This window comes from Ruditapes philippinarum, unplaced genomic scaffold, assembly GCF_026571515.1.
Source record: "Ruditapes philippinarum isolate M1 unplaced genomic scaffold, ASM2657151v2 ctg3976_1_1_1_1, whole genome shotgun sequence".
NCBI classification, from domain to species: Eukaryota; Metazoa; Mollusca; class Bivalvia; order Venerida; family Veneridae; genus Ruditapes; species Ruditapes philippinarum.
Window position 1 is genome coordinate 182 of NW_026854117.1, and position 72089 is coordinate 72270.

Sequence of the window (72089 nt, forward strand, 5' to 3'; positions counted from 1 at the left end):
ACATGAATATTGAATTTAGAAACAAAAAGGCAAAACACAGACATATACAAGGGGAAGTCAGAAAATATCCGGACTTTTGACTCGTTCTCGAAAACCATTCAAAATCTTTCTACTCTTTTTCAAAACATTCTCCACCTTCATGTACGTCTACGCACTTTTGCCATCTTCGTGGGAGCTTTTGGATTCTCGCTGTGAACCATGACGTAGACTTATGTTTTAGGTACTGTGTAACAGCAGATATCAAATCCGCCCTTGTCTTATATTTCTTTCCAGCAAGCAATGTTTTCAGTTCTGGAAACAAATAAAAGTCACAGAGGGCGTGGTCTGGGCTATAAGGAGGGTGAGACAACAACTGCCATTTGTAAGAGTTGATAACATTCACTGTAGCTGCGGCTGTATAGGAGGGGGCGTTATCGTGAAAAAGGAGGGCAATTTTCTGTGCTAACCTGGGAAGCATTTGCTTTAGCTTTTCTCTGAGAGTTTTCAGAATGACTTCAGAATAGTATTTGGCGGTGACAGTTTGATCTATTGGCATGAAATGAGTGAGTATCATTCCTCGTGAATCCCAAAAGGCAAGAAGCATGACTTTGCCAGCCGAAGGAGACAGCTTAAACTTTTCAGGAGGTGGGGAACCAGCTCGTTTCCCCTGCTTGGACTGAGCTTTTGCCTAAGGTTCGTAATAATGAACCCACATCACATCTCCAGTGATAATGCGGTTCAAAAACTTATCTCCTTCACGATTAAAACGACTTAAATGTTCTTTTGCATTGGTTGCTCTGGTTTGCCTTTTGATCTGCTGACAGCCGTCTAGGCACCCACCTGACACTTACCTTGCTCATGCCTAAGTGTTCGTGTAAAATCTTGTGCCAATGCCTTACCGATGCTAAACTTGTTGGCTACCTCCTCCAAAGTTACTCGACGATTTTTGTTGACAAAAGCCTTAACATTTGCTACCATTGTTGGGGCCATCGCCTCAACTGACCGCCCAGTCCTGTCACAAACACGTGTTCTGCCTTCACGAAACTGAGAAACCCAGTTGTAGAAGGTTGAACGTGATACACATTTATCAGAATTTTTTTTAAGCCCTTGAAAGATGTGGCACGGCTTTTCACCTTTTTCAACCAGAAACTTTATTACTCTAACAATGAGTCCATGATAGACGAAACACCTATCATATATAAGAAGACAAAATACTGTGTATACACAACTATCATTTCAAATAAACTGACCACGTTATTGGTGAATGAAAGTAGTTTTTAGCCAATATATAATGTGTGTAGATAGCTGCACGTGGAAAGAGAGGACCATGAAAAGTCAGGATATTTTCTGACCGTCCTTCGTAAGTATTCGAAACAAGGAATTTCCTCACACGTAGAACCATGCTCATTTCTATGCCGTAAACAAATTTAGAAAAAGGAAAACCTTCGGACATTTATACTTCAAATACTAAATGCGGTGAGGGTAAATTATTTTATACGTAGTTTAACATCTGGTTCATATTGTGTTCTACCCATTTAAACGCTGTTTAACATGCAGCAAACACGTGAAAGTTAATTATTAATGATTGAGCGATTTTGTTTTTGTATTACACCTCCTTGCTCCCAGTAGAAAATCTCATTAACAGGTTTGTGGAAAAAAAGAGTGAACGAAATAGTTCACATTCTTAGCATTATGAGAAAACCACACATCCCAAATGATGTAAAATCTTTTTGTTGTTACAAATGCATCTAGATTTTTGTTCCAGGTTAGCCTTTATCTTGTTTATTCTACTTTTTTCTCCTACTGTTTATTTTTTTAATGATCAATTATTTGCACGTTTTTAATATTTCTTATATTTCTCCATTATATGCCAATATGCTATTGTTTTGTTGCTTTTTTCATTGTTATTATTGTTGTTTATATATGTAACTTTCCTAACATCTTATATTTTAATCTTTCAATCTATTCAGTTCTAACAGTTTTATTTGCGTTAAAGATGCATTTGTCCTGCTACTTATGATATTGTGCCGCTTTTATTGTAATGTCATTGTTATGTTTATAGATGTTACCATAACGATAGCCATATAAACAGAAATGCGGATGTCTTAAAATGTCAAAATGCAGATATTTTAGTATCTTTTTTTTTAAATCTTCTTTGATTTATTTCACCAATTAAGACATCATTTAAATGCTTATCTATTGATGTTGTTCAAATTTGAACCAACTTTAAGATAAAATCAATAATAAAAATCATTGTTATCGTTAAGTTTCTTGTAAGATTTGTCATAATGCCATATAATTAATTTCCTGCTTTCAAAGGAAATGTCAAATGTCAATCGATAGATAACCTGAACATTTATTAATTGAAGTTGGCTGTAAATTTATCTAAACATTTTAAAGATAAAAAAGACATATTGACTTTGAGCTTTTTGAAATAACTAACGTCGATTTCTTAACTTGGAATTGCTATTCAAAAGTTGTCATGTTAATTACCGCCTACACATTTATTTTAGTGTAACAAATATGTCGATCTTAGTTTTGATTACAAGAAATGAGGAAAATTAATATTTTGTCTGGACTGGACAACTGTAATATGAAAATGATTGAGCGTTCATTACCTGATTTGCGGAAAATCACTTATAGAAATAATCTGGTTTCGATAACGTGTAACATGGAAAATAACAAAAGTCACGTTAATCATTCCAATGTGTGTAATATTAACTATTTAAAATACAAAAATATGTTGATTGGACTGCCTTAAATGCTATAAACACAAGTAACTCTTGAATATTGTCTCCTTTTGTAAAAAGGAAATCAACAGTTTTGAATAAAACCATCAATGCATATATTTTTCCATCACAAAAATGTACTTTGTTACATTATTTTTTATTCCATGTGTCATTTATGACAAAACTTTTCTTATTTTTACAGTTACGGAAGAAGAAATACACCAATGGTAAGACAGTCTTGTTTATAGGTTTTGCTTGAATGAATTCATCTAGTTTGTAAAATAGAGACAAAAACGGAATCTCTAAATCACGCCGAATTCGACTAAATTGAACATGTTGCAAGTTCGTTTAATATTAATAATTTAAATCTGTGGAATTCTAGGCGAATGTAACTATTATATGTATTTTTTTCATTTTAATCAACTTTTATCATACATATATATGTCCCAGTTGATTATTAGACATAATGATATCAAAAAGTTAAGTGACTTGCATGAAATAATCTGATAAAGATATTGCTATATACTATAAATTATTAAGTAAATATATTGAATTGTTACGAGTATTATTTTATCTTCAATTATTAGGTATAAAGGTTTTATGAAAGACTGTCCAGACGGTAAACTTACGCTAGAGGTAAGGACTTTCAATGTCAAAGTAATATAAATTATCCATCTATACATGCATGTATTCAACTATCAGGTGATTCATTTCTTTGACGTGTCAGACAATGTGAACAGACCAAAAATTTAACAATTTCACTCACAGGATCTTAAATATATGCCAGCTAAAATGTTGTTTTTGTCTTTGTTTTGTTTTTTATTTTGTTTCATTTTTTCCTTCATTTAATGGAAAATCTGAAAGTCTTTCAATGTCATATTCAAAATTGTTTTTTTACATATTTATACATGTTCATATTTATTTACAGCTTGTCTTTCAATTTCAGGGCTTTACTAAAATATATAAACAGTTCTTTCCATTTGGTGACCCTAGTAGATTTGCAACATTTGTGTTCAACGTCTTTGACAAAAACCATGCAAGTATATTGGATATAGAAATAACATAACTAAACATGAAGTAATTCTAAACTATACCTTTAAGAAGATCAGTCAGTTTTTGTCAAAACGGTTGATGAATTGCCAGATCATATTTGTGTAAATATGTTGTATATGTTTTTGTTTTGAAATGTGATTTAAACTGGTAATTAGAAAATATGAATTTACTTCGAATTGTTAGTTTAGTTTAAATTCATATAAATTTGAACATACATGTTTTTGTTTTCAGGATGGTTATATTGAATTCCATGAATTTCTCCAAGCTTTGTCTGTGACTTCAAGGGGAAACGTAGAGGAAAAACTTCAATGTAACTATATATCATAAACCTTATGAAAGTATTTTTGATAATTTCAGTATGTGTTGTTTTATTTTATTTTTTCATTAGGTTAATCGCCTTTAATTACATCTTCACATATTATTTTCTTTGTTCACTGATGCTACTTATTACTTGATTTCATGTAAAGAGTTTGCTGGTTTGTATTGAGCTTAATTTGTCTACTGTTATATTGCTATTATAGGGGCATTCCGGTTGTATGATTTAGACAGCGATGGGTTTATTACTAAAGATGAACTCCGAGACATTGTAGAATCAATTTACAAAATGGTGGTAAGTAGATTTAATATGGGAGCAGCATCATTACTTTGTATACAAGATTCAAGTTAATTAAGCTTTTATTCTATTTGAACACAATTATACACGCAATCTTCATTACAAAGTTCGGGTGAGATGCTTGAATTGTTCCGTTTTGCAGTAACAGAATCCTGTTGCAAGGACGTTGAGTATAGCCACATAGATATTTTTTACAATGCACTTCTATTTCAGAATAATATAACTTTTATGTGGCCATAGTATCATTTCATATCAAAGATTTGAAATGCATTCTAAGATACATTTTCAATATTTACATTTACATTGTATCCACTTGGTCTTTAATACTATTCAATATGTCCAATTGTTATACGATTCTATATGATTCCGCAGGGAAATGCAGTGAAACTTCCGGAAGAAGAAAACACACCAGATAAAAGAGTGAACCGAATATTTGACGTAATGGATAAGGTCAGAACAAATAAGTGCAAAACTTAATTCTGTCATAATATAATAAATAAATTTTACTAATAGTGTACATAATTTAGTATCATTATCTAATGAAATCTAAAGAAAATAAAAGTGATATGTACAAGCACAGGCACGAGTATCGGACTTGGGATGAAAATATGACCACAGTGATAAAAGACCTTTGTGTTCATCTTAAATGTGTCAAAAAGAAAAAAGTGACATATGAGTCCCCTTAAAAATATATTATAAGTGAAGAGAAGGCCAGAAACTCAAGATTCTAGTCTACGAGCAAGGGGTTTATTGACGAACTTTTATCACCATTTAACGTTATATTAAGCTTCCAAATGAAACCAATCCCAAGGCTCTAGCCCTTCCCGTTCATCAAAATATTTATCAGCAAACGAGCGCATCCATGCTTAAACTCCCAGGTAGATAGAAAAGTGGCACAACGATTCGGTACGTAAACATAGATTAATTTATGTTTGTCAGCCGATTACGAGTCCAAGTCAATTGAATTTACTAATTAATATTACTAACTACATTAAAATGGGCCCAATTCACAACCGTCAGTAGCATCTGATACACGCGAAATTCGAGTTTCAAACCTCTACACGTTTTTTTCGATTGCTTTCTACGCCATCAGCTGTTCTGTATTTTGTAACGAGTCTGATTGGCCAATAGGAACAAACCCAAGGATGCCTAATGGCGTGGAAAGCAATGTGGTTTTTCACACCTTTAAGATGAACACAGAGGTCTTTTATCAATGTGGTCATATTTTCTTCCCAGGTCAAATAGACAAGTAGTAAATAACGTCTCATTGTATATGTTATTAATAAGTATTTAAAAAGAGTCTTGTACAAAAAGGCTTTAAAATGTTTAACCGGAAAGCATGAGAAATATGCTGACCACATTTTTGTTTTACATTGCAGAATCATGACGATAAGTTAACATTTGATGAATTCCTTGAAGGGTCAAAAAAAGACCCAACAATTATACAAGCTTTAACAATTTATGATGGATCACATGTAACAACGTGAGATATCAAACATAATATTTCTTTTGAACAAAAACAAAACAAAACTGCTACAAACGTGTCAGTGTTGTTTTCTTTGCAATGAGGAGGGATTAAATTTGAATTTTGACCTTTGCTTGGCACACTAAACAACTGGGTCCATTTCGGCTTTCACGAATGTATGTAAACAGCTTTAAGGCAATGAGATGTTAAAGTTGAGCATTTTGTTCTTCGTGTATATATAAACTGTGAAAACATTGCTCAGTGTTTTATATTGGATACTATTTATCTAATTGCACGTTTTTTCTCGAAATTTCCTTGAAATTAGCATTTTTTTAATGTTTTAAGACAATATTTACTGGATCACTTTAATTTATTTCTTTCAAAGGTATTAAAATTCGTTTTCTATTAACAATATATTTTAGTTATTTGAATAACAACTGTAGCATTTGCATGACGGTTAAAAAAATAAGATATAATGACTATTTATTTTTATGCTGTCAGGAAAGCCAAGTTATTATTTTCTGTTGTTTTTTTCCGTATGACTTTTGTTAAACATTACATTATTGTTAAACAAATCTATATCACTTTTTGTATTTTTAAATTTTACACGCTACAAAATATAAATAATGTTTGCTTTTTTGATTTGCAATTATACACTTTAACATGAAAGTCAAGGAGGAAAATATTGTCAAAATGTCTTAACAGATTTCGGCAAAATAAGTTTATTCATTGTGTATATTTAAGCCCATTCCTCATTTACTCTTTTACTTGTTATTTGGTTTGTTAATAATTTGAATTATGTATGTGTTAGGTGGACAATGTGCTTAGAAATGTTGATGATTATACTTGTAAAGTAATATTTAAGTTATATCTTGCAAATCAGATGTACCACTTGTTTTGGTAATTATTTATATTTATAATTTTAGCATGTCGTTAATCAACAAATCAACATGTAGTTATTTGATTCGAATTAACACAATAAAGTTATGTACAGGAATTGAAATATAAAATATTCTTCAAAATATTCAATAACTCTGTTTCATATTTTTAGATATGGCCTAGTTCAATAAATCAGTAGATCTTCACAATTAATCAAAATTATGTTTTTAATTCAATAAAAGCTCTCATTTCCAATGCAGTCTATAGTTCGACAAAAATCGTTTGTTGAAACATTTTTTAAATGTATCTTAATCATTGGAAAACCAAAATTAGTTTTAAAAACTTCTATTTTTGTGATTTTCTGAAAACAAAAATCTTCCAAACTCAAGTATCAAAATTATGATAATAGGAATAATGCATATACTTTTCTATCATGAAAGCTAATTCATTTTTGATGTACATCGAAGTTTATTTAATAAAACATGTACTCCTTTTTTATTAGTTATGTGGCAATTAAAATACTGTAAGGTCTTACATTTTGTAAATAAGCGTTGTTTCAGTTAAATTAATCCACACTATGTGCTTGTGAAAATCAAAATATGACAGCAAATTACAAAAAGAAGTATCTGTAAGTCATTTAATATTAAAAGCAGTTTTGTTACTTACTTTTTTGTAATTTTATATTCTTATTATAGCCTGCTTAATTTGCATTATAATAGCGAACCTTTTAGGGCCTTAATTATGCCCAGCATTGCCTTAAATTGCATCAGCGTCTGATCTAGTTTATATAATCTAATGTTACAATACTTCACGAATAACGACAATTTCAAACTTAAAAAAAAAGAATGTCGGCGATCAAAACTTATTGATAAAATATCTAGCTGTATAAAATTGCTATTTAGTTTATTTTTTATATTCAGTGGCATAAAAGTGACATATTGGATTATTGTTTATACGTTATGAAACATCAAATTTATTATTTCTCAATTTATTAATCTTTCATAGATTTCATACTTACATATCACACTATTAGTAAAAGGTTCAACTCAGATTTCTTTCTTATGCACTGTAAGACATTTCTTTACACAAAACAGTACTGTAAGCAATTCGAACACACGATTTACTTTTATTGAAAATAAAATATAATATACCTTTGTTCTGTAGTTCTTGTTTATTTGTCATCGCTCATAAAGTTGACTTTCATGAAGTAGGTGTTTTTTAATCATATATCTCGATAAATACAACACTTTTTAAATAGTGTAGGAATTACAATTTACCATAACTTGAAAAAATTCGTATTTCCTTAAAGTATATAATGTTGCATGAATAGTAGTCGGCCACATGCTGAGAAATTTGTAATTATGGGTAAGTTACCCAGGAGAACTAGTTAAATGCAGATTGACAAATTAATGTATTTAAATCGGTTTGAACTTTAACTTCGGTATTGGCACCAAGAATATAGTGTACTTGAGAAAAAAAATGGTTCAATATAGTGCTTCCATAATGTGTAATTCTAAATTGCGATCGAAAATATTATATATGCTTGTATTTTGCTAACTGTATTGGTTACAAATTTTGAAAATAATATCGAATAAAGAAACAGTGTCGACTTTAAGTATATTAAGTAATGAAGTGTATGAAGTGTACACTTCAGCTTGCTAAACCTGTTAGCTTTGTATTTATAAGGGTGTCACATAATGCAAATACGAAATTATAATTAAATAGGAATATCTGATTACTACATGCCAGACAAAAAGACTTTTAATACAATGACATACTCACTTTTATGCCATTTCCTATTTACAAATGCAACTATGAAAAGAACCCTGATATTTAATCAAGTACATTTCTATCAATTACAGGTATAAGATATCAATCCTTTTCCATTCATTAATAATTCATTCATTTATGAGATTGTTACTGAACTGAAAGTGCATATTACTAATAAATATCTAGAAATTACCTTGCAAAATGTTTATTGACAACATCCATGTGTTGTTAACGTAGAAGGCACTTTTTACCTCTGTAATATTCTTGGAAAATATTTTTTCACAGTAACCGCATTATAAGTAGTTCACCAGAACAACATATTGCAATGCAATCAAATTACTTTCTATGTCAGATGTTTTTAGATATTAAGTAAGTGTTTGTACGCGTAATTTCTTTTTACATTTTATATACATAAGTTTAGGATTTTTAATAGAACAGTCTCATGTACAGTTTCAAACAAAGTTTAACAAACCAAGGCTGCAATTTTTTATAATATTTTCCTGTTTTTATTACTTCCGAGGGATCACGTTTTTCCAGATATTAATAAGGCACAAGACGAAAAAGAGATTGTTTCCATAATGCGTGCCAACTCATTTCGGAAGTAAGGTTTGAAGCATTATCAAAAATAATTCACTAGATATTCGTTTCATAGAAGATACGTACTATTTACTCCGATTGAACATCTTAAATGGACTTGACTTAACTCTGGACAAAATCATTTTTCTTATACTGGGAATTTTTCAAAATATTTGCTAACTGAACAGTGTAAAGAACATAATCAGGCGTTCGGAAATGCCCTCTGATCTTGGGCTGCACCGGTCGCATCGGTAATCTGAAGGCTAGAGATTAAATCAAACTACATCGGAAGGAATAAGTAAATCAAATATTGCTTTTGTTGTATAGGAAGGTGGGATTTTCATAAAAAGGAAAAATAATTTATAAATATATTGTTTACAAGTCCAATTGATATTTAAGTTTTGAAATAAATGAGTCGAGTTATGAGTCGAGATTACCTTTTACCTTTTTAGATATTTCATAGTTTGGTTGATTTAAAATCTCATAATTTTCTATGACAGTGAATTAGTTTGATGATCTATAATAAACACTTAGAACGCTTCTTTTCCCTGAAACAAAGTGGTTTATGAGCTGTAAAATGTATTATATGACTGCTTGCTAATGGAGAACAGAATAATTACCATGTAAAACAACAATTTCTAGAGAGAAAATCCTTGAGTTCTATGATATTCGCGTAAAAACCAGACCTTAACAGTACAATTTTACAGTTGTTTAGTGTAAGCAAAGCATGAACATAGACATAATAGGTCAGAAACAATGCTTTATTAGAAACAAAAGAAACAAGTATATCTACCTTATCAATTCCTTTTTAAAATATGAAAAAGAAATATTAATGATATTAAAGTCATGTATTTTAGCGTAGAATGAAATTATTGCAACAAAAGATAAAGAAACCAGATAAGAGAAATGCACAAAGGGCTGTCATTTATTGATCCGGGTTGTAATTGTCATATAATTTGGCTATTAATCCGCGGTATAAGTAAGTCCATAAAGGTTCTTCTTTGAAAATAGCTACGATTTAAACTGCTTAATATAAAAAGTACTTTATTACACCTTAAATATCTCTCTCGTTTAGTTTGTCAGTACAAATGTATAACTTAGTCATTTCATCTACTGTAACAGATGACTACTTTTCGTAAACTTATTTTAATATTAAACATTTAAAGAAACATCTATAGATGTACATACTACTTTTTTTGATCGAAACTCTTTTAACAAATGATTGAAAAGATTTACGGAATGTTTGATTGCTGGATTCGTGTTCGTAGTTCGGTGTTGCTGAGATTTGTTTGGGGTTTCTTTCATTGAATGCCTCCTTTCCTTGTTGATCTTTGTTATCATTCTTTAACTTGATAAGCTGTTGACTGCAAATCTATCATTGTTGTTAGTTTATGTAATTAGAGACACTCTTAAAATATTTGAATATTAGCTAAAGTACAACTTCTTGTCTTGATATACAAAGATTAACAAATAAGGCCACATACTATGAATCCAAACAAAACCTGCCGGCAAGGAGCCCAGGGGAAAGGGCCAAGCACTGATGGGACAATGTTATAGATAATAAACAATTCAATAAAGAAAAATATAAGGAAGGTAACGAATTTAAAGGCACGCACAAGGACAAGGTTGTATGAAAAGGAACCGGAGAACTAGAAATAAGGGGAAACTTACCCTTGACGACAGAAAATATGAAGCAATAAAACAAGAAAAAGATATGACACAGAGGGGCGCCACCTTGAAAAGGTCAGCAGCAAACGCACTACTTGGGAGTTTAAATCAGATAATAATGCACCCACTCTGAGAACATGCTCCTGTGTTAAACTAGACAGTTTTTTTATAAATTATTCCCAACTAAATGGAATTCTAAAATTTGTTAGTTATGGTTACCAAAGGTGAAATACGTATACCACAGAAATGATTATGTAGAAATATATAAAAAGTTAACGCAATGAGCATAACAAAAGTAATCAGTGTCTTCAAAGAAGACAGAATATCACCCAAATAGGCCCGAGTAAGCAAGGCAGAATACAAAAGTCAAGACGATTCAGTCCCGATAGGTTTAAAAAACTGTCTTGACCATCATCACGTTTCCAATTTGGTCCGACAGATGTAATAAAGTTGAACGAATTGGCCTTCTGCAAACCTGTTTAACACTAAGGTTGCGGTTTGTCTTAAAACAAAAGTGTCATTACTTCTTTTAATATAACGTTTGATAGTATTAGAATAGACAAAAAATACCATCACCCAAGACTTACGAAGTTTGACATCACATATTCATTCATATAAATCAGGCTTGCTAATCCTTAGTCGCAAAAGAATTTTCTAATCGCTATTGAATATCTAAATGAAATCGAAATAACTATAATTATAAAGTTTTGTGAAATATGTTTGTTATTCATGATAACAGTAACGCTGTTTGGTAAACTCGTTAGTGATGAACATATTCTATTCGTTAAAATCGTTTCCATTATTACAAGCCCTAGCTATCTAATAAACTGGAATATACATATGTCACGTAAGATGTGGCATGGGTTACATTTCCGTCTAAATGACGATGCTTCACTATATCAAAGTCAAAGTCATCTCACTTATTATAGATTTTTGTCTGAAAAATATTGTTATTGACTGTTAAAATGATGATGTAAAACTTCAAGAATTTCTTTTATTCAGTTGTATTTCATACGGATAAATCTAAAATATCAAATGTTTAAAAGAAGTTTTTAGTTAACCACGAATGTTATGAGAATTAATCTAAGAAACAATTATTGTTGTTATAAGATGATGATTCATATTCATAAACATGAAGAATGGAACTGAAATCTAGACTCAGTCAATACATCGCTGTAATCCCTTTAAGCAATACATTGTAAGGGAAACCACTAAATAATTACCAATAAAGTGTTACGAAAGACAGTTTGATGCCTGTTTTGCAGATTATGTTTGTAGTAAATTACAGCAAATGATACTTGGATTTCGGTCTACACACCTAAAAGACAAGCTTGTATTGATTTCGCGTAAATCATTCTTAAGACGTATAATGCTGAGATATGCTATATGTATATGAAGCATTTCCTGGAAAAAAATATAACTAAACTTTCTGTTGTTCCTTGTTTGCATATTTACAAAGTTCACTGTTTATTATTACTATGTTTTAATATATCCTATATTTTACATTTTAAGTGAATATTGTAATATTTCCGTACATTCAATTTTCTTTGATTCCTTTATATTTACATTTAAGTATTTCATGTATTGAAAGAAATAAACATCAACGCAGTTTATCGCCACTATTGCTAATTATATATTTCTATATTTTAACCAATCACATTATATTATGTATGTATGATAATGATTAATGCCCATTTATAGTTAAGATAAAAGTTTGTCAGTATTAAAATACTTTCATCTACTGACATATTTCCATGTGTAACATATATTTTTACTCCAACTGGTCATAAAATAGATAACTTGGCATGTAATGTAAATGCTTCCTGGAAATGTAAATGATCCTTATTCACATAATAACGACTGTATTCTGTACGCGCACTGATACATTAAGTAATAATAGCTCATGTCCTTAGCTGAACTGATAAGATCGTTTACTTCCGACTTCAAACCACTTTCCCTTTAATGATGTGGGTCCGACCCCCACAAGGGACTTTGGATTCTTTCATGTCAGGAAATTATTTAGCTAGTCTAGCTAACGGAACGTCGGAGAAGTATAGAAATGAAGACGCAACAAGATACCAAGACGTTAAAAGCACTGATGATACACCAAAGTCTATATTACAATAGCATAAAATCTTTTGACATTATTCATTCTTTGTTCTTGATACTATCAATTCTCATTTTTTTATGAATTATAAAACTATAGTACAAGAGTTACAAAATGACAAGAATATATGTTCTCTGGCGTCCAAAACAAAATCAGAAGCGCGAGAAATGTTGCACTTCAAGTCATCTATAATCTCTAAATTCTAATGAGTCCAAAATTTCTATAAATTGTGTTGTTCTTTGGTTTTGTGGAATTTCTACTTTTTACTATTATCATTTTAATTATAACCAACGCAAAGAAAATGAAATGCCAATTCATAAAATTTAAAGACAATCTCTTATATTGAGAGTATGGATTAAAATATAATTTAATTAAAGTTGTAAAGACACAAAAACACTTTAAGGACAAACAAAACTATTTAAAATGGGGTGTCTATCAGCTTAAAAAAAGATTTTATTTATTCAAGACGATTTGTCTGAAGGACATTTTTATCCAAACAACATTTAATTCATAAATTCTGTTTTCTTCTTTTCTTGAATAATTCTCATTCCTGTGGAAATGAAACAATTCAATTGATACACAAATGCAGTCAATGTTGTTACCATTCCCAATGGACAAAGGAAAAGGATTTAAATTAAAATTATGATCTATAAAAGATCTCGTCTAATCTCATCCAATCTCATCGAATAAAGACAAGAACGGTTTATACAAAACACGTATCATTTCTATCATTTTCCTTAGACGATTTGGTTGATTAATGCTAATGAGATAGACACGTCAATAATTAAACATTCTTTTATATTGCGCATTATTACCGGAAATGGAATGATAGAAATGAAGGCAGAAAGTTAGAGAAAGACTGAATCCCTTATGAACGCCCGCCCAAAACGCAGCATTTTAAGTGTTGCAGACCCGGTTAAACTAAGTAAACCATGTTCATGGTCGGTACTGGAAAGTGCAACATCAGCAGATTTGTGATAGTAAATGTCTGTAAGGTTTCCATTACAGTGATGAATTGAATGGCACAGATCGAAATATTGAAAAGTCAGCGTGGGAAAGGTTGAAATCAAGTTCAATGTTCTTTCTGAGATATAAATGTATTATCTAAATTAATAACTGGGGTAAAGAAAACAACGGTGTTTTCATTCATGTGATTTACAAGATAGTACATTGCAACTTAGCATTTCTTAAACAAACTTGAGATTGAACTTTTAAACAGTGTTCCTAAAGAAAACTGATACAATATCTAAATTCCACCTTTTTTCACTTGAATCTAAATTACACTTTTCAATAAGGAATTGCCAAGAAAAGTGGCAACTAAATATTTGGATAGAGATACTGTTACGAGATAGATATGATCTATACCACACATCTCATTAAACTTTAAGGAAAACATTAAACACATTTTTCTTACGATAAAGAGCTTTTCTTGGCTAAATGATCGTTATAGGACAAAAGATTCAGTTGCAGTTTTGAATAACACACCAACAATAGAATGTTAATATAATTATATATTAAAGGTTTTTCTTATTCCTATTGCTCTTAACAGTTAATCAAATAGGTCAAAAAATAAGGTTACATCAACTATAAATATTAAATAAGTATGCAAATGAGTCGCAAATGAACCAAAGTCTTGCCAAATTTTTAACAGAAAGAACATTTATACATTGATGTTAAGCACATGAATTTCCTCCTGTTAAAGAATGCACTTATATTTGGACTTCGGAATATCTAGATTATATCTTTTTCCGGAAACCACATGTTCTTTAAAATTTGAAGATACATTCTTTGTTAACCATTTCAGCAGCTTTAGAACTTTGCATTTGGTATCAACACCTTTAGTGCAAACATTTAAATAATCATTTAGTTAGGTGTAAATAGTGTCTTGTATGGAAGAAACAGTATTGTAAACACAAGGTAGTTTTTATATTCACACTTTGATTATTTTATCATACACGTTGCATTGTTTCAACCTCATTTTGTCAGTAAATAGCAATCATCTTCACATTTATCATCTTAAAATAGTTCAGACTTACTATAAATAATGGAAGACCATTAATATTGTTCTTACCTGCTTCATCAATCATGAATAGAGCATACCATTCACATGAAATTATCCCGTACTTGTTACGAATAGGTATTTGATTTTTGTTCATACTTTATTTTCAAACAATGGTAAGTAAACTTACCGTTTATGAGTTGCTTGTTTATATTGTCTATGATTTAGCTGTAAAATTGAGAAAAAGTATTTTCTAAAAAATAAATAAATATCCAGTGTAAACATTTTCTCTTAAAAATTAATGCAGTGACTAATCATTTAAAAGTGCATTTAACTATTTTTCTTGTTTGTTGAATCCGTTTACAATCGTCACATTTGATTAGCTTTATACATTAAGTTTGATATAATAGAGTCGTCGAAAAAAGTGTGTGTTACAATAGCCATATACCAAACTTTGTTGTTGTTTTATATATATTTAGAACTTTCTTTCATATCAATTTAAGATTTATTTTTGTAATTTCATAAATCCGGCAGCAAATTTTTGTTAACAATTTATACTCACAAGTTGATTTTGTAATCAAGTTTATTCAAAGATTACACATTCGTTTGAAATAAAAAAAAAATAAATTCTTTCTTTGTTTTTACATTCCATTTTGTCATTTAAGTACTAACGTGCCCTCAATTGTTTGTCATTTATAATTATTTTGTCAGTTTCTCTTTAAATGTTCCATCCCATATGTCCTCGACTTTTGCCAACCCAGATTCTTCTACATTGTGCCTTACTTGATGCCTTCTCGTTGGTCTTATGTGTCTCGACTTTTGCCAACCCAGATTCTTCTACATTGTGCCTTACTTGATGCCTTCTAGTTGGTCTTATGTGTCTCGACTTTTGCCAACCCAGATTCTTCTACATTGTGCCTTAGTTGATGCCTTCTCGTTGGTCTTATGTGTCTCGACTTTTGCCAACCCAGATTCTTCTACATTGTGCCTTACTTGATGCCTTCTCGTTGGTCTTATGTGTCTCGACTTTTGCCAACCCAGATTCTTCTACATTGTGCCTTACTTGATGCCTTCTCGTTGGTCTTATGTGTCTCGACTTTTGCCAACCCAGATTCTTCTACATTGTGCCTTACTTGATGCCTTCTCGTTGGTCTTATGTGTCTCGACTTTTGCCAACCCAGATTCTTCTACATTGTGCCTTACTTGATGCCTTCTCGTTGGTCTTATGTGTCTCGACTTTTGCCAACCCAGATTCTTCTACATTGTGCCTTACTTGATGCCTTCTCGTTGGTCTTATGTGTCTCGACTTTTGCCAACCCAGATTCTTCTACATTGTGCCTTACTTGATGCCTTCTCGTTGGTCTTATGTGTCTCGACTTTTGCCAACCCAGATTCTTCTACATTGTGCCTTACTTGATGCCTTCTCGTTGGTCTTATGTGTCTTGACAATAACGGGAGCTGTATTTCATGCTTGATTTTATCACGTGTTGAAGTTATTTTCATTTTCTAATAAATGAATCGTCCCGTCTATCTCTACAAAGTTTTATGATTATTTTTCTTTTAAAATTACGAAATTTTAAATACGTCAAATGCAAATATTCCAGTCAAAAATGGTATACCGTTTTATTTTCTGAGGTAAACATACGCCGCTTGGTATTTGCAAAGTAAATGTTGCAATATTTCATCTTCAATTATCATCTTGTATCTGCAGTTTAATATAACATTATTGCCACTGAAATAATGTAGCATGTAATTAATTTGATAGCGCAATATATCTACTGCAATCTATAAAAGAAGTATTTATATACCAAAAGTCTAGACTTAATTTGCAATATTCAGTTAATCTATCAGATCAAAAAAAGTAGTTGAGAAGTTCATTACAATAAACTGTTTTAGCAATTTAACAAATAGAAAAAGACGACTTCTTAACATAAGAAATATTAAATAAAAGTAATAAATCGTAAAATATAGAAACATAGAAAGACACCTCGCTCAATAACTCACAAAACGACATCATTGAAAATGTCGCAGGCTCGATGTGAATGACCCTGTTCATGGACGGTCGTGGTAATTGCAAGCTACCGTCAACTTCCCTTAGAACCGACTTTAGCAGATTTCAACATTTAAACATGAAAATGTTATACATTGTTACTGCTAAAGCTGGTGACAAGTGTACTTGTAATATTTGTAATACTTCACAAATTGTATTTTCATAAAGCACAAATATTGAATATCCTTTTTAATGCCATATTAATATATCAAGAACCTTTTTCTGTTATTACCTCTGACGTAATTTGGACTGAAGTAAATTTGTTAGTACGTCTTTATAGTACAATAATGAAAATCTAGACTTTATTTTCAATTTTCAGTAAAAGTATCAGACAAAATGAAACAGTTGAAGCTAATGAACTAAACAATTTCGAAGATTCCTAAATCTTTTACGATATTAAACAACTCAAATATTATATGATGTCACTGTATTATAAAACTGGAGTCAACTATTATTTCACACATTTCCTTCCTTTAAGATAATTTCAAATGTGTCTGCTAACCTTAATAAAACTATTGTACGTTTAACTAACAGTCTTTAAGGAAGTAGAGAGAGAAAACTTCCATATGTTTCGTAATTATTTTTATCTGTTTCTCCTTGTATTTATTTCAATTAAACACGTCTACAAAATCTATCTGTAAGGATTTGACAACTCCCAAAGGAGATCGAAGTACCGGTCGCATATTGTACGATTGGATAAAGAATGAGTCAATTATCAATTGCTGCTGATAACAAAATTACGTCATGCTTGTATAATTTTTTCCATTAAGTTACCTTAAATAAAAGAAAGCATGCAATTGCAGATATCGCCTTCCTGATCTTAACACAAACCAGTAGTGATGAATTAAAACACCGGTGATACAGGCTATTTTTGTGGGAGTCAATTGCAAGCTTACTGTCATTTTTAAATCCATAAAATTGACTTCCACAATATGTTTAAACCCTACAATAAAACATTTGTTTTATACGTACAGTGTATTCTATTTGATCATTTATTCGACCACTGATTATTACATTATGAACATAGCACTATCGTACCGTTTTACAGTGTACAAAATCTTTGCTAAACGATTAAACCCTACTTTAAAAAAGCAATAGGATTGTTCCAGAATATTATATTCTATTTGTGCATTTACTTTAATACAATAGTTTTTGTCACTGCCTATTTAAGTATTGCATTGGCTTACAATTAACATAGAAATGCAAGCATTATTCTAACATAAAAGCAGTTTTCCTGTAATTTCAAAATTGAATTATATCCATACACTGAAAAACAAATCATATAACAAACGAAGAGATGACGACATTCAAGATATTACAAATATTACAACTGATGATATTTGGAATTTAAAAAAAAACATGCCTGATAATTATCATTCAACAACATATTAGTCTGATCAATCGATCCATCAAAAATAATTGTTTGTCTTTTCTAATAGTGGGGCGGGAAATTGAGAAAATAGTGCAAATTGTGATACAAGCATGAAATTTTCAGGAAATCATCTTTAGACCATGTAGATTTCAAAAGTGAAGTGGGCCCAAAAATATCTCTGCTTATTCAAGATGGCCGCCATTTTCAAAATGGCCGCCATATAAATTTGACATACATTCTAGCTCATTCATTCCAATTTTTTGTACAGACCTTTAACTAACACCAAAATCATGCATATAGTTTCTCCTTTTCAAAAATTTAAATCTCACAAAATTTCTCTTTCATACTTCTTCCAAATCCAAGATGGCGTCCAATATGGCCGTCGATTTTGTGAAAAACTGTTATACCATTTTTATAGTATAATTTTGGTGCACAAATTATGTTTATTATGATAAAAAAGGTGTTTAAACATATCAGAGATAATCAAATTTTATGTTAATCTCAATAAAAGTAAACATTTTAAAAGTTTTTGTCTAAAAATATCTTTAAAAAAGATCAAGAAAAAATTCCAATTTTTTCATATTTTTCAAATTTGAATTTCTAAAGTAATTTACAAAGTTAAAAAAGTTACTTTATATCTTAAACTGTATTTGACATTCTATTAATATTATGTGTTTATTGTAAAGAATGTAAGAAAAGCATTAAATCTGTAGGTTTTATATTTTGTGAAAGTGGGTGGGGTAATTTTATATGATAATTGTAAAAGAAATAAAGTTTCCTTTTAAAAGGATTCTATTTCTTTGTCTTTTTACTTTTCTATAAATTCTTATGCAAATGTTCCAACTTAAAAAGTACTTTTTATTGGATGAAAGTATTTTTGTCTTCCTTCGATCGGGCCATTTGGTGGGTGAGCAAGAAATGCACATTCAAACATGTGTATACCTTCAGTTATTAAATTTGGTTGCATGATAATTCTTGTTTCAATATATTTGATATCATATATTAATTGTTAATTGTAAAGACATATAAGAAGACAATAAATCAACTAAACGTGCTTAAAATAGCAAACATGTACTTGAATGTAAGGTATAAAGGTAGTCCATAAACGCATATATTTGACTCCACCACAATTTTATATTTATAATATAAAGATGGCTTAAAAAACCAACAAAATGTATGTGATGTGAAACATATATATCGATGAATATAGCCTGGCCTGCATGCAACTTTTTGAAAAGTTAAGATACAAACTAAGTGTACTAGTATTTCCTAAAGTAATCATATCTTTTTTTCTTTCAATAAGAGGGTAATGATGACCCTGAATCACTCACCTATGATCATTGTTGCAAAAAAGGTAACAATATCATTTTGGGAGTGTCAATTATGTCAATTATGTCATAACACACATGATTTGTGTCATAATTGAATCCGGTTGCTTTTAAAGAAACATGCTCAATATCTGCTTTCAATTTTTTATTTCACACGAGAGGACTTTAATAACCATATCTATATACGAGTCCATATAAACTTAGTGACCTTTTGTGTTTGGTAAATTTGGACCATGTTGTCCATGATATATCATTATTATAACATAATTTAATGATGATACAGATTAATGTATAATATGCGTCGGATACTGTAGGTTAAGAGAAAACAGATTTATTACAGTAGTTATTGTAAATTAAGTGATACCATTGCAAAACCATTTTAGACTGCAGTAGCATCATACAAATTTATGCATGTTATATCAGTCTACATCCCAAATATCTTATTTCAAGTCAATGTAGTTTAACACTAGATGTTTTAATGTTTTTCCTATACAAGTGAACCCAGGTGGCGCTATGAGCATTATTCATTAAATGTGTTAACAAAGACCCAAGGTGGTGCTACATGCCAGCTTAGTACCTGTGCTCTATGCATTTTGATTTTTGAGAAGATTTTTTCTATTGCATGTACACTTTATGATCCAAAAGTGTTTTATGTAACTTTTAAAGAGGTGTTCTTTACTTGGCAAGGTAATATTTTGACTATCTAAGCTCTAGGCATTACAGTTTGTTTGTTTGTTGATTTTTTTTAACAACAACAACAAAACAACTTCAATGCGATTCCCTACACAAGTCTTTAAAAACTGTGTTCCTCGTGCGGGCCTTTAAATCATGTTCCTGTAGTCCAAAATGGCTTTCTCTGTCACTTAGTTTACATTGACTCATATATTAAAATTCTTTTCCGAAACTATGTGCACAGAGAAGAGAAAGCATCGTATATCATAACATTGTGATGCTATATAAAGATTATAAACTATTGACATAGGGTCAAAATCACTTAGTTTACATGGACTTTTATTGGAATATAGTTATATGAGTCTTTTTGTAGTTCTGAGAGCCTAGTTATTGGACATGATTCTTTTCAAATAGTTTATAAATCATGACTGGTGAAAAAAAGATACTCCTTATATGATTTTAGCATTCTTCAGTATAAAAGAATTATAGACCTTTTCCAGCAATGGGTCTTAGGCGCGTGATCTAGGGTCAACAATGCTCTTGTTTAATGGGAAAAATAAAGTAGGAATACATTTAGTTTATATTCCAAAGTATAAGCTATGTTTGTTATGTGGGTCAAGCGGTTTTATTGATACCTATTTTAGCACACCTAGTCATTAGATAGTATGATGTATCAGTCGTATTTGTTTCTTTTGAAAATATCATGTCTACATAAGTTATTAGAAATGGACGGTACTAATTCAATTATACTTGGTTACAATGATGTGCAAGTAAATATGACTTTGAATCATTCTGTTACAAGCTTTTAGCAAGACTAAATTGTGCAGGAAATAATTGTATTCATAAATAGACAACATTTCACTAAGGTCCAGGCATGATTTTATCTAAACATATGGTTCGTTGATGAATATTCTTTCTGTACAATTATCAAATTGTATTAAGAATATTGAAACAACTTATATCATGCAAACACATTTAATAACTGAATGTATACATATGATTGTATCTGCATTTATTGATATTTTAGTACACCCTCTAGACCTGAAGGAAAAAAAATACCTTAATACAATAAAATACTTTTACAGTGAATATTTGCATAAGAATTCTTAAAAAACGTTATTTTGTACTACAATTGTCTGATAAATTTACCCCACCCACTTTTAATAAGTATAAAACCTTCACATTTTTAGCTCGACTTTTCTATGAAAAGGGGAGCTATCCTACTCGCCCCGGCGTCGGCGTCGGCGTCGGCGTCGGCGTTAGCGTTGGCGTCACACCTTGGTTAAGTTTTTCGTACCACCCCACTTTATTTCAGAAGTATTACAAGTATGGCTTTGAAACTTACCATACTTGTTCACCATCATAACCTCCATCTACAGACAAGAGTACATAACTCTGTCAAGGTTTTTGACAGAATTATGGCCCTTTTTTGACTTAGAAAGTGTATTGAGCTTGGTTAAGTTTTTTGTTACCACCTCACTTTATTTCAAAACCATTGGAGGTATTGCTTTGAAACTGACCATACTTGTTTACCATCACGACCTTCATCAACAGACAAGAGGACATAACTCTGTCAAGGTTTTTGACAGAATTATGCCCCTTTTTGACTTAGAAAATACATTGAATATGGGTAAAATCCACTTATTGCCTTAACCCTTTGAGATATTGCTTTGAAACTTTTAATGCTATTTCACATCATTACCCCCATCTGTACGCAAGAGAAGGTAACTCTGTCAAGGATTTGTTTTAAAAATTAAGGCCTTTTATCGACTTAGAATCTTGGTTAAGTTTTTAGTACCAGTCCACTTTTTGACTGAACTGTTTGAGATATTAATTTGAAAGTTGGAATACTTGTTTACCATCATGGTCCCAAAACATGGGCAGGAGAAGGTAATTCTGTTAAGGATTTTATTTGAATTATGGCCCTTTTTGACTTAGAAACTCAGTTAAGATTTTTCATTCTTGTCCACTTGTTGACTTAACCATTTGAGATATTACTTTGGAAGTTGGAGTTCTTATGTGCCATCATGAGACCTATCTGTTAGCAAGAGAAGATAACTCTGTGAAAATGTTTCTTGATTTGTACTTAGAAATTCCTAGTTAAAGTCTTGTGTGCCCTTAACTGTCAAAGTTTTGTTTTATAGGCAAGCACTAAAAAGACAGCTCTTGTTGTTTGTTTTTGTTACAATTATACAATAAAACATAGTGTTGATTGAATATCAAATACACTTTAAGAAACTATGTAACTTTTGGAATTTTGTACATAGACCTAGAAAACCATGTTAGAGAAAAATGAAAAAATGGCACTTTTTCTTTGATTTTTTTTAAAGATTTTTTTTGTACAAAAAAACTAAAAACATGACTAACAATGTGGTTAACCTAAAATTTGATTTTTTTCTAATATATTTCACAATTTTATATGGAAATACACATACCGTGTGCAAAACATTATACTGCAAAAGAGATATATCAGTTTTCATTAAAATTGGCAGCCATATTGGACGCCATCTTGGATTCTGAAGAAAAATGCAAGAGAAATTGCTTAAAGATTTAAATTTTTGAAAAGGGGAAACTATATGCATGCTTTGGTGTAAGTTTCAGGTCTGTACAAAAAATTGGAATGAATGAGCTATTATGTACATCAAATTTATATGGCGGCCATCTTGAAAATGGCGGCCATCTTGAATGAGCAGAGATATTTTTGGGCCCACTTCACTTTTGAAATCTACATGGTCTAAAGATAATTTCCTGAAAGTTTCATGCTTGTATCACAATTTGCACTATTTTGACAGCAGAGACCTTATTTCCCGCCCCACTATAATATCAAAATTTTCTAACATATTGCATAATTGGTTTTTCTTATTTCTAAATCGAATTTTGATATTATAATAAGTACAGCAATGACAAACGCAAGACAATCTTAAGTTTATCAAGACTTCAAAGCTGAGCATTTCAGAACGAAGTAGAATGACACAGTTCCTATATCTGACAATAATAATAAGTATATTTAAACAACATCTATAACATAAGATGTTTATGTTTTAGAACTAGTATTAAATGATTTATGTGTCAATTAAAGCTATTGGAAAGCTGAAAATTGTTGCTTCGCCCTTCATCTCATTGTTTTTTTTTTATACTTGAAGGTCTTGTTTATCATTCATTGCAACGCGTATATTATTGAAGATTAAATACATCTATAAAAAACTCAATCAAACCGAATATACTATTTTCCACTTTTCCTGTTAGCTTTCATGTATGTCAAAGATTTTTTTTAAGATTTGTGTAAGACTTCACAATGTAATGTAGCATTTGAAAATACAATAAAAATGTACTTGACAATGTTACATATTAAACTAGCAAAATAATGCCAGTTATTTGATATCAACTTAACACATTTGCATGCATGTACTTTTTTAATTTATTATATTGCTATGTTATTTTGCAGGATAGACGATGAGAAAGAGCTAAAAGCAGACGACATAGAAGACCTTAAGAATTCAACATACTGTAAGCATCAATATTTTTCTTAAATGTTCTTTTAAGATTATATACCCTCGTGGTTTTTATGTTTGTTAAACCCACGTGACTCACAAGCTTTTTAATTTTTTTGATATTATATTTAAATTATTTTTTATAATCATTCTTATTATTATTATTATTATTATTATTATTATTTTGCCAAATTTAGGAAAAAATAACATTGTAAAGAAAAAACACATTTTATAAAAAATCAGAGAACTGTTGAAATATTTCAAAACATACGCACACACTGTAATGTTCCTTGCACTTCGTCTGCACTTTGTTACTTTTTCACGGTACGTAAGCATGGCACGTTATGATAAATTGTAGCTGGCACGAACATGATACTTCGAATATTATTTCTCACCCAGCTAACCTTGCAATAGGAAAGTTATCTATTTCTGTCTCGTTGCCATCTATAAATTCATCTTTTGTATGCAGTCATTTTTGGAAACTTCGCTGAAAGAATGCAATTAGCTAGTCTAGATTTATTTTAGAGCTGACTCATTTCTTCCACAGATATGTGAATTCTTATCTAAAACTTCTATTTAAAGTAAACTTAATCTCACAATTTTTGGAAATGTAGTACGCTCGTTGTTTAAACACTAATTAAATGCATTTGTCATGCTTCGCTATAAAAACACGTCCACATCTCAAATTTCATAAAAAAATGTTACAGCAACAATCATTGAATATTAACCCATTACTGCATGAGCATTTGTGAAAAATGGCTGTTTTCATTGAAAAGCCTCCCGTTACAAGTTCAAATTGCTATTTAACTATAAAAACCGCCTCAATACTATTCAAACTTGGCTGACTGGATCATTGCCATTGCAACATGTTCAGTCTTAAATTTCCTGTTACCATTGCAAAGAGGGAGATCTTAAAATTGCCAAAAATCACTATTTTGCGTTAACTTTTCCATCAAAATTGTTTGCAACTGCATTGCTACAATTTCTCAATGGATTCAGATAGAACCAAAGGCTTTTCAGCGTTGGTTACACGTTACCTTATGATCGACCTGGGGCAATTTTTAGCCTCTCACAGGTCCAAAATTTTCTTGGCGACTAACCTCCTCTTTCAAACCCCTCAAACGTGCCCCCTTCTGGCAACCCCCTGATGTACCTTTTTGATGGGGGTGGCGCCGAAAAAGTGATCACTTTTTTTTCAACATTTCCCAACCGAAAACATGTGTTTGGGGCCAAACAGAACATTTTTTTCACTATTTGAGGCCTAAAGTAAGGGGTCGAACGTGCGTTGTTTCGCGTATATATATGAGGTAAAGGGTTGAATAAAACTCTAATATTAATAAATATTTAAAAACGAAAAGGCTTAAAGTACTCAATGCCCTTAAGAAAGACAGGGCAGCAAGAAAATAACAAACAAGTGCCCGACGGAGCAAGACAGGAAACAAAAATTAAGACAATTCATTCCACATCCCCACTTTATTCGTCAGATGTAATCCAAAGAGGGAAGGGAATTGTCCAACACAGGACAGTAACGGACTTGAAGTCAAATCATAACATCATTTGGCGGCAAAGAAATGCATAACATTTTTTTTTTAATTTTATAGACTATTATTTAAGTGTACAAAAGTACAATTTGAAAAAGAAAAGTTTTAAAAATATACTCGTAAGCGTATAATTTTGTTTAAGAATACATTGTTTGAAGAATGATGTAAGCCATTGATCTGTAGCCAAGTCTATCTGAACATTAGGAGCAAAAAAATGGAACAATTCGCACAAATCTCTTGTTTCATGTATCAAGCATTTCAATTGTAAACATTTTGGCATCTTTAATGGCAACTGCAAATAGAAGCATACAGTATCTTGCATTGTTTAAGATTTCAATATAATATCTGATTACAAGGTATCTAAGTAAAATGTCTAAGTAAAATAGGAATATTAATAGATGAAATAGCTTCCTCTAAATAAATATATTCACTCGAGAGTTATAGCTCAAGAGCCAAAAGCAATTATGGGGTGTTTTATTTCTCCTTATCCGAACTGGCTAAAATGAGTAATATTATCGGCTGCTAATAAAGAAAAGATTTATTGACATGGTAAAATTACAATTTCCAGAGAAATGGTGATAAGTGAACAATCTTTCGAGGATTAACTTGTAATTGATCAACGACTTTTGTGTTAAATCATTTGTGTTAGTTTCTTTGTAAGTGCATTCTTTTATGAACTGTAAGTATATTATCCACCCTATCGTTCGTCATCTCAGCGCTTTGGGACATTTTTAATTAGCTGATTTTGTCAAGCCCCCCAAATACCTTGATAAGTAATATATTTGTTTTACTTTTGACGTTTTACTTATGATATTAACAGTTCTTAAATGTGCGGAAACCGATAATTATGAAACATTTCTTTCCACAACGTTACAGAATATGGAATTAAGGAACAATAAAGATAAAGACAAACATAATATTCGAAACAAGGAAATTCCTCACACGTAGAACCATGCTCATTTCTCTGCCCTTAACAAATTAAAAAGAACAACCTTTGAACATTTAAACTTCAAATACTAAAGAAGATGAAGGCTAAATGATCGTCATATGCAGAACATATGTTGTATTCACATCTGATTCGAATTTTGTTCGTCCCATCTAAAGGCTGTTTAACATGCAGTTAACACGGGCAAGTTAATTATCAACATTTGAACGATTTTGTTTTTGGTATTACACCTCGAAGCTCCCAGTATGAAATCTCATTAACATGTTTGTGGAAAAAAGTGGACGAAATAGTTCGCATTCTGTAATATTATGAGAAAAAACCACACATCACAAATGTTGTAAAATATATTAATTGTTACAAATGCATCTAGAACTTTGTAAGAGGTTAGCCTTTATTGTGGTTCTCCTTTTTAATTTTTCAATGACATTTTGATCTTTCAAAATGTTCAGTTCTTACAGTTCTATTTTCGTTTAAGAAGCATGCGTTCTACCCACTAATGATATTAGGTCGCTTTTTTGTTATGTTATTAACATGAAATTAGTTTTATGTCATATTAAGCAAAAAATAGAAAATACAATTTTTTATAAAAAATTATTAAAATGAAGAATTATAATCTACAAAATTAATAAAGTATTTTGGAATTAATAATATTTTCTCATGTACTACTATACCGAAAGAATTTGCTTTAAAACGTGATTTTTCATGTATATCTTGACACTATTACCAATGTATCTGAACATTTAAATCTGAAGGGCATTCTATCAAAGTTTTTTCACTCATACCAATTGATAAAGTAAAGAATAATTGGCAAAGATTATTTACAGAAAAATTCATGGATGTATAAGCTAGGTACAATTATTCCTGATGGCATGAATTCCAAATTTTGCCGATTATAATTTTTCATTTTAATATTCTTGTATAAAAAAATTATATTTTCTATTTTTTGCTTAATATGACTTTAAACTAATTTCATGTCAAGATGTAGTTTATGCTTGTTTTCTAATTTTACTTTGCTTTTTACTACATCTTCACCAGTGTTTTGTATCTTTTATTAAGATCCTACATATTACATTTATACGCCAAATTTTGTTTTACATTTTGACGTCGTTATCCTTGACGTCATATGACGCTGACGTCATTTCCTGTAAACAAAGTATACCTGATGAAGACTTTTGAGTCGAAACGTTGTATATATTTCAAATAAGATAATTACATTTTTAAATTGAAACTGGAGATGATTTCTATATTCAAACTTACATTGTTATGTTAAGAAATTTATATAATGATGTCACACTAATAATAGCTAAATGAATAGAAATGTGGGCGTTTCAAAATGTCAAAATGTATATATTTTCTTATATTTTTCTTAATCTTTTTTTGATTAATTTCACCAATAAAAACAATTATTTTAGTGCTTATCTATTGATGTTGTTGAAATTTGAACCAACTTAAAATCAATAATAAAAATCATTGTTATCGTAAAGTTACTTGTAAGATTCGTCTTAACACCATATAATTAATTTCCTGCTTTCAAAAGAAATGCCAAATGTCAATCGATAGATAACATGAACATTATTTAACTAGAGTTGTGAATCTTTACATTTCAAAGATAAAAAAATCTTGTGAATTATTGACGTCGATTTCCTAACTTGTTATACAAAAATTGTCTTGTTAATTACATCCTGAATATTTTGAACCAAGGTGTATTTACCAATCTTGGTTTTAATTACAAAAAATGTAGAAAATGAATATTTAATCTGGTTTTCATAACATGTTATATTAAAAATAGCTAAATAATCTGCTTTTCATTACCTGTTGTGCAAAATATTACTTATTGAAATAATCTGGTTTTGATGACATGTAACATGGAAAAGAACGTTACGTTAATTATTCCAATGTGTCTAATGTGAAATATTTAAAATACAAAAGTTATGTTGATTTAATTGCCCTAAGTTAAATGTTGCAAACAAATGAAAATATTATTTTTATAGTGTTAACACAATGTTGTCTTCTTTAATTTCGCGTAATCAACAATTATAAATAAAATCATCTAAGTATTTTGTATTTAATTTTCCATTACAAAGATGTACTTTGTAACATCATCATTTTCTATTCCGTGTATCATTTATTCAAAACTTTATTTTGTTTTTACAGTTAAGGGCACTGTCTTATTGCTATTATCAATTGATTTGAATCTTAAAACATAAAAATAAAAATGATAAGAGCACAAGGTCCATGTTGAGGAAGCTTTTCTTTTAAAGGTTTCTTCTTTGCAAAGTAGTGAAAACCGGAATCCCAAAAGAACGCCCAAGACGACAAAATTGAAAATGTTGCAGGCTCAGTTAACAATACAAAGCATTTCGTATCAATTTTTAGGTATAAAGGTTTTTATGAAAGATTGTCCGGACGGTAAACTAACGCTAGGGGTAAGACTTTCAATGTCAATTTTTTATCAATTACATGATGTCTTTATAATACCTTGTGATTCATTCCTCTGACGCATCAGACAATATAAATATACAAACATTTTAATAATTTTACTTTTTTTCATTTAATTGAAAATCTGAAAGTCTTTTAATGTCATATTTAAAAATGCGTCTTTACAAATTAAATACATTTTTATATTTATTTGTTTACAACTTATCTTTTATTTTCAGGGTTTTACTAAAATATATAGACAGTTCTTACCATTTGGTGACCCTAGTAGATTTGCAACATTGGTAGTCAACGTCTTTGACATAAATCATGCAAGTATATTGAATATAGAAATAACTAAACATTAAATCAATATATTCAGTCAGCTCTTGTCAAAATGGTTGATAATTTGTCAGATTATATTTTTGTACTAGTAAATTTGTTATATTTGTATATATTCTTTTTGAAATGTGATTTTAAAATGGTTAATATGGAAAATATTTGATATATATAATATATAATAAGTTGTGAAACCTTAAAGGTTAATATAAATTTAAACATACATGTTCTTGTTTCTTCCACGATGGTTAAATTGAATTCAATGAGTGTCTGTGACTTCAAGAGGAAGCGTAGAGGACAAACTTCAATGTAACTATATATTATAAACCTTATAAAGGTATTTTTGATAATTTCAGTATGTCTTGCTTTTTTTTACGTTATTAAGTTGATCTCGCCTTTAAGTATATCATCACGTAAAAGGATTGTTGGTTTGTATTCTTAAATTATTTGCTGTTATATTGCTATTATAGGGGGATTCCGGTTGTATGATTTAGACAGCGATGGTTTCATTACTAAAGATGAACTCAGAGACATTGTAGAATCAATCTACAAAATGGTGGTATGAAGATTTAATATGGGAACAGCACCATTATTTGTATACAAGATTCAAGTAAAATAAAGCTTTTATTCTTAAAACATTAAATTCAAACACAATTATACACACAATCTCCATTACAAACTTCGGATGAGATGCTTGAATATTGCTGTTTTGCAGTAACGGAATCATGTTGAAAAGACATTGAGAATAGTCAAATAGATATTTTATTACAGTGCACTTTTATTTCAGAAAAACATAACTTTTATGTGGCCATATTATCATTTCATATTTAAGATTTGAAATGCATTATGGGAATTATAAGATACATTTTCAATAATTACATTTACATTGTGTAAACTTGGTCTTTAATACTATTCAATATGTCCATTTTTTATATGATTCTATATGATTCCGCAGGGAAATGCAGTGAAACTTCAAGAAGAAGAAAACACACCAGACAAGAGAGTGAACCGAATATTTGACGTTATGGATAAGGTCAGAACAAATAAAAGCAACACTTAATTTTTCCATAGTATAATGGACATTTTTTACCAACAGTCTTTATAATTTTGTATCCTTATCTTATGAAATCGAAAGAGAATAAAAATACAAGTTGTGAAACAATTGTTCAGGTTATAAGTTATAAATAAGTATTTAAAGAAAGTATTGTAGTATATTTTCACATAAAAAGGTTTGAAATGTGTAACCGGCAATTATGAATAATATTCTGACCACATATTTTTTCTTCTATCTTCTATCTTTCAGAATCAAGACGATAAGTTAACATTTGATGAATTCCTTGAAGGCTCAAAAAAGACCCAAAAATTATACAAGCTTTAACACTTTACGATGGATCACATGTAACAACGTGAAAAGATACACTCAAACATCAAAAATAATATTACTTTTGAACAAAAACAAAACGAAACTGCTAGAAACGTGTCCGTGCTGTTTTCTTTGCAATGAGGAGAAAATAAATTTGAATTTTGGCCTTTGCTTGGCACACGAAACGAATGGGGTCATTTCGGCTTTCACAATTGTATGTAAAAAGCTTTCAGGCAAGGAGATGTTAAAGTTGAGCATTTTGTTAATCGTGTATATATATAAACTGTCAGTGTTTTATATTGGATACTATTTATCTTACTGCACGTTTTTCTCGAAATGTTAATTTCCTTGAAACTCGCATTTAATTTAAATGTTTGAAGACAATATCTACTGGTGAACTTTAAATTATTCCTGTAAAAGATAACAAAAGCCGTGTGAATTGTTGAATATATATTTCAGTTGTTTTGAATAACAACTGTAGTATTTCTATGACGATAAAAAAATAAGATATTATGACCATTTATTTTTATGCTGTCAGGAAAGCCAAGTTAAATTTTTGTTGCTGTTTTTTCTTCTACATGAAAAAGTTAAACATTAATTTTAAACAAATCTATATCACTTTTGTATTTTTAAATTTTACACGCTACAAAATACAAATAATGTTTACATTTTTGAGTATGCAATTAATGCAATTTAATATGAAAGTCAATAAGGAAAATATTGTCCAGCTTTCGGCAAAATAAGTTTGTTCATTGAGTGTATTTAAGTCTATTCTTCATTTACTTTTTACTTGTTATTTGGTTTGTTTGTTATTTGAATTACGTATTTGTCAAGTGTACAATGTGCATAGAAATGTTGCAGATAAAAATTGTAAAATAATTTTTAAGTAATCTCTTACAAATCATACGTACCACTTTATAAGGCGATTCTTTGATATTTATAATCTTAACATGTCGTTACTCAAGAAATCAACATAGTAATTTGATTTTAATTAACACAAGTTAAGTTAAATTAATCCGCACTATGTGCTTGTGAAAATAAAGGTATGATAGCAAATTACTATAAGACGTATTTGTAAGACATTTATTGTTAAAGGCGGTTTTGTTACTTACTTTTGTGTTTTTTTATATTCTTATTATATCCTGCTTAATATGCATTATAGCAAATCTGTTAGGGCCTTAATTATGTTCATCATTGTCTTAATTTGCATCAGCGTCTTCTCTAGTTTATATATTAATCTAGTGATCTGGTGTAACATTTCTTCACGTTAAAGAACGACAGTTTTAAACATCAAAAAGGGTTTATTTGTCTTGTTTAAATAATTGTTATAAAACAATGCATATTGCTATTTATTTGATTTTTTTTAATTCATTAAAATTAACTATTGAAATATTGTTTATAGGTTGTTAAATATCAAATTTATGATTATCAATTTCTTAATCTTTCAAAGAATTTTTACTTACACATAACACTATTAGTTATATTTAATAATTAGATAAGTTCAACTCAGATTTCTTTCTTATGCACTGTAAGACATTTCTTTACACGAAACAGTACTGTAAGCAATTCGAACACACGATTTTCTTTTATTGAAAATAAAATAAAATATGATATACCTTTGTTTTGTAGTTCTTGTTTGTAATTGTTCATGAAGTTGACTATAATGCAGTAGATGTTTATTAAGATCAATTATAATCATATATCTCGAAGAATAAAACACTATTCAAATATTGCAGGAAATACAAGTTAGCATAGTTCTTTTTTATACCGATTCCTATCCACAAATGCAACATTGAAAAGAACCATGACATTTAACAATAATTATATTTTCATCAAGTTTAAGATATCAGTCTTGTTTTTTCATATATTAATTCATTCATTCATAATATTGTGACGGAACTGAAAGTACATTTTACTAATACATACCAAGAAATAACCTTACAAAGTGTTCGTTGTCAACATACATGTGTTGTTAACGTTAGAGACAATTTACCTCTGAAACAATCTTGGAAATTTCTATCACTATAAGTAGTTTACCAGAACAACATATTGCAATGCAATCAAGATACATTTGTATTTCAGTTATTTTAGATAATATGCAAGTGTTTGTACGCGTCGTTTCTTTTGACAATTTCTGTACATATGTCAAGGGTTTTTTTAATAGAACAGTCTCTTGTACAGTCTCAAACAAACCAAGACTACAATTTTCATGTAATTTTCCTGTTTTAATGCTTCCGAGGGATCATGTTTTTCAAGATATCTCTAAGACGAAAAAGATATTGTTATCCTAATGCGTGCACACTCATTTCGGAAGTAAGGTTTGAAGCTTTATCTAAAGGCATTTACAAAATAATTGCTTCATGGAAGAGACTTACCATTTACTCCGCTGAACTTCTTATATGGACATAAATCTGGACAAAACCATTCTTCATATTAAGGGAAATTATCCAAATATTAGCTGACTGCAGAGTGTAAAGAACATGATCAGGTGCACGGGTATGTACTCTCATCAAGGTCTGCACTGGTCGCATTGGTAATCTGAATGCTTTAGATTTAACCAAACTAGATTAAAAGGAACAAGTAAATCATGACATATTTTGTTGTATAGATACGTAGAATTTTCATAAAAAGGGAAAATAACTGCTTAGTATATTGCATGTTCAACTGAAACATAAGTTTTTCTCTCTTTATTATTGTATGAAAAATTAATGTGTCGACTTTACTTTTTTGATATTTCATAGTGTGATTGATTTAAATCTCATAATCTTCAATGACAGTGCAGCTGTTTGGGCGATTCTAACAAACACTCTGAACGCTCCTTTTCCTTTGGTTTATGAGCTGTAAAATGTATTATATGGCTGTTTGCTAATGGAGAGCAGAATTTTTACAATGTAAAATAACAATTTCTAGAGCAAAAAATCTTGAGTTCTATGATATCTGCGTAAAACGCAGATTTTAGAGGAACAATTTTACAGTTGTTCAGTGTAAGCAGAAACAGTTGGTCAGAAACAATGATTTATTACAAAGAAAACGCAGATTTTAGAGGAACAATTTTACAGTTGTTCAGTGTAAGCAGACACAGTTGGTCAGAAACAATGATTTATTACAAAGGAAACAAGTATATCTACCTTACCAATTCCTTTTCAATATATGGAAAACCAAATAGAATGATATTAAAGAGATGGGTTAAGGGAAATGCACAAGGGGCTGTCATTTATTGTAATTATCACATAATTTGGCTATTAATCCGCGATATAAGGGTGTTCATTCAGGTACTTCGTTCAAAAATATAGCCACGGTTTGAACTGCTTAATATAAAAATGATCTTTATTTTAATAACACCTTAAATATCCCTCACGTTTAGTATGTTCATACCAATGTATTAATTGGTCATTTCATGTACTACAACAGATGATTTCTTTTAGTATACTTATTTTAATATTAAGCATCAGAAGAAACATCTATAAAAGTACATATTTTTATCGAAACTCTTTTAACAAATGATTGTAGAAAATATTTACGGAATGTTTGACTTGCTGTATTCCGTGTTAGTAGTTCGGTGTTGCTGTGATTTATTAGGGGCTTCTTACATTGAATGTCTCATTTCCTTGTTGATCTTTGTTATCATGTGTTTTACTTGATAAGCCGTTGACTGTAAAAGTGTTTTCAAGTTCACATTAAATGCGGTGGAAATTTTATGTTTATGACATTATGCAATAAGAGACACTCGTAATATATTTGAAAATCAGTAACAGAACGAATTCTTGTTTTGTTATACAAAGATCAACAAAGAAGAGCCATGTTCAATGAATGCATTAAAACAAGAAAAAGAGATGTCACCTTGAAAAGATATACAGCAAAGGCACAAATTGGGAGTTTAAATCAGGTTATGGTGCCACCACTTTCAGAACATATTCCTGTTTAACAAGACAGTTTATTTTTATAAATTCCTCGCCAAACGGAATTCTATCTAAAATTTTGTATTGTTACCAAAGGTGAAATACATAAACCATAGAATTTATTGTGTAGAAAGATAAAAAAGGTAAATACAATGAGCATAGCAAAATAACTCAGTGTCTTAAAAGAAGACATTATAATTTTATGACCTACATGGGGCCGGGTCAGCAAGGCAGAAGACAAAACTCAACATGATTCAGCCCCGGTAGGTTTAAAAACTGTCCATATCATCATAAAGTATCCCTCCCACTTGGTCCGACAGATGAAATCAAGTTGAACGAATTGGCTGTTTTGCAGATAATGGCTATAGTAAATTATAGCAAATGATACTTGGTTTTCGGTCTACGCACCTTAAAGACAAGCTTGTATTGATTTCGCGTAAGTCATTCTTAAGACGTAAAATGCTGAGTTAGGCTATATGTATTTGAATTATTTCATGAAAAAAATCATTTAATTTTCTGTTGTGTCTTGACTGCATATTTTCTGTTAATTATAACTTTTTATTTTATGCTTTATAGTGGATTACTGATTTATCCATGAATATGATATTTGATAATTTTCACAGCGAAAATCAAAATATAATTTCACACTTTTCAAAAATAAGACTAATTGATAAAGATTTTCCCCATGTGGTAACTCAATTTTATTACTGTTGACAATTCTGACATTGTCAGGGCTGTTTAGAGAAAAGCAAAGCTGAAGTTGATAAAAACTGAAATTTCAAAAGTAATAAAAAAAAGAATACTTAATTCAGTTCATTTAAATTACCAATCACCAAATATCGTCTCTAAATTTTTGTTTCATTGTGTGTAACATGTAATTTTATTTCATCTCGTGAATTTTAAAAACAGTATTCTCACTCGTGGCTCTGTCACTCGTGAGAATACCTTTTTAAAGCTCACTCGATGAAATAAAATTTCATCTTACACACAAACAAACTAATATCCTTTATGTTTTAATATATGTTATTTTATCACATTTTACATGAGTATTGTAATTTTCCTTACATTTATCTTTCTTTGATTCCTTTACATTTACATTCAAGTGTTTCATCTATTTCATCTATAGACAGAAAACAAAATCAACTCAGTGTGTCGCCACTATTGCTTATTATAAAATACAGGAAACAGATTCTTGAGTCCTAAGTAAGCTTTATCCTCTCAATATGACCTCGCAAATATTGACTATGTTTAAACCAATTACAAAATATTATGTATCTATGATAATGATAAATGCCGTTTATTACATGTTTTCCGGTGGTTCATAGAAATATATCAGTGAAATAAAATAACTGAAAACAGTAAAATTATCAATTTTATATGTTTCACTTAAACCCGTTACGTTGTTTCAGTGAAATACTAGCGTGCACAGTCATGGAAACCAACTTATTGACGTTACATCGGAAAGAAAACCTTTATATGACCTTATTTATTTGAGAATGACCGATAAGTTTTTTCCCGATTTTGGTTTGTAATATTAAATGACAAATAGAAACAATCTTCTTATATTTAGTTCTTCCCTGTAAACTTTAAAGGAAATCAAACTGATTTAAGAGGACATTCAACCGAAAAATGATGAATCATATTCAGTATGTAGGCCCAATATGTTACGTTAATCACAAAAAGCGACAAATGTAATTACGAAATTACTCGAGACAACAGCGATGAAAAAGTGCGCCGTCTGTATACCAAACTAGATTCATTAGTTGAATAAAATGAGAAAGTACAAAGTGTTTTTTTTAAAATTCAAATGCAGTGTGTACTTATTATTTTTATATAAATATGTTTCACACAACAATCTAGATACACAATTACTTCTTTTTTCTACTCGAGTGTCAGACTGTTGTACTATAGCTCTTTTAAGAACTCTTATCCCATGGGATTGCAAATGTAAAGCATTCTGTTCTAATTCATAGAAAAGCATGCTGGAGCTCTTTTTTAAAGAAATAGTGCAAAGGTAAGAAAAGTATTGATAAGTTATAATGATGGCAAAAATTTCTGAAGTTCTATCCGACGTTTAAACGTGTAAAAGCAAAAGTTACGAGCTTAACATATGTTTCTCGATTATGTTAAATTGTATAAAAGAAAATCAATTTATTATCAAATTGAAAGATTCAAAGTATACTACTTTTAGTTTTTTCTATGACATTCAGGTCTAACATATTTTAAGTTATCAGACATGGAAATCTAATAAGTGTGTCGAAATTACAAGAAGTAGTTTTATCATAATAAGCCTGATCAAGAAAAAGTCAAAGACTCATTTCAAGCAATGTCATGGAATATTCCTGGTAATACTCTAATGTATCTCTAAAAGTATTGTTTATACAAAGTTTATTAAGTACTAAATTCTCTGATTAAGCCAGATGGTGGACATCTCCGAGTGAAATTAAAAATTATCAGTCAATAGAATATAAAATTGTTGTTTTATTTATAGAAAACCGGGTATTTTAAAGTATGTTTATTCATTGCTCAGACTTAATTAAGTTCTTTATAATCAAAAGTTATTCAGATGTGTTAAAAAAATTCATCTCTCGTAAAGGTTTTGTTCCAAATTCCGGAAGGAAACAATTCATTTCAAAGAAGGGAGACGGATTGCAGATGGTTGTACGTAAATTAAACACCTGAGACGTCTGCGATACATCCATTTTATCAGAAAATTGTTGCTTAAGTTTCATTGTGTTTCCTAAATATAGCACACCGTTTCAGGCTAAGTATGAATTACCAAAAACGAGGCGAATAAGGTGCTCTTTGACAAAGCATATTGGGTTTCTTCCTTTATAAATATGTCAGTAAAGATTATTTTACAGGCGACATTTTATCTGGCATTGATTGTTAAAGAAAACTAAGCAAGGATTTAATTTTTTTAACATACTGACAAAAAGGACCTAAACACTTCATGAACGAAAGATCCGATATGATAATTTTCAAACAAAATATCTTTTGACTGTTTCAACGGTTCCGCGAAAGTTTCTCAAACAAAATCAGTTGAGGGTACAGTGAACACTTGCTTTGCAGTTTAACGTTAAACAATTGTAGTAAAGAAGTAATATTTGAATAGAAATATTGCATTTGAATAATACACTTGAACGCTAAGGTAACCTCCACGGTGCAGAAAACATTGTTATACGTTTCCGATCTTCAAGGTATATACAAGTATACAGTGTTTAAAAGTAACGTATTTGCATAATCAGAAGAGCTTGTTTACATTGGTCTTAATGCCAACAACATTTATTAGCATTAATAAAAATTTTCTAAAAATATGACAGATAATTGATATGTAAGAAGGTACTTTATCAATAAAATTACCGTCTAACCCTTCCTTAAAGGTATACTATGCTCATTGTTTAATAAAATATTTTAATCAAGGAAATTTATTAAAACCTATAAAATTCTTACTTAATATGTCTAATTTGAAAAAAAAAAATGAATAAACTATGTATTTTAAGTCACGTTCTCTATTAAAGGAGAAATAAAGTTTGTTTTTTGTTTTTGTTTTTTGTTGTTTTTTTGTTGTTGGTGTTTTGTTTTTGTTTTTTGTTGTTTTTTTTTTTTTTTTTTTTTTTTTTTTTTTCAAAAAAAAAAAGCTGCCAGTTTTTTAACGACACTACATATTCATATTGTGACGACCTATAGTGCGATGTATAATATGACAAATCATCTTTGTGTGAAGACAAAACATGTTTATTTCATATTTACAAAGAGACTGTGTAGCAATTATCAATATTTTGTGATATCAAATTTGAGGTTTTTTTAAGATATAAAAAGTACAAATGAATCATTACAAACAAATCGTTTAAGCTAAAATGCATCTTTCCATTTACGATCGTAAAAGGCTGCATGCCATTGGGTCATAACTTTCAGAAACCAGTCACGACTTTTTAAATAGGAAAACCCTTACGTGCCAAGATATCCGTTTTATGGCCAGTTGGTGCAACAATATTAATGGCGCACATGATGGACTGATAAATGAGGCTCAGATATGGTAATCCTGAAATAGTTATATTCATGTATGTTGCTGAAAAGCTTCTTAGACAAGTATTACATTCCATAGGAGAAACTAAAGATGGAAAAAGGCATTGATACGACAAAATCATAGCAATTTACATACATAGTTAATTAAACATTTTTATTTTTCCGCGGTCATAATGAAAACTTAAACCATATTTGAATATTCTCGAATCATTTTCATGTAATTAACTAATAGTGGCGTCATATAAGAAAACGTGGCCGTTACCAATAAGTGCGTGTCCATTACCCATGAGGACTGGGGCATATGATCAATATTTGATGATTCACCTGCTTAGATGCTAAATTCAATGCATTAACGTATTTCTAACTGATTCGAAACAAGGTTAAACTTAGGAGAAGAAATTCATAAGATATGTTGTCTTTCACTCTAATCCTGTTTTTTCTTAAGAATGTTTAAATTGCTCTCTGTATATTGTAAATTGTAACATGTATAAATATTCTGAGAAGTAAAATATGTTTAAACTAAAACTAACGTTCAACTTATATAATTACCCATCTTTATATAGTTATACATCGTGTCAGCTTTAACAAAACAAGGAATATATGCATAATGTACCTTTATATAACTTTATAACTTTAAGAACAAAAATCAATATTTAAAACGTAAATCAGAGACGATGTGTGTTATATAACAGGCCAATGATACAAATGTATATTAGACAGGGTATTTTCTGTTTGTAATCAGTTTATCTATACCTTTTTAAGCATCATCAAACCCTTTTTTAATTGTATTGGTTGTATTCAGAAAATGAATTGCGTAATTTCTGCCTACGTTACCTTTTTAGGTCTTGAGAATGTCTTACGCGAAATCAATACAAACTCGTAGTTTAGGTGCGTAGACTGAAAACCAAGTATCATTTGCTATAATTACTACAAACATGATCTGCAAAACAGTCATCAACTGTCTTTTCTGACACTTTATTGGTAATTATTTACTGGTTCTCGTGATAATGTAGTGCTAAAGGGAAAGTTATAGTGATGTATTGTCTACATCTTGATTCCAGTGCCATTTTTGCTGTCTACTCTTACTGTATATGAAACATAACGGCATTATTTCTAAAACTAATTTGATTTAATTATTTCAAAACTTTTGCGGTTAAATTAATATCTAAAAAGTACTTTTACTGATGTATCCAATATATCAATGATAAAATATATGACACATGCACACTGCAATTATATTAATATATCATTTTCACCTCATTTTCTATAAACAACTAAACCTGGTGAAGTCTTTTGAGTCGCAATTTGTTTTTATACAAAAAACAATGAATTCTCAAATTTATACTGAAACTGACTTCTCGTATATTCCTATGTACACTTTATTTAATATGAACTTTTAAAATATACCACGGCAGCTAACGGCTTATAGAATTAGAGCCACCCTAATATATTTTCTTTAATAATGATTATTGATTGTGAAAAAAGTTAAGAATTTGAGCACGGAAATTTCATTGAGTCTTAATTATATACGTTGAAAGATGTTACGTTTTGATTTGTATAAGCTTGTAGCACATTAACATATTAAGTAAACGAAATTTAAACATCTGTGATATTACAAATTAATTGGATGATGCATTCATATCTTGACTTTGCTGCCACCTAATTCAAATAGCATTTCAATAGTAACAACATATTACTTTCCCTTTCGTCGCTTCAGTTATTATAATATGTCCATATTACGCTTTGTTAAAAACATGACTTTTATTGCAATGTTTTAATATAGATATACTTTTTTTGAGAATGAATTTGCAAAAAAAAAAAACATTTTCAGGAATACAACTGTCAATGTTTCTGTTTCTATATGTATTTTATGTAATAAATAAACAACGATGAAATTGTACCACTAACGTATAATATTGACTCGGATGTCATTAAAGCTGCCAAGAAGAAATTCCCTCAAGAAAATTGAATTAGTACCGTTGCTCTAGAAATTATAATTTTACAGAGAAAAAATCCGTTCTCTATTAGGAAGCAGTCATATAACACATTTTACAAATTCTCGAACATCTTAGTTGTTTGGGAAAATGAGCACCCATAGTGTTTAACAGAGATAGCTCAAACAACTTTACTATCATTGCAGATGATTAGATTATAAATTAATCAATACAAACTATGATATATCTTCAATAATAAACCCAACGAATGCCAAGCGAAACAACGTATTCACACACTTACTAAATATCTAAATCTATTTCACATAGAAAAATCAAAATTAATCTAACAGATTTACAATATTTTGTTCTGGTTAACTACTTAAAAAGTGATTACTGGATTAAAATCTTTCCAAGATGATTACAGAGGCATATTGGCTCCATGTATGTTGTCAAAACATATTGGCTTTCTTGGTAAATTTTTAAAAATACAAACAATGACATGTATTTTTTTTTATATTATTGCAATGTTAAATAAACGCAATATAAAATATATGGCTTTCCTTGGGGTAACATATTACAAGAAATCATACCTTATATGATATCAAAATATAAATGGAACATTTTTTGTCTAAGCTAATACGAAATTTCTATTTTTTTTTTTTTTTTTTTTTTTTTTTTTTTTTTTTTTTTGAATATTTGACAGAAACAACATAAGAGTATAGTGACAAAGTTTTCTATAAACATTTCAAATTTCAAAGAAATTACGAGAAAGACAAGATAAATAATATTCTATATAAAACACTAATTTCACAGTTTATATATACACGAAGAACAAAATGTATAAGCTAAACATATCCAAAGTTGTTTACGTACATTCGTGAAAGCTGGAGTGAACTCAGGTTATGCGTTAATTATAAGCTACAAACGTTCCTTAAGCAAGCTGGATAGCTTCCTAACATGAAAAGATTAAAATCCCTTGGCGAGATTCTAAATCACAGCGGCAAAGGTTAAGCAATTCGATGCCAACGACCTTAAACATCCGGCCACTAATGCCCCTCTCTAAAGTTCTATATGATCTCTAAAAAGCAATAGTAACTGTTGTTTTCCGACTCTTGATACCTTTTTTAAAAGTTTTTTTCCTAACCTTCGGCAATTAAGTTTTCAACTTTTCCAATTTTTAACATGTTATGTACTAACTATGTATTTAGTATGTCTGTAAAAAGTTTTAGATTTTTTTTCTGATAAAAAAATTTAGCAGAAAATAAATAATTTATTTCATGGACAATTTTGGAAATCATTCACAAGCTAAAATATAATGTGTTTTAATATGGGTTTCTTGCATTGAGAAGAGAAGAAAATTTTATCTGTCAATTGAATGACAAATGTTCTTAATATCTATCGATTATCATTTTCTTAAACGAACGAAACTGATTGATGATGTAGCAATACGTCAAATCTCACAAGCCCTTAACGATAGCATTGATTTGTATTATTGATCTCATTATAAAAGTGGGTTCAAAGCTTAAACAACATTGATAGATAAGCAGAAAATAATGTCTTATATCAAATAAAAAAGTACGAAAACGCTAGAAAAATGCATTTTTGAAACACCAACAGTTCTCCTCAAATGGATATAATGATGAATACATTCAGAAATTGCTTTCTTGATATAACAAAAAACGGCCTAATATCCTAAGTGAGAAGAGCGCAAGAACCTCAAACGAAAATAGAACAGTAACTAAATGTTTTGAAAAATTAATGAAAAAGAAGTTAAATGGTTTAAAATATTTCAGATCTTTCCGGTAAAAAGACAAAAATGTGGAAACAACCACAATAAAAGTTAATGTTCAAGATACATTTGTAACATATTTTTAAATACATTTGGTATGTGTGGTTTTCTCATATTGTTTTGGAATGGCAACTATTTCGTTCACTCTATTTCTTTTTTTCCACAATCCTATTAATGAGATTTTCTACTGAGAGCTAGGAGAAAAGTTCATTTATTACCTTTTGTCCATTTTTCGTATAAAACTATGGTTAAGATAGGATAGTGGTACCCAAATATGTTCTAAATTTGAGGAAATATCGTTCTTTCAAATGATTTCCAATAACTTCTCCTTTCTTTTTTGTTCTTCATTATTTGAACATAACATCTTAAATGAAATCTGAACTTTTTGGAAAGAAATATTTCATAATTATCTGTTGTCGCACATTTCATAACTGTATATAACATATATGTAATGTTTACTTCTCAAAATTTTTGGAATGTTTGACATGATTAACTGAATAAAATGTCCTAAAGCGCTTGGATCATTAATGTACTGGCACATGATAAAACTAAAACGCATTTCTGAGATTACAGAAATGCACTTAACAAGAAGTCATTCTAAAAACCTAAGGATGTATTTTCTTTTAAAAAGAATGTACGGTGTACGTCTGATTCCAAGACAAAATCGTTGATCAATAAGAAGTTATCACAGACAGATTGTTCACCATTTCCCTCGAAACTGTAATTTAACCATGTCAAAAATCTTTTCTTTATTAGCAAGCTGTAATATTACTCACTTTAAAGCCAGTTCTGATTAGGAGAAATAAAACTCTCCATAATTACTTTGGCACCTGAGCTGTAACCCTCGAGTGAATACATTTTATTTAGAGGGTTTCCAATAGCTGTATTATCTACATATATTCTCATTTTGTTTTAAGCATTGAAACTTGAAACCATGCAAGTTAACATCAATAACTATTTCAAACTAATACACTGATACACTGCATTTGTTATTTCCGATTGTTTAATTTAGTAAAAGGAAGATTTGTGCAAACAGTGTCATACCTTCTAATGTATGAGTAAAAAGATATGCTACCGTATTATACACATAATGTTAAGTTTTACTTGACTTCGTGACAATTGCTTAACATCAGTTATGAAAACTGCTATCTCTATCTAAAGTATATTATAACCAAGATATTTTATCAACACAATGTGTACATTGTATATAAAACAAACTATTAACATTTTGTTAAATTTTCCGTCATTATTAACCTTATGAAACTTAGCTATACAAGTAGATAAATATTGAATTCTGGAATCGTGTGTTATTGTTGATGTTTAAGGTTGAAACAGTATAATTTCCAAAACCAAATCATTATATAGTTTAGACTTGTACTGTTTTCTCTTCATAATTTTCAATCAACTATTTTGTTACAAAATAATCATTTTTTTCCGTTGGAAAAATTAAACCTGAAAGTTATTATAGTCATGATCTTTAACCTTGTTTTTCACCTTTGTTGCAGTACCTAACACTAAGGTTTCCAAGTTATTACACATACAAGAATAGTGACAGAAAAGACAGGTTGACAGACATATATGATAATTAAACACCTGACTCTTCGTTCTTCCAGAAATATACAACAATTCGTATATATGTAAAAAAGAGTGAAACTTTTTATAGAATGATCTAATTCTATGCAATAACTTAATCATTTAGTAATACATGAATCTAAAACGGTGTTTGAAACAGTAAGTAAATCGTATCTAATTGGTGTTATCTAGGGACTAGTTGGGTTATGTAAATGATCAAGTCTAACTTCAGAATTTTATAACACTTATTACTTAATTCAATGCTAAAGCTTTGTTAATCTCAATGTTCATTAAAGTTTTTAATGAAACTATTATGAAGTTTGAGATGTGGTTTTTATAAAGTTTTAGTTAATAGACCGTAACATAACAAATAATTTAATCATTTTTTTTTCTAACTAGAAAGGACATAAGAAAAATAACTTTCATGTTGCAAGGTTTGCAGAATAAAAAAAATCATTTTGATTATCATGTTGGTGTCGGATATAATAATATTAATCAAAGCATTTTGTGGAAAACATAATCAAGTACATGGATCAAAGCGCAGGATCCATACATTGTGTTGTCTGCTTCTAGGTAAATGTCCAATGTTTAAATTGTTTTCCGGTTTTGTGTTTGTAATATGTTGTCTGATATATTTATGAAAAGACATTCATGTTTGACTTACTCTTATTACAGACAAGCTTGAAAAATTCAAATCTTAAATCGGCATTGCTTCTCATTTGTAATATTCAAAAGAATGAAAATGCGTATGAACTTAAAGTCGGACAAACACTAAACTCTTACATGTGTATTTATAAGATCATTAGTGAAAAACGCTGCTTCTTACATTTAAGAGTAACGCTGCAGGTCTAATTTTCGGTATGCTTTAAACAACCAATAAAAATATAATGGTAATAATCTTCAGAGTGCACAAATATTTCCTTTCTTCCTTGTAAGACTTACCACTACAGGTGAGCATCTTAATACAAGGGCTTGATTCATTTTCTTTATAGGTATTTTTTTACATTATGCCTATATAAATGGCTATTTCATGTGTTAAAATGGTTGTTTTTTTTTCAGCAGAATAGCTTAATTTTACAACATTTTGTCTATCGCTAGGAAAAAAATGATATTATAAAATGTACACCAGACGACATTCACAAAGTTATCAGATACATCTATCTTCCTAGGATTAAAAACAACAAGTAAGTCAGAAAGCGTTGCTATGCATTGTAAAGCTATCATAGATGATGCTATGGCAACGTTATGTTGACTTGAACCGTGACATATTCAACCATCATACAACAATATCATGTCCTAAAGAGAACAGATTCCAAAAAATTGACCTACTTAAATTCCTTTCATTTAAACGACGATTTAATGGTTCTAATTTCATTGTTTTTAATATTTTTTAAACAAGAAAATCACACAACCCCACCCACCAACCCACGCAAGCACGCATACACATACACAAACAACAACAGCAACAAAAAAGAAAAACAACACAAAAACACAAAATGAAGACACATACCAAACGAAACAATTTTTTGAAAATACATTATTGCAATGTAACTGTTCTGTATAATATTGGTATTACAACTTTTTAGTTTAACTCATACTCACTACCAAATGTAAGTGTAAGTGTACCATAACAATTACAATTATTATTACTATTACAAAGTTCAATATTTGTTATGCTTTTATCGACTAAGAATGTCGTCTGCCTTATCTGTTTTTATGTGAAAATAATTTTCTGCGTATGGATATAATTTTATAATAAATATTAAATGAGATCGTACTATAAATTGTGTCTTTTTTCGGAAAGGCAATTTTATCTCGCAATATTTCTTTTAATGATGTGGAGTTTCATAGAACACAAAAACTGAAATTGTACGATGAAAATAAAAGCAAAAATTTGGATTAAGTGTGATTCTTCCAAAGCATTAATCACAACGAAATTACATGAAAACATGCAGAATAAATTTGATTGAGTCCTTACAATGAAAAGAATAATGAAAAAAGTGCATAATCTTTCATGCTTTTTAGCACCGACTCAACAAACTCTCAACAAAAAATCCTTTAAGAATGAAATGATGCTTGTAATTGTAGATGAGCCGTTTTTTAATGTAATACTTTATTAGGTACTGACAAGAAAACAATGAGGTTTAAGAATAAAGAGCTATTTCCAATGAAATATTTTATACAATTATTTCTTTCATCTTGCACTTTTATGATAACCGTAATTGCGGAATAGTTTTGTAATTATCAGTGTTTTGCGTATACCATTTATAATTTTATTATTTATCCATCATGCAATATAAAAAGCGTCTAAGGCTGCAAGAAGCTTAATACCTAATCATGATTAACAAAAATCTAATATTAATTATCATTGATTTATTTTTTTATAACAGTAAAACAAATAAGTTACAAAGTGTTTAGCTATTAAAAGTGATGTACACTTTAATAAAAAGCTACTTTATCGTGAAATTACCGTCTTCTTGTTGTAAAATCTTTGTCTTGTGCAAATCAATTTTTCCATGAATCATTACTACGCAGACACCGAAAAATTCTCGGGGAAAGAATGATCGAAGAGCGTCAACATGGAAACTACTCAAGTGTGCGGTATGATAAACTCATTATAAATGATGGGGTGTATAAATATTGTGACAATACACGATCCATAGTGTACATAGGCAGACGACAATCGCAAGATAGCAGACGACCGTCTGTGTTAGCTGAACAGAACGAACCTTTTATAAATAACCAATCGCAGCAAGCCGGGATGGATACGGAAAGATCCGAAGTAGACCAATTTAGCTAGGAAAGTGGCCAAAGCCCATTATTTGACTTTAATATACTGTCATAGAACATTTGTGGTTTAACCCGGTTAGAAAATTGTACTTTAACCAAAGAGTTTCTTAAAAGATTTGATATTTTATGCTTCAATGAGACATGGTCAAAAATTTAAAGGAGAGTTTGACAGTTTTTTAGAGGGTTATATACATTATGATTATGTGAGACCATATAATAATGCTCACATTAGAAATAGTGGAGGGGTTAGTGTATTTATAAACTCTAGTTTAAAATGTTTACATTTGATTGAACGTATTTTTTATGACATGACAGATTGTGTAGTGCTGTTACTAAAGTCTTCTCAGTTGTTTACAGTAGAAGATATTGTTTTTTATTTTGCGTATGTTTCACCGGAGGGATCTTCTGTTTATGATAATTTAGAAGAAAATGATGGAATTATTAAAATTCAGGGTGATATTGAAATGATTAAATTAAACTTTCCTAATTCATATATTCTTTTTGCTGGAGATACAAATGCTAGAACAAAAAATTTACCTGATTTTATTTATGATGACACTTTAACGTATATATTTGGTGACTCTGATTATAACGGTAGTACATTTTGTTTACCTCGTAACAATAAAGATGGCGTTTGTAATAATTTTGGAAAATCTTTGCTTAATTTATGTTGTTTGTATGATATTCACATTTTAAACGGGAGATATCCAAATGACACATTAGGGGAGTATACATGCTACGCAAATGAGGGTGTCAGCGTTGTCGACTATATAATAGCTAGTTCAAATTTATTTGAATATATTGTAAATTTCAAAGTTTTAGAAAATGATGTATCTGATCATCTCCCTATATCATGTTCTCTGTCTTTACCATACAAGGACTTGGTAATTAATGCCGTTTCTAATGATAATGATGTAACATGTACAATTGAACACGAAAAATTTCGTTGGAATGAAGTCCATAGAGCTAATTTTTTAAGTCAGTTTGGTAGTCTGTTACGTCAGAAACAAGGTAGAATTATGTCTGAGATAACGACTAATATTGACAGCGCATTGTCTATATTGACAGCCGTTTATAAAGAGGCAGGATCTAATATGCGAATAAGATCCTTAAGATACAAACAGTCACAGCCCGAATGGTGGGGTGGGAACTGCGATTTATATAAACGCGAGAAATATAACGCGCTACGTAGGTTTAGAACATCAAACTTAATGCATGATTTAAGAGTATATAAGGTAAAACGTAATAAGTTTAAGGCGTATTGTCGTAGTAAACAGCTACTTTTTCAGCGCGACCAAAGACAAAAACTCATTAATGTTAGTAATAATCCGAAGGATATGTGGTCACTTATTAAGCGTTCACGTCCTCCGAAAAAGACAGTGTGTAATATATTCAGCCAATGAATGGTATGCGTATTTTAAAGATCTTTTGTTCGATGATTCCGCCATATCACTTAACACGGATAATTTGACTGAAATAAATAATGAACAGTGTGTTGAGCTAGATCAACCATTTACTCGGGCTGAAATCGAATCAGCCATTAATAATTTGTCTAATGGCAAAAGTCCCGGATCTGATGGCATACCATCAGAGTTTTATAAATATACATTAAATGACAGTATTAACGTTATTGAAGCGTTGTTTAACAGAATACTTAACAAGGGCGTCTTTCCTAAGATTTGGGGTAAAAGCGTGGCTACGGCAATCCATAAAAGCGGATTAATGACCCTAGTAACTATAGAGGGATTTCTGTAACGAATGCTCTGTATAAAGTATTTTCTAGACTTATCAATACTCGACTTTATAATTGGGCCGAAAATAGTAATAAAATCGACGAGTCACAAGCCGGCTTCCGACACGGGTACTCAACGGTAGATATTATTTTTGCTCAGAAATATTTAACAAGAAAAGGTGGTAGATTCTATTGTATTTATGTTGATTTTAAGAAAGCATTCGACAAATTAAATCACGCGAAGCTTTTTTGAAATATTATATCGTAGAGGTCTCCGCGGCAATTTTTACGCGTGCTCAAGACTATGTATACCGATCTATTATCGTGTGTTAAACTCGACTGTAATCATGCTAAAAATAGACCAAATTTTAATGATAACAATTGCTGTTATTTATCTACTGATTATTTCCCCTGTAATGTTGGAACAAAACAAGGAGACGTAAGCAGCACAACTATATTCATACTTTTTATTAATGAATTAGCAGAGTTACTACGTCCCTCGTGTGGAACAGGAATTTTTATAACTAACGACATACATGATATTAACTGTCTTATGTTTGCGGACGACATTGCTAATTGCGCAGAAACCGCTGTCAAATTACAGCAACAAATTAATATAATAGACGTATTTTGTCAAGATACGGGTATGGAATTGAATTTAAATAAAACAGAGATTATGGTATTCCGTAATGGAGGTGGTCTTAGAAATTATGAATCTTGGCTCTATCGTGGATCTCCTGTTAATGTAGTATCAATTTATAAATATATGGGTGTTCATCTTACACCTACTATATCTTGGTCATCAACCCACAATAAATTGTCTATTCAAGCAAAGAAATCTATTCTAGCCATCAAACAGTATCAAAAGTCATTTGGATATTTTCCAGTCAAAGAATACTTTAAATTATTTGATGCTTTGGTGAAACCAATATTATGTTATGCCTCACAAGTATGGGGTTATTGTTATGTAAATACTATTGAAACTGTTCATAATGATTTTTGTAAAAGGTACCTTAATGTTAATAGAACTACAAATAATGCAATGGCACTAGGAGAATGTGGTAGGTTACCATTATGTATATTTTACATGACTAACTGTATAAAATATTGGTGCAAGTTATTGACTATGCAACAATCAAGATATCCGCGACAATGTTATCTTATGTTGAAAAATCATGATGATAGTGGGAGATATAATTGGGCTACTAAGATAAAAAAATTTATTATTCGAGTATGGTTTTGGTTTGCCTGGATTTCGCAAGAAATAGGTAATCCTGACATGTTTATCCTTTTGTTTAAACAGAGGACTGGTTGATTGCTACACTCAAAATTGGCATTATGATATTAATATTTCTAGTCGATGCTTTCATTATAGAAATTTTAAATCACTTTTAAATGTAGAAAGATACCTAATATTGGACTTACCATTTATTTATAAGAAATCTTTTTCTAAGTTTAGGTGTTCCAACCACAAACTTAAGATAGAAATCGGCAGACATTTAAATATACCAAGAGAACAACGCTTTTGTACATATTGTTTAAATAATAGAAATATCTCAATTATAGATTGTGAATTTCATGCTTTTTTCCATTGCTATAAATATAATGAAGTACGCCAACTATACTTACTAAATTGGTATGATGGAAGAACAAATTTAAATGATTTCTACTCATTAATGAACTCGAGTTGTGATACAACAATACGTAATTATATGTATTTATATACACCATATTCTTTGTAAAGCTGACGATATTAATTAGAGGGACGTAAAATGTTTATCCATGTTGCTTTGTATATTATGGGCCGGTGGCCTTATTATCAAATAAATATGTTGTTGTTGTTGTTGTTAACGAATCGTTCAAGCTAAAATATATCATTCCAGTTACAAGCGAACAAGGTAGCATGACATTAGCTCATAATTTTCACCACAGCGAGTTACAACTTTTTACAGAAGGAACATTTCCGAGAAACGGTCACATTTCTTGCCAAGATTACGTTTTATGGCCAGTTGGTGAAACAAAATCAATGCCGCATACAAACAAACGGTCTTTACTACGTCATTTTTTCACGGCGTTATCCACCAAGTTTATGGAACGCCGGCGGTTCAACTAAGGAGCCCGCTTGTACCTGAAATAATGCACAAAGGGGGAAACTGAGGTCTTCTTCCAGACTGGAAAGTCGCCATATTATTTCACAATGTTGATGCTGAAAACTGTAGTTGTGCGACGTACAACCCAAGCAAAATTATAAAACCTTAAAAGTTGTATTCATGATTGTAGATGTAAGCTTCTTTAGCAATGCAAAATAATTCTTACATTAATACGTATTTGGTTTCTACCTTAATCATGAAGATACTCATACAAATGTTAAGCATATTTACTTTTGTGAAGTTATGCTGAAGCATATTTAAAATTCTTGAATCCGTTTCCGGCAATTATCCAATAGTGGCGTCATATTAGAAAACATGTCCGTTAATCGTGCACATGAACCAGACACATTAACTTCAAGGCCTGTTTTTGCTTTTGCACCTGTATAATTCATTATTTAGGCAAATTTTGCAATAAATCTAGGATAAAAAATCTTATGATGTAAAAAATCTGGAAACAAAGTGATCCCTCGGAAGCACAAATCAGAACACAATGACATGAGCCATGTGTGACATAAAACATATTGACCTTGTTCAAGTTTGTACAATTTAATGCAATCCTTTGCTGTGTTGAAATTAAAGTTACACCTATACTGTACAAATTATATGGACACTTAATAGCTTAACTGGTTGAAAAATACATAAGATAACTCTTCGTGTATTATTTAAGGCCGAAGCAGGTGCTTAGGTAGAGCAGTATGCCTTCCTTACGCTAGCTGGAAAGCTTTGCACGTGAAATTATCTTTAGTTGCGATTCTTTATAATATCTTACGCGAAATCAATACGAACTCGTAGTAGTAGGTGCGTAGACAATAAAAACCAAGTATCATTTGCTATAATTTAGTATAGACATAATCTGCAAAACAATCATCAAACTGTCTTTTGTGAAACTTTATTGGTAGTTATTTACTGGTTCACGTGATAATGTAATGCTTAACCCATTACGTTATATACACGGCTTTTAACGCCTTTTTCACCCCCCCCCCATTTTGTTGTCTCAAATGGTGAAACAATGGCTTATTTAGGCCCCCAACACTTGTTTTTGTTTGAGAAATGATGTTAAAAATGTGACCTCTTTTTCGGCGCGGCCCCAAACCAAAAGATACATCAGGGGGGTGCCAGAAGGGGGATGTGCCCCCTTCTGTTTTGGGGGTTTGAAGGGGGTGGAGTCCCCCTCATCGCCAAGAAAATTTTGGAATTGTGAGAGGCTATAGACCCCAGATTGATCATAAGGTAACGTGTAACCAACGCTGAAAAGCCTTTGACTCTATCTCACTCCATTGAGAAGTTGCAGCTCTTTGAAATTAATTTTGATGGAAAAAATCAACGCAAAATAGTGATTTTTGGCAATTTTGAGATGTCCCTCGTTGCCATGGTAACAGAAAATTTAAGCCTGAGCATGTTGTTGCAATGGCAATGGTTCAGTCAACATTTGTGCCAAGTTTGATTAGTGTTGAAGCAGTTTTTATAGTATTATAGCAATCTGAACTTGTAACGGGAGACTTTTCAATGAAAACAGCCATTTTTCACAAAATGCTCATGAAGTAATGGGTTAAAGGATAACAGCGATGTATTGTGTGCGTCCGATTACATTTCTATTCTTCTAAATATATAAGGAGCATCAACTTACAACAATAATTTTTTTTTCTTAAACTATGTCAACGGATTTATTTTGTAACATTCGTTGTTAAGATGATACTTTTTTATTCAATGGTATCTAAAATTAATGAAATACAACTGAATAAAACTTATTTTTGAAATATTTCATCATCATAATTTAGATATTTTAGATATATTATTCATTATCCTTTTAATCCTATTTGGGATATTTCATTTGTGATTCTGGTAATACTGCCAAATATTGCATATGATTACAAAATCAATAAAGTAAATCGTAAAATAGAAAGGGACATCTGATTGAATACTATAAAATGAAAGTTGTCCTTCTTTGAAGAGACTTCCATATCAATATTTTTATAATCTAATTGCTATATAATTTCATTTTTGTCTTAGCTACAAGAAATTACAATGTCATTGCAATGTAAAAAAATATAACATATCGGAAACTTACATATGCGATTCATTAACATATGCAAGTTTACCAGTTTAACTTCGACCTAGTCTCTTTTTGTTAAATATTTCTGCTTTATTCTGTATAATTCATATAAAATTACATAATTCTACGAGTGCGAAAATATTACTTTCACAAAATTACATGACTCTCTGTTTTATCTTTATTCATTTATACTCGTATATTCTTCGTCCTTAAATCAATACATGTACTATTGTAGACAAAAATGCATTATTTTTGGTTGTCGCACATTAAATAATTGTAAATAAGATATTTTAATGGAAACGCTAAAAATAAGTTTAGGGTAAACCGTTTACTCGACAAGATCGACAAGATTAATTATTGAAATGTCCCAAAGCTCTGAGATAAGGAATGCAGCTGCGCATAATAAAACTAAAGCGATTAGTATGCACTTACAAAGAAACTTACGCTTAAAACCTCTTTGAAAGATGATATATTGTTAATGTTTGATTCCATAAATAAATCGTTGATCAATTAGTTGTAATCCCCGAAAGATTGTTCACTTATTACCATTTCATACCAATAAATCTTTTCTTTATTAGCAGCCGATAGTATTACTTATTTTATAGTCAGTTCATGTCAGGAGAAATTAAACATTTCATAATTACTTTGACTCCTGAGCTGCAACTCTGGAGTGAGAACAGAAAATAAGAGTATGTTTCAATATATCAATATATCTATAACTATTCTCATATTTTACCTTGTAAGCAAATATCGAAATATGAAATCATACAAGTTAAGAAACATTTTTGCCTTTGCCATCAACATATGTTTTATTTTGTACCATTGCAATGTTTGATAAAGAAAACAAAAGATTCCTGTAACCCATTACCCCATGAACATTGTGTGAAAAATGGCTGTTTTCATTAAAAAATCTCCCATTACAAGTTCAAGTTGCTATAAAACTATTAAAACTGCTTCAATACTAATCAAACTTAGCACAAATGTTGACTGGACCATTGCCTTTGTAACAACATGCTCAGGCTTAAATTTCCTGTTATCATGGCAACTAGGGGACATCTCAAAAATGCAAAAAAACTATTTTGCGTTGATTTTTTCCATCAAAATTGATTTCAAAGTGCTTCCACTTCTCAATGGATTGAGAAAGAGTCAAAGGCTTTACAGCATTGGTTACACGTTACCTTATGATCGACCTTGGGCCATTTTTAGCCTCTCACAAGTCCAAAATTTTCTTGGCAATGAGGCGGACTCCAACCCGCCCCCCTTCAAACTCCCCAAACAGAAGGGGTACACCCCCCTTCTGGCAACCCTCTGATGTATCTTTTGGATGGGGGCCGCGCCGAAAAGGTGGTCAATATTTTAAACAACATTTCTCAAAGAAAAACAAGTGTTTGAGGGCCTAAATACGGCATTTTTTCACCATTTGCGAAAGGGGGTGAAAAAGGCGTAGAAAGGGGTATTTATCTGGTAATGAGTAAAAAAATGTTATATATCAGTTCTGTTAAATAGATTTTATCATTCTATGTGTAAAATGTTCAGATATACTTGGATACGCACCATTAGCTTACATCATCCTTGAGACAATGTATTTATTGGCAAGAGTCTTTTGTATAAGCAGAAAATTGTTTGTGCGATGTCCATTTGAGTGACATACTGTTGCACTCTTGAATTATTATTGTTTATACAAATCAATCATGTTTTATTTTGCCATCGAGTAACGTTATGACTTTACGTTCAGTCCGTTATTGTCATTATGAAAATTATGAAATTAAAACATTAAATATAATTGTACTCTGAACTCACATGTTTTTTGTAAGACTGTCTCTGTTTGCTTAAAAAGTAATGAAAATTATAATACAAAAGTTAATGTTTTTAAAGGTTTAAATAGATTCAAATTGTACCTTTTCACACGATAAATTAAACTCTTTCCCTACACCCTTATCATTTTCTAGGCCTTCAACTTTAATGTCTTTGATGGTTTTCATTGTAGAAAGTTAAAACTTATTGTTTGGCGCATTGTCTTTGTCTTGTCCTTGTGCGGCCTTTTGTTATTTGCTAAATGAAGATTCGGATGAAATTTAAGCTATCGACAGTAGTCCTTTACGTGACAAATTCATGAGTCTTTAGTTATTTAACTACAAATATATCCAATGAAAAATCATGAGATAAAGATTCTTAGAAATAGACAATTTAGATGAAAATTCACATATCTCTGAAGGAAAAGAACCAGCTTTGAAAAGAGAGTCAGACTGGCTAATTGAATTCCTTCAGCGCAGTTTCCAAAACAGTCTCTGCAGAGAAGAGATGAAATTATAGGTGACATCGAGACATAAATACATAGCTTGTCTGTTACAAGGTTAGCAGGGTGATACCATATTATTCTGAGTGTCATGTTTGTGTCGGTTACAATTTATCACAGCGTGCCATGCTTACGCACCGGTAAAAAAGGTAGCTAAGTGAAGTGAACTATGTACAAAGAACAATATACAGTGTGTGCGTATGTTTTGAATGTTGGTATAAAATTTTCATCGATAATCTGGTTTTTAGTTTTAATTTCTTTTCTTTCACTTCTTTAAAATATATTTTTGACAAACATTTGGCAAAATAATAAAGGTAATACAAAATATTTTTAAAAAAAGCAAGCTAAAAAGTGAAATGTTAATTTTCATTTTTTAATATCTCTAAAACACGTGGGTCAAGCTGAAAATATAAATTTGAAATAACTTTTTATTTTAGTCAAACATTGCTGTTTTTAGTGTGATGAGTTCTTAAGGTCTTACAAGAAAATAAAAGGCCTCTATTGTTTGACACATTGATATTGTACGTTAACTTAGTACCTTACCAAAATATCATGCTGCTTTTCCAAGTAGGTGTTATACCGTTTAGCAATAATTGTGTGATAAGAATCAAACTATTTTTATATTTGCCTAGCTTGAAGAATTTCTGCAATGACAAGCTTTGTTTTATTTGTTATGTAAAGTCATTTTACTGAAAACTTTTATATAATTAAAATCATAATGTAATTTTCTTATAAGTAAAAATTGATAAATGATATATTCTGTATTCAGTCATCATACACTCACATTTGTTACCCTTTTAAAGTGACATTATGCTCATATTTTCATTGTCGAGTTGAACTGAATTGACTTTATATTTCAAAAGATTATCTGTTAAAAAGATGTTTGACCAACATATTATATTGGTAATGTTTAGGATAAAATTCAAAATTTGCCTAAAATATAAAAAGACTGCCCCACTACTTTAATCAGTTGAACAAAATAAAATTTTGACTGCCCTTACTTGCTTTTTATAATATTTTGTATTGCCAAAAGTTTGTCAAAAAATAAATATCAAAGAAATGAAAGAAAAGACAATTTAAATTAAAATCCAGATTTTTGTTGAAAATTTAAAATCAACATTGAAAAACATACGCACACACTTTATTGTTCTTCAGCTTAGTTCACTACACTTAGTTACCTTTTACCGGTGCGTAAGCATGGCACGCTGTGATAAATTGTAACCCACACAAACATGACACTCAGAATAATATGGTATCACCCTGCTAACCTTGTAACAGACAAGCTATGTATTTATGTCTCGATGTCACCTATAATTTCATCTCTTCTCTGCAGAGACTGTTTTGGAAACTGCGCTGAAGGAATTCAATTAGCCAGTCTGACTCTATTTTCAAAGCTGGCTCTTTCCTTCATGGATATGTGAATTTTCATCTAAATTGTCTATTTCTTAGGATCTTTATCTCATGATTTTTCATTGGATATATACATTTGTAGTTTAATAACAAAAAGACTAATGAATTTTTCACGTGAGGGACTACTGTCGATAGTTTTAATTTCAACCGAATCTTCAATTATCAAATAACAAGAGGCCGCACAAGTGCAGAGCAAAGACAAAGCGCCATTATAACAATACTTTTTAGCATTTTACAATAAAAATTATCAAAGACAATAAAGTTGAAAGCCTAGAAAATGATAAGGATGTAGAGGAAGAGTTAAATTTATGGTGTGAAAATGTACAATTTGAAACTATTTAAACCTTTTTAAACATTAACTTTAGTAATTCATTACTTTAATACGCCAACAGAGAAATTCTATGAAAACCATCTGGGTTCTGTGTTCAATAATATTAATTGTATTAATTTCATAAGTTTCATAGAAACAATAACGGACTGAACGTGAATTGATAAACTTACTTGACGGCAAAATAAAACATGCTTGATTTGTATGAAAGATAATAATTAAAGTGTGCAACAGTATGTCACTCAAATTGACTTTGCAAAAACAATTTGCTACAAAATTAAAGACATTTGCTTATAAATACATTGTCTCAAGGATGATGAAAGCTTATGGTTCGTACAAACATATATCTGAACAATATACACATAAAGATAATATATACATTTGTATTTAACAAAACTGATATGTAACATTTTCAAAAAAAGTTAACGGTTCAAACAATTATTTTGTGTTCTTAATCAAACATTGCAATTGTAAAAAATAAATATATGTTGATGACAATGGCAAAAATGTTTCTAAACTTGCATGGTTTCAGATTTCGATTTTTGCTGACAAGGTATTTAAGATAAACTGAGAATAGTTATACATGTAGATATTTTGATATATGGGACATACTCTAATTTTTTGTACTCACTCAAGAGTTACAGCTCAGGAGCTAAAGTTATAATGAACTGTTTAATTTCTCCTGACATGAACTGACTATAAAATAAGTTACACCGTCGGCTGCTAATAAAGAAAATATTTATTGGCATGAAATGGTAATAAGTGAACAATCTTTCAGGGATTATAATTAATTGATCAACACTTTTAGTCATGGAATTAAATATTAACAGTATATAATCTTTCAAAGAGATTTAAAGCTTAAGTTTCTTTGTAAGTGCATACTAATCGTTTTAGTTTTATTATGCGCACCGGCGTTCCTTATCTCAGCGCTCTTGGACATTTCAGTAATAAATCTTGTCGATCTTGTCGAGTAAACCTTAATCTTATTTATTTTAGCGTTTCCTTTAAAATATCTTATTTACAATTATTGAATGTGCGACAACCGAAAATTATGCATTATTCCTTTCTACAATAGTACATGTATTGATTTAAGGATAATGACTATATAAATGAATAACGATAAAACAGACAGTCATGCAATTTTGTGAAAGAAAGAATTTCCTCACACGTACATATACAATTATGTTAATTTATATGCCTTATACAAAATTAACCAGAAATACATGCATCTTTAAAAAAAGAGACTAGGCCGAAGTAAAACTGGTTTCTTACAAATGTTTATGAGTCGCATATGTAAGTTTCTGATACATATGGAAATGTTGAATTGCTTACATAACAATGAAATGATGATTTCTTGTAGTTAAAACAAAAAAAAATGCAAATATTGAAATTAAATTATAAGAAGATTGACATTGATGTATTTTCTGTATTACATTAAAGTAGGAATTCTATTTCTAATTTCATAGTATTTAATCAGATGTCCCTTACTCTTTTTACGATTGACTTTTTATACATTTTGTAATCATATGCAATATTGCCAGAAAATTCACATATCGCAAATAGGAAATAAAATATAATGAATAGTATAGCTAACATATATAAATATAATGATGTAAAATATCAAAAATAAGTTTTATTCAGTTGTATTTCATATTCATAAATGTTAGATGCCATTGATTAAACTAAGCATCATCTTAACCAAGAATGTAACGAAATAATTTCTAAGGAAAACAAAATTGTTGTTGAAAATTAATGCTTCATATATATTAAGAATAGAAATGGAATCAGACGCATACAATACATCGCTATTATCCCTTTAAGAACTACATTGTCACGTGAACCAGTAAATAATTACCAATAAAGTGTCACAAAAGACAGTTTGATGACTGTTTTGCAGATTATGTCTGTAGTAAATTATAGCAAATGATACTTAGTTTTCTGTCTACGCACCTAAATTACGAGTTTGAATTGATTTTGCGTGAAGACGTGAAAAGCTGAGGAAGGCTATGTGTATATAAAAAATATTACGAATTTTATGTTGTTTCTTGTTTGCATTTTTACAAATTTTATTGTTATTTGAAAAAAAAGATAATATTTATATCATGCAGTAGAGGTTTTATGAATTGATTTGTTTTGAAATATCCTTATTATTTGCAGTTTTACTACAATGTTTGTAGTATTCATTATATTACACTTTTTTGATTGAATGAAGTTTCACTTTTAAGTGTTACTTCATGTGATGAAAGTGAAATCATCATCTCAGTAAAGTGCAGTTAAATACATTTTTTGTATTGTATGTATTGCCCTGTTTTCTTTTCAAAATTTATATGTTGTACAGGTCTTATGTGGTATTGTCTTACTAAGTATATTGCATTTGCCCTGTTTTTATTGCGCTGTACCGTTTTACATATTTGGTATCACATTACATTGCAACAATAGATTATTTCAGGTGCGAATCTTTCCAGCTAGCTTAAGGAAGGTATGTTGTATTACACAAGTGCCTGCTTCGGATTGAAATAAGACACGAATGGGGCACCTGATGTCTTTTTCTACCAGTTCAGCTTAAAAGTCACCATATGATTTGAGTGTTACATAAAATCCAAAAAGGCAAAACATGCACGAAATTGTACAAACTTGTACAAGGTCGATACATGTAACACATCGTCTAAGGTTTACAATATAAGGTTATTTGTTCCAAGATTAATGCATCATTTGCCTTAATAAATAATTATACAGGTGAATAAGCAAAAACATGCGTTGCGGTTAATGCGTCTGGATCATGTGCACGAGCAACGGACATATTGCCTAATATGACGACACTATTGGATAATTGCCGGGCACGGATTCAAGAGTATCAAATATGCTTCAGCATAACTGAACAAAAATAAATATGCTTATACTTTTGTATGAATATGTTCATGATAAATGTAGATATAAAATACGTATTAATATAAGCATTATTTGGCATCGCTAAAGAAGCTTTTATCTACAAGCATGAGTACAACTTTAAAGGTTTAACATTTTCCCACAAACACAGAATAGGTCATATGGCGACTACTGATATCTACTGATCTGGTGGAGCAAGACCTTAGGTGTCTCCTTTGTGCATTTTTTCCCGGCACAAAACTGACACCTAAGTAGAACCACCGGCGTTATGTAAGCTAGCTGGTTAACGGCTTCAAAGGAATATAATATAAAAGACTCGTTTTGTGTGTTATATGACAATAACCGTTCGTTCGTAAGCGGTATTGATTTTGTTACACCAAATGTCCATAAAACGTGATCTTGGCAAGTAATGTAACGGTTTTACGGAAATGTTTCTTCTTTAAAAAGTTGTGACTCGCTGTGGTGAAAATTATGAGCTAATGTCATGCAACCGTGTACGCTTGTAACTGGAATGATGCATTTTAGCTTTAACGATTCGTTAGTAATAATTCATGGTAAAAATTGATTTGCGCAAGACAAAGATTTTATAACAAGAAGACGGTAATTTCACGATAAAGAAGCTTCTCAGTATCACTTTTAATAGCCAAAAAACATTCTTACTTATTTGTTTTGCTGTTATTAAAATATAAATCAATGCAAACCAGTACTAATTTTTTGTTTATCATAATCAAGTATATAGCTTCTTTCAGCCTTTGGTGCTTATTATATAGCCTTTGTTTCGTTTGTTTGGATTTTTACGGCACGTCAACACATAACTGGCCATATCGTGCCGAATGCTATTAAAGGCTTAAAATGTTATGTAAAACTTTGCAAATGACAATAAAAATGAGCCATTTAGATCCTAGAATACAAGTTTATCTCTTCAAATAATCAATGATGTTTTTTGATGGAATTGTATTAAAGAGTTCTTTGAGTGAATTTACACAATAAAATCTTTTACGGGCCTGTCAAAAATCATGACATTCAAGAAGAAAATGCTTGACAGTAAAAATTTCATTACAAACTACATAGAAATGGCTATTGTCATTCGTGAAGAGACAAGAGTGGGTAATTTTAGTGTGTCCAATTCGGCATCGAAGAAGAACTGTTTGATCATGGCGGATTGATAGAGATAGAGATGGTGACACATCAAGAGATGGGTTTATATCGTGAAGTTTATTAAAAACGGCATTGTCCCAATTTGCTTTCCATTCAGATGATACGAGTTTATTTATAGCCGGTCTAAAACCACAAGCGGGTAACAATAAGTCAGATTTTTGAAAATGTAATGATTGTTTAGCTAAAGCATCTACTTTTTCATTTCCTCGTATAACTACATGACTTGGAATCCAATATAATTTAACAGATTTTGTTTTAAGTATATCATGAAATCGTAAAAGAAGTTTCTTTATCATGATATTGTCAGATTTGTTTTATTTTTAATGGATTTTAAAACAGAAAGCGAGTCAGAAAATATCACAAATTTATGATGGGCATAAGCATGATGGACGAATAATAAAAATAAATGATATACGCAATACATTGATAATAAAAAAACTATCATAATAATACAGGTTGAAAGTCTGTTCTGTAATAATTCCGTAGTGTAATATAAGTTATTTCCTATATTCTAAAACATTTTTGGTGTAAATGCAACAAATGAAAAACAATCTCAATTCTGTCACAAAAATACTTGTTTTCTTTGCAAACTAAATTTAGAATTTCAGAATGTAGTACGTACATGCATATCATGTGCATATATCTGACAACTATTATGGTGAAATATACTTAACCAACATGTGTATCTACACCTGTACACATGTCATATATCTCTCTTGTCAGTGCCTAATAAAGTATATCGTTCACACACATTACACCTACAAATGTAAGCATCATTCAAGTTGACAGAAGTTTTTGTTCAGTGTTGTTATAATTTTATTGTCCTTCAGGATCATTTATTTCAACACTTTAAGTGTTTAAATTTGAGTACCGCTAAAGCCAGTGCTAGGGGCGTGAGGATTTATATACTTTTTCGTTATCCATTTCATTGCAAAGACTCATTCATATATATTCTGCAATGTTCGTGTATTTTTGTCGTGACTTATTCTTCTAAGGGATAACACTTCATCAAGATTTTTCCTCAATTTTCATCGTTAAGAAACCGTTTTTATGTTTTATGACAACCCATATTATTAAAATGATATTGCCAAGAACTATCTGGAGTTCAAATTGCCTTTCTAAGAAAGGACACAATTTATAGTATGATCTCATTTAATATTTATAACAGAATTATAACCATTCGCTGAAAATTATTTCTACATAACAAACAGATAAAGCAGACGACATTCTTAGTCTGAACCAAATATTTGTGATTATTACCATTGTAAGTTAAGAAATATCAAAGACTGGTTGTTACTTTCTTATAGAAATATTAATCAAAGCAAAATCGGTGTTGGCTATCTATATGGTATGAGCAAGAAATTACCTTCCTGAACACTTGAGAACTCATTATGATTGTTAGATAATAAAAGAAAATTGAAATTGTTACGCAGTGCGTGTTTAGATTTTACAAACATCTTTAAAAAACAACATGCAGCAAGGTAACTTTATTACAATTTGTAATTTTATCTCATTAATGTGCATTGATTATTAACAAAACTGTTCGGCAATTTAGGTTCATCAGAATTATCCTTGAAGAACGTATGAGTTTAAAGTATGTTTCATTATCATTCTTTGCATGTCATATTCAAATATCGAATCAGATTGTTCACCTCTTCATTTTAAAACAAATTTTGCTACAAGTGACACATAACGAATGCAACTGATTCGCAAGGCTGTCAGAACTTGACTTGTTTTAGTTGCAAAAATAACATCAATTACATAATGTTGTTAAAATACCTGTATTACATTATGTTGTAGAGATATCATCTGTCTTGATCTGATCTAGAAAATATAATTTAACCATGTACTGTGGCGTAGCTTCCTTTAGGCACTGTAGGCACGTGCCTCCACTTTTTCCTCAGAAATGAAAAAATAAATGATTACAAAAATGCAATAAAAATTTAAGGGTAAGAGCGGTAGATGTGTAGGTCCTAATATTAGAAAATGACTTGTCACCTTATTTCAAAATATATCGAGTTTTATTTCATAACGAAAGTGTTGCCGTGTTATAAAGTTGTTCTGTGGTAAAATCAGAGACGGGTAAAGTTTTTGACAATATAGAAAATTTTGAGAGCTTCGATTCAAAATATAAATATCAAATATTACAACTAATGAACTATGCACGACAATGATAGGCCATATCGAGATATCGGTAGTGCTAGCTATAAACAACTGATGAGGTAATTAAGCGATATGTTTCGAATGAAGCCTTGACATCTTGTCTTAAGGTATTCGTGATTTAATTATTTGAACGTTATTCTGTTCAAACTGCACCTCCGTCGTCACTTGAGCACAAAACTCAAAGTTGTATTGAAACATGGCAAGTTCATAAAGTCGCTACGAAGTAAACGTGAAACATAATACATGTATGTGTTATTATGGAATCGGGAGTGGGATATAGTTTTGGCGTTGTCCGTCCGTCCTTTCGTTTCCGGAGTAGTTTTCTGCAACTACTGGCTGTAATTCAACGAAACTTTGTGGGAATCATCAATATCAAGAGGAGATGCGCATATCGTCGGCTTGTTCCGGTCAGACCCTTTAACTAAGAGTTATGGCCCTTGATTAGTTATGTAGTATGCATTTAGAGTAAAAATCTTTCGGCACTACTTCTCTGCAACTACTGGATGGAATTCAACGAAACTTTATGGGAACCTTCAATGCCAAGAAGAGATGCGCATATCGTCGGCTTGTTCCGGTCAGACACTTTAACTCAGAGTTATGGCCCTTGATTAGTTATGCAGTATGCATATGGAGTAAAAATCGTTTCCGCGCTACTTCTCTGCAACTACAGGTTGGAATTCAACGAAACTTTATGGGAACCTTCAATACCAAGAGGAGATGCGCATATCGTCGGCTTGTTCCGGTCAGACTCTTAAACTTAGAGTTATGGTCCTTGATAAGTTATGCAATATGCATATGGGGTAAAAATCGTTTCCGGATTAATTCCCTGCACTTACTGGCTGAAATTCAGCGAAACTTTATGGGAATCATCAATATCAAGAGGAGATGCGCATATTGTCAGCTTGTTCCGGTCAGACCCTTTAACTTAGAGTTATAGCCCTTGATTTGTTATGTAATATGCATTTAGAGTAAAAATCATTTCGGCACTACTTCTCTGCAACTATTGGCTGGAATTCAACAAAACTTTATGGGTACTTTCAATACCAAGAAAGATACGCATATCGTCGGCTTGTTCCGGTCAGACACTTTAACTCAGAGTTATTGCCCTTGATTAGTTATGCAGTATGCATATGGAGAAAAATCGTTTCCGCGCTACTTCTCTGCAACTACTGGCTGGAATTCAACGAAACTTTATGGGAACCTTCAATACCAAGAGGAGATGCACATATCGTCGGCTTGTTTCCGTCAGACACTTTAACTAAGAGTTATGGCCCTTGATTAGTTATGCAGTATCCATATAGAAAAATATTTGTTTCCTCGCTACTTCTATGCTACTACTGGCTGGAATTCAATGAAACTTTATGGGATACTAAAATGATGTGCATATAGTCGCCTTGTTCCAGTCAGATACTTATTACTCAGATTTATGGCCCTTGATTAGTTATGTAGTATGCATACATCTCATTGGCATTTCCAGATGTTACTATTTAACACAAAGTTATGGCTCTGTTATTGCTCTGAATATTTATCAAGTTCAAAGAATATTACTGTTTATGCCATGATTAATATATAAATAAAGCCTAATGTCTTCAGTTGTTGTGTTGATGATAACCAGTACTCGGCGGGGGATATATAATAAATTCAACGAATTTGATTGTTAAATTATTTTTTTTAAATGTATCTTAATTATATATAATATATACAATTAATGTGTTCGAATACACATCAAATTCTGCATTAATTTGCGTAGTGGTCACTGATGGAGAGTTTGCTTTTAAAGCTAGCGATGCAATTCTTTTTGTTTTAATTTATACTTAGTTGAAACTTTATTAATTCATTAAATTGCACATAAAGCAACATTTACAAACATTTCACAACAGTGTTATCCAGACAAGTGAAAAAATGCCTCTTCAGCTAAAGTTCTTTTTGCCAAAATGTCACAGTGGCTTTGCGTTGAGTTTAAGTGATATACATGTAAGTATGGTCATCTTTATATTGATGGAAAAATGTATCCAAAATGCATTATAATTATGCATTATAATTATGAATTCTTTTCCTTCAGAACATGCCTTAACATGCCCCAGAATGAAGCTATGGCAATGTAGATTTTCAAAAATGTTCGGGGGAGCATGCCCCCGGACCCCCCTAACACAAGTGCCTACACATTGGTTTCTTTCAAGCTACACCCCTGATGTAATGTTTTAAAACTGACCTAGCAAATAAGGCTATTGGACAGCTGTAAGGGAAATGTCACGCACTTCACCTCGATGTTATTATATTTTCTATAGTCCAACTAGATTCCATTTTGTGTAGGAGATTAGTTTGAATACTGCGTGATATATATTGCACCATGAACAATTTCAATCATTATGAATCTGCTATTATAGAACGACCTCCTTATCTTCCATTTAAGTTAGGTTTGGCGTTGTTAAATAGCATTAGCAAAAAACGACAGAACTGAATTTGAATTATTGGTTAAGTTAAAGCATACCAAACAGTAGACCAGTAGCGTTACTTTTAAATGTGAAAAGCAGCGTTTTTCATTAACGATCTTATAAAGATTCATCTCAGGATTAAGTAAGTTTATACGCATTTTTATTCTTCTGATTATTACAACTGAGAAGATATTCCAATTTTACATTTGAATTTTGTAGCTTATCTGTATCACAAGTAAGTGAAGCATGAATGTATTTCTAAAAATATACAAGACAACATTTGAGTAAAAACGAAAACTAATTTAAACATTGGATATTAACATAAAAACAAAAACAAAACCAATGCATCGAGGTGCCAACGATCCATGCATTTGATTATATTTTTCACTAAATGCTTTGATTAATTGTGTCCAACATGAAAATCAGAACTTTTTTTTTATTCTGCTAAACTTACTTCATCGCTTGTCTTTAGAGACACTTTTTATAAACTGCACAGAAGGAATTCAATTGGCTAGTCTGACTGACTCTTTTGTTATACAAATATGCGATTATTCATCTAAATATTTTGTTTTAAGTGAAATAAATCTCCTGATTGTTGATTGGATGTGTAGTCAGCTTGTATTCTTAAAAAATGATTAAATCATTTGTTATGTTACGGACTATTTACTAAACCTTTATAAAAACCACATCTCAAACTTCATAATAGTTTTTATTAAACAATTAAATGAACATTGAGATTAACAAAGCATTAGCATTGAATTAAGTAATAAGGTGTAATAAAATTCTGAAGTAAGACTTGATCATTTACTTAACCCTACAAGTACCTAGATAGCATCAATTAAATACGATTTACTTACTGTCTCAAACACCGTTTGAGATTTTGCACTCCCTTTTACATATACATGTATACGAATTGTTGTATTTTTCTGGAAGAGCGAGAAGTCATGTGTTTTATTGTCATATATGTCTGTCAACCTGTCTTTCTCACTAATTTTGTCTCTGTAATAAACTTGAAAGCTGCCAGTGTTTTGAACTGATCAGTTCAAAAAGAAACAGAGGTGAAAAACAAGGTTCAAGACCAAGTCTAGAATATTTCTTTCAAGTTTAATTCGTCCAAAGGATTTTGTAACAAAATAGTTGATTCAAAATCATGAAGAGAATTTTTTCGAAAGTATACGAAAGAAGGGATATGTCCTCAAACTGTGAACCTATTTAGGTAGCAATATCCTGTTCAAAGTTTCTAACATCTTAACCATTGTTTCATATAAAGCATTGTCAAAAGGTAATTTTTGAACAATTTTGTTTTTGGTATTTCTCCTCCCAGATCCCAGTATAAATCTCATTAACATATTTGTGGGAAAAAGTGAACGAAATAGTTCCATAACATTATGGGAAAACCACACATCCCAAATGATGTTAAAAAATCTGTTACAAATGTATCTTGAACATTGATAGAGATTAGCCTTTATTGTGGAGATTAGCCTTTATTGTTGTTGTTTCCACATTGCTGTCTTTTTTACCTTTACCGGAAAGATCTGAAATATTTTAAACCTCTTAACTTCTTTTTCATTAATTTTTCAAAATAGTCAGTTATTGTTCTATTTTCGTATAAGGTTCATGCGCCTTACTCAATAGGGATATTAGGCCGATTTGTTTTGTCATATCAAGAAAGCAATTTCTTAATGTAATCATAATAATAGCCACTTGAAAACAAATGTGGGTGTTTCAAAATGCATTTTTTCTATCGTTTTCTTACTTTTTTCTTTCAATTAAGACATCATTTTCTGCTTATCTGCCGATGTTGTTTAAGATTTGAACCCACTTTAATAATGAAATCAATAATACAAATCAATGCTATCTTAAAGTACTTGTAAGATTTGACGTATTGCCACATCAATTAATTTTCTACTTTAAAGAAATGTTAATCGATAGATAATATGAACATTTGTCATTCAATTGACAGTTTAAATTTTCTTCTATTTTCAATGCAAGAAATCAGTATTAAAACATATTATCTTTTAAACTTATGAATGATTTCTAAAATTGTTTATATATTATTTTTTTATGTATTACCTGCTAAAAATTTTATCAGAAAAATTCTAACACTTTTCACAGACATACTAAATACATTGTTAGTGCATGAAATGTTTGAAATTGGAAAGGGTATAGACATAATTGTCGTAGATAAGAAAAAAAATTAAAAAAGGTATCAATATTAGGAATTACAAAAGGTATTATTGCTCATTAGAGATCATATAGAAATTTATTGCTACAACTGAGACGATGAAAGGGAAGTTATATGTTGTCGCTATTGAATTGCAATTTGAATAAGGTTGTATAAAAGTCAGGATGCATAATTAAAATTATAAATGTCTCGTACAATAAATCTATTAATTGCTCATTTCAATCAATATCACATATGTTTGAATTTTGTTTACTTAATGTATTACAAGCTTATACAAATTAAAACGTTACATCTTTCCACGTAAATAATAAAGACCCTATTAAACTTCCGGGATCAAAATCTTAATCTTTTTATCAAACAATAATCATTATTGTACAATATATATCAGGGTGTCTCTAACTCTATAAGCCGTTAGCTTTCATGGTATATTTTAAAAGTTCATATAAAATAAAGTGTACATAGGAATATACGGGAAGACACTTTCAGGATATATTTTTAAAAGGGGTTTTTTTTTTTTTTTGTTTTTTTTTTTTTTTTTGGTTTTCCAAAAAAACGTTTGTCCCCAAACGGTTTTTTTCAGGTAAGTTTTTTTTAGGGAAAAAAAGGTGGAAAAAATAAATGAAAATAACAGTATGCATATGTCTTATATATATTTTATAATACTCCTGATATATTGGATACATCAGTAAAAGTACGAGTACTTGTTTAGGTATAAAGTAATAAGTTTTAGAAACAATGACTTTTAGTAAGTTTATGTCCCATATACAGTAAGAGTAGACAGCAAGAATTGAACAGGAATCCAGATGTAGACAATACATCACTATTATCCCCTTTAGCACTACATTATTACGAGATCCAGTAAATAATTACCAATTAAGTGTTCCAAAAGACAGTTTGATGACTGTTTTGCAGATTATGTCTGTAGTAAATAATAGCAAATGATACTTGGTTTTCGGTCTACGCACCTAAACTACGAGTTTGTATTGATTTCCCTTAAGTCATTTTAAAGACGCAAATATCTAAAGTAGGCAGAAATTACACAACTCATTTTCTGAATACAAACAATACAATTAAAACAGGGTTTGGTGATGATTAATTTAAAAAAGTATAATAAATAAACTGATAACAAAAAGAAAATGCTTCTGTTTTACAATTGCGAATTTAAGGATTTTTTGTTTATTTTTAAATATACTATTTTGAACTTAGGTTTTATTTTCAGTCATTTGTCAAGTATTGTTGTATGTCATGTTTTGTCTTTAGTTGTGTTTTATTGTTCCATTTGGTTTCGCACAATATTGAATTTGAGCTGCTTCGTACTGGAAAACATGCATTTGCTGTCTTATATACATTTGTATCCCTGACTTGTTACACACACCGTCTCATGTTTACTTTTATATACTGTTTTTGTTCTGAAATTTGTAACAATATAAGCATATAAAATGCATTTAATCCTTTCTTTTTTTAAGCTGACAAGATATATAACTGTATTAAGATGTGTTATTATATAATTGTAAGTTATACGTTGTTTCGAAATAGATAGAAATAAGTTCCTGCATTGAATTTAGCATGGGAATCATCCAATACTCGTCTTATGGTTAAACAGTATAAATCATATGCACCAGTCCTAATGGGTAACGGACACGCCTTTCTGGGTTACCGACACGTTTCCTTATATGACGCCACTATATGTTAGTTAAAGGAAAATTATTCGGGAATATTTCAAATATGGTTCAAGTTTTCATTATGACCGCGGAAAAATAAAAATGTTTAAACATATGTCATATGTATGTTTATTGTTATGATTTTGTCGTGCCATTCCTAGTTTTCATCTTTAGTTTCTCCTAAGGAATGTTATACCTGTTTAAGTTTGTTATTGCTTAAGAAGCTTTTCGTCAACATACATGAATAAAATTATTTCAGGATAACTATATTTGAGCCTCATTTATAAGCGTATCGTGTGTGCCATAAATATTTTTACACCAACTGACCATAAAACGGATATCTTTCCAGGCAATGTAAGGGTTTCCTAGGAGAACAAATAATCCTTATTTTAAAAAAGTCGTGAGTGGTTTCTGTACACGCGATGGTGAAAGTTATGACCCAATTTCATGCAAACCTTATAGACTTGTAAATGGAACGATGCATTTTATCTTTAACGATTCGTTTGTAATGATTCATTGGTAATTTTGATATGTTGAGGAATGGTTAGACGCTAATTTCATTGATAAAAGTACTTTCTTACATATTCATTATTTGTCATATTTTTAGAAGATTTTTATTGATACCAATATATGTGTGCATTTTTGAATGTTGTTGGCATTAAGAACAATGTATACTAGCTCCTCTGATAATGCCAAAAAAATACTCAAATTTTGATAGGTTTTAACATTTTATACCATGAAGATAGGATTCGTGCACAAATTGCAATGTTTTCTGCATCGTTGAGGTTACTTAAGTGGTGCATTCTAATTTGTTTTTGTAATCATTCGATGTCAATATAACTTCTTCATTAAATTACTTTAATGTTAAACTATCAAGCCAATATTGTCCACACAACTTAATTTTTCGCTTAGCCGCCGTTGAACGTTTTTACGACATTATCTGCTGTTTTCTTACTCTTCAGTAGAACCACTCAAAACGTTTGTTTGCTTGTTCTTTTTTGTTGGTTTTTTGTGGGATGGGTGTGTTTAATCATGAACTTGAAGAATAAAACTATATTCGTTGCCCTATTGGTAATATTACATTTTAACCATTAACAACATTTGGTTTTAAAACTATGTTTTTATTTGACACATAGGTTAACAGGTTTTTTGTAGGTATGTTAAACATTTAAATGCTTGTTTAAAAGTTCACTTAAGCAATCAATGTGAAGAAAAACACTTTTTGTTGAATAACCTTTACTGATGTATTTATAAAGGAAGACACAATATGCTTTGTCAGAAAGCACCTTTTTCTCCTTTGAGTTTAATTTTTCATTCTAACATTCAAATGATGTGCTATAATTAGGAAACAGAATGCAACTTCTGCAACAAATTTCTGACAAAATTGATGTATCGCAGACGTCTAAGGTGTTTAATATACGTACATCCATCTATATTCCCTGTCCCTTCTTTGAAAGGAATTGTTGCCTGCAGCATTTGGAAAAGAAAACCCTTAGAAAGATAAATTGCTTTTAATACATCTGAATAACTTGTTAAAAAAATAAATAAGCAACTAATACCCACACTCCAGTTTACGCACTGTGCATGTATATGTATACGATTTAACCCAGACACATTTTCAACAGAAAAGTCTCCAAACTATGATACAATTCAGAGATGTAGAGTATTACCAGGGATATTCCATGACGAAAGCATGAAAAAAATGTCTTTGACTTTTTTTTTTTCTTCATCTGGGCCTTATTATCTTTAAAAATATTTAAAATTGAAATTTAAGAAAACTTATTTTTGAGGGTGGTTTGGGGAATTTAAATTTTTATATTTGTATAATCAAAAAATCCTTTTGGGGGTTTAATTTTAAAAATGTTTTTTAAAAACCTAAAATAAAAATAAACTACAAGTAGTATACTTTGCAATCTTTCAATTTGATAATTATTTGATTTTCTATAATAAAATTTAACATACTCGAGTAACATATGTTAAGCCTATTTCAGTTTTTCATCTGCTTTTACACGTGAAACTTCAGATAGAAGTTCTTACTTCAGAAAATTGCCTTTAATAATACCTTCAAGAAATTCAAATTCAATACTTTTCTCACCATACCGTCATATTTTTAAATATAGTTTCAGATTGCTTTTTTTATGAATTAGAACAGAATGTTTTGCATTTGCGATCCCATAGAATAAGTGTACTACATAAAAGCTATTGCACAAAAATCTGACAATCGTTTACAAATAAAGGTATTTGTACATTTATTTATCTTGATTGTCAAAGTGTTCTACGCTCCAAACGTAAAAACTTAATTACACGTTTTTTAATTAAGTTTAATACTAAAACGTTTTTGTGCCAAACATCTCTTTATGATTAATTAGAATTAAGATATATTCATAATTATTCAAGTCCTTTGACCAGATGGAAACTATCAGGGGCCATTCTCAATTACATTTTTAAAACTTCGACAATATCCTTCAATGAAATCATTCTTAGAACATGACCTGACACATTTATTTCAATCAAACATGTTATGAAAATGAAATCCTTAAAGCAGATTTGATCATCTTTTTGGTAGTTTTTAAAAGAACTTTCTTTATGTTGTAAAAGTCATCAATATTTCATGCTTTCGCAATTTTTATTGATTTATTTATTGATTTATTTATTGATTGATTGATTGATTTATTTATTAATTTAGTGATTTATTGATTGATTTATTTATTTATTTATTTGAGTTAAGTTTAAACAATAATATTTGGGCATTAAGGGAAAACCCATTTGAACTGAGGTTTTCAACTTTCCAAAATTTTAGAAAGAAAATGATATTTTAATAGTTGGGTTTAAAATTTTCGAGACAAATGAAATTAAAAAGGTTTTTATTCGATCAATGAAATTTTTTAAAGTAATTTTCTATTTTTTTAAAAATTTTTAAAGAAGCCCCTTTTTGTAACATATGAAAAAACAGAAATGAAAAATGGGAACCCTTTAATTTTCAAAAATTTAACCCAAAAACTTTTCAATTGTAATGGGTTTTATTTTCAGATTTTTTAACTAAAAAACAGTAAAAAAGTATCAAAAATTAACCCTTTTGGAAGAAAAAAGGGCCCGGTTTTCTTAGTTGAGAAATAAGGTTGAAAGACTGTTTCCCCGGATTTTTACGTTTTTGGTAACTAAAAACATTGGTCGCCCAAAAATTCAAATCCCAGGAAAACCAATTTAGAAGACTAAATGTATTGATTTTATAATTCAATCTTGTTATTGAGTACGTTATATATA

General features: G+C 30.3%; 1 protein-coding gene and 1 pseudogene across 1 annotated transcript; both read left to right on the forward strand.

Moving 5' to 3' along the window:
- Window positions 1–2910: 2910 nt before the first annotated feature.
- LOC132738989 (neuronal calcium sensor 1-like) lies at window positions 2911–7873 on the forward strand (the record flags this gene model as incomplete). Its single annotated transcript, XM_060726629.1, is given in 7 exon segments — window positions 2911–2935; window positions 3296–3344; window positions 3655–3744; window positions 3993–4071; window positions 4283–4371; window positions 4747–4824; window positions 5754–7873. Coding segments are annotated over 7 exon segments (518 nt in total), but the record flags the coding sequence as incomplete, so codon positions are not given.
- A 4824-nt stretch (window positions 7874–12697) lies between these two features.
- LOC132738988 (neuronal calcium sensor 1-like) lies at window positions 12698–30402 on the forward strand (annotated as a pseudogene).
- Window positions 30403–72089: the final 41687 nt, after the last annotated feature.